The sequence below is a fragment of the Macadamia integrifolia genome, unplaced genomic scaffold (genome assembly GCF_013358625.1).
Source record: "Macadamia integrifolia cultivar HAES 741 unplaced genomic scaffold, SCU_Mint_v3 scaffold1306, whole genome shotgun sequence".
NCBI lineage: Eukaryota > Viridiplantae > Streptophyta > Magnoliopsida > Proteales > Proteaceae > Macadamia > Macadamia integrifolia.
Window position 1 is genome coordinate 95,783 of NW_024868154.1, and position 71,835 is coordinate 167,617.

Genomic DNA, 71,835 nt, shown 5'->3' on the forward strand with positions numbered 1-71,835 from the left:
CGATAAGTCGAAAAGCCAACGTGACTGACAAAAGGATTAATTGTCTTCGACCTGGTTCAACCGTTATCGATGATCCTCATGGCTCAAACCCACTTCCTAATTTGGTTTGGCTGATTAATTGGGGTTGCCAATTGGGACATCTCCCAATATTATTGGTACCCTGCACAATGGTTGCTCCATCCTAATTAGCGTCCACATTCTCCGCAGTCAGTGGTGAGATACGATGAGCATCGGACGGCTAAGAGCATCTTGACACACTCTCCAAGGGCTTTGAGCCATCTGATGCTCACTGCACAAGTGCATCGGCTACAAACGATTTTCATACTCCCCACTGGTTAGTTGTGGATTTAAGTTGGGAAACTGTCTTTCTTTGAAGTAGGGATATGGCTGTGTACATTGTGACTCTCTTTGGATCTCACAATGATGGGAACCTTGTGCACTAGATACTATCAGAACACGGACAAGAAAATCCTATACTAATAGAAGTATGGAACATGATCCATCTGATTACAAACATTATAGTTTTTTAAGCATATCAATCAAACAATTTGAACTAGTGAATCAATTAAAACATTCTCATGAGTAAGAAATTGGCATTTAAGACTTACCAATATGCAACTTAATTAGACGATCTCTATAATTAATCAAGGGTTGATATAAACCATAAGTTGGGGGGTGGGGGGAGTGAGACTTACAGAGATTATCTTTCTCATTGATTTAATGGAAAAATAATGTACATTTTTGCTTTCTTTCTCTTCTTGTAGTCAGAAAATCAGGTTTTTAGTCTTGATTTGCATTATGAAAAATTTGGTTATCAGCCTGGTCAAACCTAGTCACTTTTAAAATTTTAAATACGATAAATATGTATAAATAAATAAATAATACAAAATTAGAGAAAATGATGGAGTCACATATAATTGAATTTTGAGTTTAAACCATTACAAACATTTTCAATAATATAAGTGCACTACTAAAGTAGTGAACCGATTTGATTGTATTTTGAAAAAATGATTAAATTTGTCATGTTTTTAGTGACTCGGATAAAAAGACCTAGTCATATTTGGTTGGTATAAGTCATGACAGAGTTTTGTAATTTTTTATCCTAGTTGAGTCAATGTGACTCTTGATCAGGTATATCAAAATTTTGGTTCGACAAGGATGACTGAACTAGGTCAAAACATGGTTTTCTAACTATGACTTTTATACATAACTATGTGACTCCGTTATATACGAATTCTAAGATATTCCCTCTCGTGCACCCGTTGGCTTGGCATTGAAGATGTCAATATATGCAATTATGCAAGCAACGTATAAATCCCTCCCTCTTATTAAATAAGTGAAATTGTTTTTGTTTTTGTTTTTGTTTTTGTTTTTGTTTTTTTTAGTTTTTAGTTTTTTTTTTTTTTTTTAATTCTTGTTGTTCTGTTTAGGGGGTTAAACAAGTAGTTAACAGGTGATTAATTTGCAAGTTTTGTTAAACTAAAGTTAAAAAGACCAAAGAACAAAATTTGAGTGAATCCAGCGCGTGGTTTATAGTTGCGTGGTGTTTTCATAATTGTAGCAAAATGAAAGGGTTAGTTTAGTAAAATTAGGTAATTAAATTGGCTTGATATTTTACGTGTTTTTTGCCGTTAAGGAAAGATGAACCAAAGAAGGAACGACGGAAGGGAGAAGGAAAGAGAAACAGAAGGAGAAAGATAGATTTGGAGCAGAGAAAGCAGCAAAGAGCAAAGAGGGTTTCGTCTTCTTCACACAGACCGGTTTCAAGGCAATCGGGCTGGTGAAGGTGAAGTGTTGAAAGGCTTTGTTCTTATAAATCTAAATCCGAATCATACACAATCTTTGTGAAAGAGGAGAGGCCTCTGCAACACTTCACATGTGATATTACCTCAGTTCATCAACACCGCCATTTGCTATCATTAAACCCTTCGTTATACCTTTTTTTTTTATATATATTATTTTTATCTTGATTGATATTACAGAAGAGAAGAAGAGAGAATCGAAGCGAAGCTACAGTGGGAATTAAGAAGCGAAGGTAAATTCTGTTTGTTAGATTGAATAGGGTGAAGCAGAGGAGGATTAGGGCTGAAGAAAGGTGGTTCTGGGTGAAGAGATTGAATCTTGTTGCCGCCATTTTGTTGGGTTGGTGAAAAGGAGCCGATATTTTGAGGGGCATTGGATGGTCTTTGGTGAAGGAATCCTGGGGTAGATCGAGAAGCAGCTCAAGTTCCGACCAGATCGAGCTCTGTGAAAATGGTATGAATTTCTAATTTTTTTTTTGGAATTTTTGTTGGGATTTTGTGTCACTTGGATTGGTGGATTGTACTTTGATGATAATTGGGAGATTTTTTTTTTTGTTTTTATTGGATCTATTTGTGATTCTGATCCGGGTATCTGTGCACGGATTTGGGAAGCTTGAAATTTTATCTTTAGATAAACGGAAATTGAAGCTTTATGTTGTCTATGCGGTGCTGTTTATTTTCTAATCCAACTGAAAACCACCAAATCTATTGTTTATTGAGATGCCCATTTGGATATACTGGGAACACGGCTGGAGGACTCAACCTATCATTCTCAATGAAGCTATTTGAGAATGCATCGCAGGAGATTTTGAATTTTTATTGGGTCCACCTGTGCATTCAAATCAGCGGAAACTTCTTTCCTCAACACGAAGGGAAACAGAATGTGGAAAGAGAAGGAAAAACACTAACCTAATTTTTTAGTGGGAAAGAAAATGGTTTTATTAGTTGTCTTTGTTCATTCTATATGATTACCTTGGGAGCTTATTGGAAACTCGACATGTTTGCCTGAAAATCGTAAAGTACATCATGAAGTTACTGAGTTCTTTGTTTCCTGCTAACATTTTTTTGAGATATAATTAAGTTCAAGTTCATTTTAGTCATATTTGCTTTAATCGGAGCTGCTTAACTCCTTGGTCCAAATGAAACAGCAAAGATGACTTCTTACCATGGAAAGTGTTTCTCCCTTCATTTTTTGTTTTTGTTTTTGTTTTTGTTTTATGTTTTGTTTTGTTTTTTACAATCTCTATTAAATGTGTGTTTAAATAATTCTCATTGGGTACAATGTGCTGCTTCATTCGTACTCCATAATTTAGCGACTGGCTTACAGTTCATATTTTGAAAAGGCTAATTGTTTTCAACAAGGTTCAATGAAACTTCTTCCACTACATTTGATCAATTAAACTAGTTTGACACTGGAAAATGGTTTTGTAACCCATCTTCATGTCGTAATTGCTTCATAAATTAAATACTATGAAGACAAGGGAAGGGGGGGGGGGTAAGGGAACAAACAAGTAGAACTTCATTTTATACTGAATACTGCTGATTATTTTGTGGCTTTAATCTATCACAATATGTCTTTCACCTATCAGGAAATTCAACTTCTCTACATCAGTAGTTCCTGTTTTCTGAGCTTACTTCATGTGTTAAGAAACATTTATTTTCCCTTTACTTATTTATTTTTCTGGTTGTGGAAGATAGAACATTTTGACTCTGCGAATATGTTTCTGTAAGGAATCCCACTTGGATGTCTTAAGGGTGTAATCAATGGTGGTAGTTGAATCATGAATATAATGGTGTTGTTGTACTGCAATTACCAGAACTTGTCTCAGGATTGGCATGTGATGCCTGCTTTTTATTGTGGAATAGGTGCAGTCTTATACTTTTCTATTTACTTTTCGTATAGTTTCCTTGGCTTCTGGAAGTTGCCTTCAAACGTTTTGATGTCATCGCTGATTATCTAGTAATGCAGTCTTATACTTTTCTATTTTATCATGTTTGAATGACATTTGCTTATGGTGGTTCTTTCTATGAGATGTGATTCTACTTGATGGATTAGTAACATTTCAACTCCATTGACTGTAGGCTGCTCCTGTCAATATTGTTGCTGGGTCTTTTGTTTGGGTGGAGGACCCTGATGTAGCTTGGATGGATGGGGAGGTTTTAGATGTCAATGGTGAAGATATTAAGGTCAGCTGCACATCAGGGAAAACGGTGAGTGCTCTCAGTAAGGCTCTTGTTCACAAAATTCTTAGAAATTGATGATGTTTGCTGCTATATGTGTGTGTGTGTGTGTGTGTGATGTAGATCGAAGGAGGAGGAAGAGAAGATGGCCAGGCTGGCCCATATTTAACCAGCCTTTGTGGCTGGGTTTGGTCCAATTCATGGGGGCCAAACGGGCCAGGTTTGGGGGCCCATTACTACATGATATCTAGTCCTTGTGTCACGATATTGTTTTTAATTTTATATCTAGTGTCTTTAGGCTCTCTTTGGTTCAATTTCAATTTTGCATTCAGGAGATGATTTCAACTTGTTTGGATGTTTGGTACACTCTCCCAACCCCAACTCCCTGCAAACCTGCCTCCGTCCCTGGTTGCAAAACCCCTCCCTACCCACCCTGTCCCTCGCCCCACTATGCTCCCTGCAAATCCGTTCCAATCCCTGTTGCAACCCCCTCATGGCCCTCTTCCCTGCCCCACCCCTGCTTGCAAACCACCCCCTTACCCTACCCTCTTCCACACCCCACCCATGCTCACAAAACCTCCTCACCACCCCTGCTGTAAAATAAAGCTTACTATTGACTTGACTAGCTAAGGACTAACTACCGAATAGATTGAGATCTTATTAATGGTTGAATAAGTCTCTGTTGAGGATGTCCAGAAACCCCACCTGGCCGCAATTAAGAACCAAAACCATGCAAACCCTAATTGCCGAGTTGGTTAAAATACATGGGTGGCTGAGGGGGCCCTGGCATGCTACGCCAGAACCCCAATTGCAATACCATCTCTCTGAATGGGTCGTGTGGAAATGGAAGGCGAAGCAGGCGATGATAAGGATGGAGGTAAGGGACCTGAGGTTGTCAAAGAAGTGAGAGCTGAGAGATGCTGCATCAAATGCTGGTGAGGAGGGTGCAGTCAAAGCTGGTTCAGAGGAGGCCTAGGAGGCTGAGTTTGAGAGTGTTGGTAATTCAGCTGCTGCTGCGGTTGAGGTGATGGTGGTGGTTGTCGTGGCTTTTGTGGCTGTGGTTGCTGTTGCTGTGGCTGCTGAAGGGAAGTTGATGGCTGCGTATTTTGGTTAGGGAAGATGAAGTTATAGTTTCAGTTGCAGAAGGTATTTTTAGGTGATGATGAGGGGACAGTTGAAGTTGAAGTTGAAGTTGAAGTTGAAGTTGTGTTGTATCACGTCCTCTCTCTCTCTCTCTATATATATATATTTATATATGTATGTATGTATGTATGTATGTATATGTAAGAAATGCAATTATGATTTCTTGACCAAAAAGTTGAGAACCAATCTGAAATCAAAACTAAAATTGAACCAAAGAAAGCCTTAGATAGTAACTTTCTATTTCTAAAGTTGTTGCTGTAAATAGGAAACCTATCTCGCAACATATGTGGTAGGAATGTAGGATCCTATTAGTTACTATTTTCTAGTTTCCTTATTGTACAAGGCAGCCCTACTACATGTCTAGGACTGTTCTTAGACACTTTCTATTTTTCTGTCTTCCTTTTCTAGAGGCACTATTGGCATCTATATATTGTGAGAGGGCCTTAGATGTGTGTGTGTGTGTAGTGTTTATTTATTGCTTGTTATATACATTTTCTCATTAGGCTAAAAGGGGGCAAATTTTTTTGCTTATTTAATTTTTATATGCTATGAGTTTGTAGTTTTCATTGCTTTGGTTTTCTGGGAATCAGTGGGAATTCAATCATGAATTTTCTTTATTTACTCTTAACTTTTGTTCAAGAAACACTCTCTCTATGACCTGTATTCATGGAAACTGGGTCCTTTATTCATTGCAGGTTGTTGTCAAGAGATCCAATGTCTACCCCAAAGATGTTGATGCACCACCATGTGGTGTGGATGATATGACAAAACTGGCATATTTACATGAACCAGGCGTCCTTGACAACTTAAGGACTAGATACGATATAAATGAAATTTATGTAAGTACTTAGCGGAGGATTAGTAATTTAATGTTCAAGATTTTGGGTGACTGGGATTTCGACCTTTGTTGGGACTGACATATACCACTGAATTTGCATGCCATTTTGTTTCGATCAATGTCGAAATCGAAAGAGTTAAATGGAATTTTTACAATTGGGTCGAAATTTCAAACCATGAGCGAATTTAGCATCTTCTCAATGTTCGGTGGTTCTATTTTAAGTGAACGGAGCTCTTATCACCAACTTGTGTGCATGTTATCGTGAATAGTTATGCTCTTGATAATACATTTTAATGGGTGTTAACATTCTCAATGGTCCTTGTATATTTGATTGATTGAACTTTAGATATTGAAGCTAATCTAACAATGGTTATCCCAGACTTATACGGGAAGTATATTGATTGCTGTGAACCCCTTTAGAAGATTACCTCATCTGTATGACATCCATATGATGGAACAATATAAGGGTGCAGCTTTTGGTGAGCTTAGTCCTCATCCCTTTGCTGTTGCAGATGCTGCATACAGGTATTTTGCCATACTTCGCCTTTGGTTTGGCATAAGTTGCAGATGAAATCCCATTTCCTTCACAATGAAAGAACATTGCCATTATGGTGCAGACAGATGATTAATGAGGGGATTAGCCAATCCATTCTAGTTAGTGGAGAAAGTGGTGCTGGTAAAACAGAAAGCACTAAAATGCTTATGCGTTATCTTGCCTACATGGGAGGGAGAGCTGCAGCTGAGGGGCGGTCTGTGGAACAAAAAGTATTAGAGGTAAATTTTGTATAATGTTATACAGCCCAAAGCATTTTGAATATATATATATATATATATTTGTTCTGATTCTTTTACTTCTATCCAGATGGTTAACAAAAACAAACTACAGTTTCTGTCGTCTCATATTTTTTTCCCCTTTTTGGCAGTCCAATCCTGTTCTAGAAGCATTTGGTAATGCAAAGACTGTGAGAAACAACAACTCAAGGTTGGAGGACATTCTATTTCAAAGTTTTCCTCTGCTGCAAAATGCTTTTCATGTTTTCCTTCTAATTGTATTACTACAAACATTTTTGGCAATTGCAGTCGTTTTGGCAAGTTTGTGGAGATTCAATTTGACCAACATGGTCGGATTTCTGGAGCTGCGATCAGAACTTACTTGCTTGAGCGATCACGTGTTTGCCAAGTGTCTGATCCTGAGAGAAATTACCACTGTTTCTACATGTTGTGTGCTGCTCCACCGGAGGTAATTGGTCTCTGTCCAGCCCCTATCAATATTCCATAACTCAGAAATCAAGTGTTGTTGATTTGTGTTTAGCCATTTGGCATTTCTTTCTTAAGAACATGATATTTCCCCCCTTTTTATGGTATCTTATTTGTCATTTTAAATCACCTCTGAAACAATATTGAGAATTTGTTATGTATATTGCTTCAGATCACTGATTCAAATGTGACTATAGCCATTATTAATCTATACTCTGGCCTGGTGGCTGAATTAGATAGATAAGGTATGTATACTTAGGGTTTGAGACACTGATAATGAAGTAAACTACCTTAAAATAATTGATTTCTTGCAATATCTAGTATCAGCACCCATTTTATTGCATTGTAAGCTAATTTCTTCCTATTGTAGATCTTCTTGCATTAGCATCATAGCTGGCCTAAGACTGTTATATTTGGTGTAGGGAAAACTCTTTGATTTGCAATATTTCATGTGCATTTTTGTTTATTGTTATTAGAATTTTTCCTGGAACAATTGTTTTGCCACATTAGAAACTTCCATCTCTCATTGGTTCACTGGCTAATTCTTTCTTTTTCTTTTTAGAATTTAATGAGTTCATTGCTTGTAATCTCTTCATTGATTGTGTAGGGGACTTCCCAAGGAACAAGCTTATTGTTGTCTCTTGGGGTTTGCCCACTTCTATTTTGCTCCACCCCCTGGTTGCTTTGGCTGTGTAGCTCACTAGCTCCTTCCCCTCTCTCCCCTTTGTGTCTTGTATTTTCTTCTTCGGTTTTATATATTATTTATTCATCCAAAAAAAATCTCTTCAGTTGGGCCTCTAAATGTATGATATCTTTTTTCTATTTGTTTCCTTTCTTTTGTCTGTGGACAGGATGTTGAGAGGTTCAAATTGGGAAATCCAAGATCATTTCATTATCTGAATCAAACGAATTGTTATGAGTTGGATGGAGTAGATGATGCAAAGGAATACCTTGCAACTAGAAGGGCAATGGAAGTGGTTGGAATTAGCTCTGAAGAACAGGTTCTATTTTCTAGAGAATCCTTCTATTGGCAGTTTTCACTCCTGAAAATGTTAAATGTTTCTAACATATTTCTGTTTTATTTTCCTTTTCATTTCATAGGATGCCATTTTTCGAGTTGTGGCTGCAGTCCTCCATTTGGGGAATATCGAATTTAAAAAGGGGGAAGAGACTGATTCATCTGAACCCAAAGATGAAAAATCTTGGTTCCATCTAAGAACTGCGGCTGAGCTTTTCATGTAAATGAACTGAATATGTGCTTATTGAATAGTGTATGCATGGATGTGTGCTAATCTGCAAGTTCTGTTTAGGTGTGACGCAAAGGCTCTTGAGGACTCCTTTTGCAAGCGCGTTATTGTAACTCGTGATGAGACTATAACTAAATGCCTTGATCCAGACTCTGCAGCTCTCAGCAGAGATGCTTTGGCCAAGATTGTGTATTCAAGATTATTTGATTGGTAGGTTTTCAATCCTTTTCCAGGAGTTGTCATTCTGGGGAGAGAGTATTTGTGACTATGTTTAGACATGATTTTGTCAGGTTGCAGTGTTACTCATATCGTTCTCATACTTATATTGTTTTCTACAGGCTTGTGAATAAGATTAATAGCTCAATTGGTCAAGATCCACATTCAAAATTCTTAATTGGAGTGCTGGATATATATGGATTTGAGAGTTTCAAGACAAACAGGTGCTTAACCGGTACGCTTTTTTGTTTCTCATTTAAAGGGTCAATATTTTGCAGGGAACAACTCAAAAACCCTTTGTGTTTGATGGAAGGGCATTTTATCTTGTGATCAGTGACTTTGGAGCTTCTGTAGTCACTATGCCAACCTACTTCCGATCCAATGGGTTTTTGAGGTTCTGTAGTTGAAACAATACCCAATTAGAATACCATTATGCAAGCAGCATTGTTTTTGTGGTGCTGGTTATCTAGGTTGTGGGGCTAATGATTTTAGGACTACTAGGGAGTGTGTATTTGTGTCATTGTGAGCTTTTAATTAAAAAGCGCATACCCAATGCACGAGGCTTCCGCCACTGCGGAGTCTGGGGAGTGTCATAATGTACACAGCCTTTCCCCCACTTTGTGGAGAGGCTGTTTCCTGACTCGAACCTGTGACCACTAGGTCGCAATGGAGCAACCTTACCGTTCCGCCGATGCCCGCTCTCATATTGTGAGCTTTTGATATGTCCCACTCCCATAAATTGGAGCCACTACATTGTGTGATGGTAAAAGCTCAGTCTACATGCATGAAGATGTGAGCTTCAGCCTGAGGGTATCCAACTTATGCAAAGATGGTGGAAGATAGGACAGACTCCAGTCCACCCCTCCTTTAACCCTGCAAAAGTGGGTCTTCTACTTGAGCCTTGTGGCCCATCCCAGCAAATAACGGCATTACTAGTCAGCAGGCCCCTCTGCCCCCACCCTGCCAGGGTAACTGATAGGAATTTAACATCCATAAACTCATCTTAATTTAGATATTCAAAGTTTCCATGAAATGGAAATTCTGAATTGAATTATAACCTATGGATTAGAGTTCCTAGATTCTTTCTGAGTTCCAAGGAGAAATGCATGTTGAAATTTATTGCATACACTAAATGATGGTAGAAAATTTGAAAACATTGACTTTATAAAGTGACTGAGTTGAGGTCTTTTCATCCATTTGAATTAAATTAGTTAGAAGAAACAATGCTTATCCTATTCTCTAGAGGATGAAACCCAAGTGATGCAGATATGTCACTTAAAGGATTTATTTTATTGGAAATAAGCCTTGGGTTGGGTTATGTAGGTGTTGGGCCTTTGATCCCATGGGTTTTCTTTGTAATAGGCCACTTTAATGGTCTTAAAATTTGGAAAGTAGGAAAGAAGATTTACTTCATTAGTTTAGTTAGAGTCCTATTCTTGATGAGATTTGTTTGTTCTGTTCAAGTCCAACTCCATGTTGGAGTCTTAAGCGTCTTTTAGGAGTCCTATTATGAGTCCAATTATATATTTTTTTATTTGGTAGACAAATAGGTTAAGTTCTAAGCCAAGTAGGTTTTCTAATATGTGTTGTCCTAAGCTAAGTAGGTTTCCTTATTTGAATCCTATTATGTATTGGAGTCATAAACCTCTAAAAAGAGGCATTGCTATAACTCGAAGGACAATTAATTGATGAATGAAATTTGCTGCTTTGTGCTCCTAAAATTCTGAGAGTGAATTTCTACAACAACTTAGATAGCTGTGGGTGAGAGGTCTAGGCTGAGATAGCCATTCCCACCTACATCTATCCCATCCTTTCCTTTTTATTCTATTGTTGTGAGAGAGTGATTGAGAGTTAATTACAGCCTACTTGAAGCCTTGAAGATCAACTACTGATCGAAGACCGGATCAGCACAAAACAGCCAATCAATCTCTCCCAGATATATGGTTTTGACCCTAATTGGCTTCCCAAGAACTCTCAACCTAGAAGTCACTTTTCCGAGACCTTTTAGGGGTTTGTTGGGGACACCAAGGGGGGAACTCGACCAGGTTTTCAGGGCCATCTGAGGCTCCCCCTAACAACCGCAGGTTTTCGCCTGCAGTGCCTGCGAAACCCTATTCTGCCCATGTTTGCTGCTGGTTGTTCTGTTTGCCTTCGTAGAGGCCTATTTGGGGATATCAATAGCCTATCTTGAACAAGGTTTGAGATCCTTCGGACCCTTAGCTTATGAGTTCTCTATTTCTCCTCAATTCAGCCAGATTTTCAGATCCTGCCTGGGATTAGGTCCTATGTGATCTAGTCTTACATCACCAAGATTTCAGTGAAAGACATAGGTACCAATATGTCCTTCAGAACTTGATATGTATGTAAATTTTGATGTTTTTCATGGAGGCTACTAATTTTGGGAGAAATCTATTATGGGCTCTGCTAAATGTGAGGAAGCTTGTAATTGATAATTTTGATTTATTAAGATTATTTAGCACTAACATATTTCAGGGAAATCTTTGGACTTCCATTACCAAGGTGATTAAGAGTACTTGTAACCATTTTCAGGATGATAACAAATTCCTTAACTGATAAAATGAAAATGAGAAATAGGAGAGGGTTAGGTGCTGAAGCATTCTTAATGTTCATTGTACATTTTTTCCTATGAATGGGAAACCAAAAAAATGCTTTTTTGAACAATAAATACTATACTAAAAATGTATTGACAGGTTGAGACCTCTGGGTAACGTGTTTATTCAGATTGTCAAGTCTGGTAAAGATGATGTCTTATTAATTTTTATAACGTTGGTTGGTCTTATGCAGCTTTGAGCAATTCTGTATCAATTTGACAAATGAGAAACTGCAGCAACATTTCAACCAGGTCTTTATATAGAAATCTTCTCCTTTTCTGATCATTTCCTTGAGATTTTATTTTTTATTGAACGTGAAGTAATGTGGATGTATCATAAATGTGTTCCTTTGACAGCATGTTTTTAAAATGGAGCAAGAAGAGTATACGAAAGAGGAAATTGATTGGAGTTATATAGAATTCATTGACAATCAGGATGTTCTGGATCTCATTGAAAAGGTTTACATTTTGCTTCCCTTCCTTCTTTTCCCTCCGCTCCTCGGCCTGAACCCCCCCCCCCCGGGGAAAAAAAATCTCACTTTCTAGCTTGCAGCAATAGTGATTTGTATTTTTACATATTGATTTTAATCCAGGGCCCAATAGAAAGTGATTATGATTGAGAAGATAAATAAATGAAAGTCCAGTGGGACCGTTGCGTAGTTAATGTTGTTTAGCCATTTTGTTCCAGGAAAAAGTGATTTTTTTTTAAAGTGGAAGCTAAGCTAATTGATTTTGTTTCCACTATTAAGTTCTTTGGCATGTATTGTCTTTATTGTAACTGTTGTTTAAGAAATACTTCTTTTTGATCCAACTAAGTCTAACAATGGAAGTAGCTAAAACACCAGCAATGTGGCGCTTGCAAGTTATCGAACACAAAATTTCCCAGTCCTTTATTATTATTTTCTCTCTGTCGTACTTTTTGCTATCAAGACTGCCTTCATATGATGTAAAAAATTCTTGTGCAAGGGCTCCCTGCATCCTCAAAGATCTTTTTCGTCTGGGCGATTCTCAAAGATCTGGGAATATCTAATGAATTTGATTTCTGCAGGAGTAGGCTCTGTTATGGTCCAATAATCTCCTTTGCCCTCTTCCACTCCCATGGCCCTTTTTTTTTCCCCTCATTTTGAGAAATGAGGACCTTCAAACTGTTTTAGAACATTATTCTACCTATGGTGGCTGGAGCCTGGAGGAATTAGTATCAGCTTTTTTAAATTATGGATGCTTCATGGGAAAATATTATGTTGCATTGTAGCTGATATGGCTTGATATAAAGCTTGCCCGGTTGCATACATCAATGGATGTGGGTGGGTCCATGTGATGGAGGACCTTAGAACCATCTCATGGATCAAATTTCAACCTGGAAAATGGGCACGTGAAGTGGTTAAAATAGTATGTCTAGAGTTCCATTAAATTACAAGAATAATACTTCACTGTAACAGAATCTAGTGGCATTGATGTAATTTCTGGTGACTGTCAACTCACTTTTGATGGAGTTTCCTTGTTTATTTGCGGCTGAAACTTGACTTTTGAGGGTGGGTTTTGGATCACTCTATGATATGGACCCACAGTTCTCCCAAATGGCAAGTCTAGACAAGTGCTTTTTTCCCCTTCACCTATAGCCTGTGACATGCATCATTTTTAATTCCCATAATGAGCATTTCCTTAACCGCCAAGACTTCTTTTCCTGCTTTAAATAGCATTGCTTGGCCCTCAATTCAACTAAACAGTAGATAAATCAAGGCTATTGGTGACTAACAACTTTTGAAGAAATTCAAATTCAGTGCTTTGGATTTGTTTGACTGAATAATTCCGTTAGGTTACAAGTATGCGTAAGAATAAGTTGTTCTGCTTTCACTGTACTAAACATTCCAGCTTTATTTTTCTTTCCCTTTTAAACATTGAAATGTGCGTATACCTTGTCATTATGCATTAATTTTGGTTAAAATTTTGAACAAGGATTAGTTAACGATATGCATCAGTTTTTGATATGGTTGTCAATTCTTTCAATATGTTATTACTTATTAGTTGTTAATTTACACTTTGTATTTCTAATATTTCCTCTTTGTGGCTTCCAGAAACCTGGTGGCATTATTGCTCTTCTGGATGAGGCTTGGTATGTTTAATCCATTAAGCATTAGCAATTGTACTATTTCATTTATATATGTCACAAATTTAAATTTTTACATTTAGTGAACTGTTGTGTTATAATATGGTTTGAGATGGTGATATATCTGTAGCTTATGTTTTTTGTAGTATGTTTCCAAGATCGACGCATGAAACTTTTGCCCAAAAGCTGTACCAGACATTCAAAAACCATAAACGCATCACCAAGCCAAAACTGTCCCAGACTGACTTCACCATCTGTCATTATGCTGGTGATGTAAGTATCCTGCAATTATGCTGCTGCTTGTAGATTTGTCAGTGTCTTATCATTGTATCAAAAGGAGGAAAAATTGAATCTCTTGCATTTCTAGCAAAAAAAAAAAAGTGAACTTCTTGCATGAATTATGATTTCTCTTATTTTTCAGGTCACTTATCAAACGGAGTTGTTCCTGGACAAGAACAAGGATTATGTTGTTGCTGAGCATCAAGCACTTTTGGGTGCTTCTAAGTGTTCTTTTGTCTCAGGTTTGTTCCCTCCTCTGGCTGAGGAGTCATCTAAGTCATCAAAGTTCTCATCAATTGGTTCACGATTTAAGGTATGGTAATATATTCTTTATTTAATTGTTAATGCATGCATGTTCCCTTGGCATACTATTGAGTTATTAAATCCTTGCATATATTTATTCAGCAACAACTGCAAGCTTTGGTTGAAACTCTGAGTGCAACTGAGCCACACTACATTCGCTGTGTGAAGCCCAATAATCTTCTGAAGCCAGCTATTTTTGAGAACAGTAATGCTCTACAACAACTTCGGTGTGGGGTAAGACTATAATTTTTATCCCTTGGTTGGCTTGGTCTTTTTCAGTACCACCAAATAAATGGTTTTTATTCTCCCTATTTCAGGGGGTCATGGAAGCAATTAGGATAAGTTGTGCAGGATATCCTACTAAAAGAACATTTTGTGAGTTTCTAAGTCGTTTTGGCATCCTTGCCCCTGAGGTTTTAGATGGCAGGTAACTGGTTCAATTTTGTTAATATTTGAGGAAAGTGTTGCTAATCATGTCTATCCTTCAAAGGTGTTGATTCTCTTTTAATTTCATGGTAGCTGTGATGAGATTGCTGCTACTAGGAAGCTGCTGGAGAAGGTGAACATTAAAGGCTATCAGGTAATGGCAATTAATTACATTATAGATTTTTAGTTGGAAATCGATACTCTTTTCTTCAACAGTATTCTATTACTGTTACATTTCTTGTCATGTTTCTTTTTAATTGAATCTGCTCAGGCAACTTTTTCGTTAGTTTCATTTATAATTTTTCCCATCACAATTATATCTATATATATATATATGTATGTATATCAAAATTTGAAGTAGCTCCCGCCCACGCTTTCATATATCAAGAGCAACAAATGAGGGCAAAACTTTGAGTTTCAAATTAGTGCAATAGAACTAGTTCATATCGGCTCTCAAGGAGATTATGTCAATTTTCACTCTTCAGATGTAGTGCAGCACTGCAGCTTTCAATGGCATGATTAAAATCAGTAGATTCAAGGTTCGAGAAATCAGTTTAGATCATGGTCGAAACCGAAATTTTTCAGACTCAAACCTGTGCCATTTTGGCTGCAAGTTTCGTTTGTCCATTCATTGCTCAATGGCCATATTTTGGCCCAAAACTTCAGGAAAACCCTAATTAAACAACTCTAAACATATTGGAACCTTTAAATCGTAAAAAACACACTTAAAATTCCTAGCCAAAACAAAAAACAAAAAACAAAACACTTAAAAATGGTAGTTTGTTTTTGGATCCTAGGTTGCTAGTGTATGCCGTACCCTGCTGTCTACTTTCTCTAATATTGCCTACTCTATACATAATTTAATACTAGACCACACAAAATTCACTTAAAACAACTCAAATATGCATTAGAAATAAAGAAAAAGCGTTTAATATTTTAATGGTACACTTATAAGTAGTCAAATACAACTGTTTCTCCGACTCCTTGTCAGTACCATAGAGTTCTGGGGAGCCTCAAAACCTCTAGAATATTGTTGTGGTGAAGCCATAGATTGGCCCTCACATATATAATATTGAGCCCAACCACTGTATATTAAATCTTTTTTTTTTTTTTCCAAAAATTATTTCAAGAAAATCTTATTTTAACCAAAAAAAAATTTATATACAGAAAATTAAATCTGACCCTGTGAAGTTGTAGGTCGGCCTATGTTGTAACATATAAATTCACCTCTTTGTTATGCAAAAATTAATTCTGGGAAAAAGGGTATATCACTATATCTCCAACTTGAATCTTGCACAAATCTGAAAAATCGTTGTTGTAGATGCATTAGTAGTTCCCAACACCTTGTTCCACCAATATATGTACGTAATTTGGTCAAAAATACCAAATTTGTTTTATTTATTTATTTTTTTAATTCCCCACTTACTGTCAAGACCACTGAAACTAACGAAATGGTCATTTCGATCAAAATAGTGCTTATAAAGCACTGGTTTGTGTCGTTTAGTGCGGAACACCGAAATGCAAAACGCAATCAATTTCTCGACTGTAACATTATACTCCTGTGGAGTCACACTGCATTTTCTGCGTTTCGGGAGAAATCTCGACGTATGAGTAGATTACAGCGAATGCATGTTCCTTATTCACATAATTTTCTTGATTGTCAGATTGTCAGGTACTTTCATCTTGATGTCTTTTTCATGGTATTTGCCGATTATTCTTCTTTTGCTAAATTATTTGTAGTTGGCAAACAAAGGAAGAGGAAAAGAAAGCAAATATTGCATTTTTATCACTTGAAATGCACCACATAGTTTATGGAAATGACTGTTTGGTTCTCCTCTTCATAGTTATCCTGGATAGGTTTTGGAAAAGTTGAATCCTTGACTGATCTAGTTTGATCATTGCAGGTTGGCAAAACGAAGGTGTTTCTTAGGGTTGGCCAGATGCCAGAGCTTGATGCCCGTAGGGCTGAGGTTTTAGGAAGATCTGCAAGCATTATCCAGAGAAAAATTCGATCCTACATAGCTAGGAAAAGCTTCATCGTGTTGCAGCGTTCTGTCAAACAGATTCAAGCTGCATGCAGAGGTAGGATGAACTGTGCTATATGTATTTTAAGAGATTAATGCATCTTCCATTGGAATTTGTCGTCTTTTTTATTCATTCCTGAAGGATAACCATTGGGATGTTTTTTTGGGGAGGCGGTAAGTATACTAATTAGCTTATTTGTGTTTCTGGTTGAAGGGCAACTTGCTCGACAACTTTATGATAACATGCGGAGAGAAGCTGCATGTCTAAGAATCCAGAAAGATTTGCGCATGCATCTTGCTCGGAAACCGTACAAAGCATTGCACTTATCAGCTATTTCAATCCAAACTGGTATGCGTGGGATGGTTGCTCGTAATGAACTTCGCTTCCGACGACAGACAAAGGCAGCAATTACAATCCAGGTAAATCAATTTTGATTGAATGCACTAATGCACGACTTCTCTGATCCTGTTCCTTAGCTTATGCGTTCAGCTAAGTATTTTATGCCCTTCTTGTACTGCCCTGATTTTGGATTCTCATACATTTATATTTTTTGGTCCAGAGTCGATGCCGGCAGTATTTAGCTCACCTGCACTATATGAGGATAAAGAAAGCTACTATAACCACTCAATGTGCTTGGAGAGGAAGGGTAGCTCGAATAGAACTACGTAAACTTAAAACGGTAAGCTTTTTTCCCCTTTTTATTTCCTTTTCTTAGTTGAAAGTGTGTGGGCTATTGTTTTTATATTCCTTTTATTTGACGTATAACAGATAATAGCATTTTTTCTGTTGGGTTTTTGGTTACTTTCTAGAACAAATTAAGCATAGGACAACCAGTTACTATTAGTTAGCTTGGGATGTGATAAATTGCCAATTCAGTTATTGAGGTTAGGCTTTAGGACTAAGAATTGATATCATTCTATGAAGTACATGAATTTATGTCTTTTGTAGCCTTAACATGTTAGTTTCAGGGGTGGCGGTAATTTCATCGAGGAAAAGAAGAGAAAAAGGAAAATCACCTATTACTTTATGGAACTGCTGTCTGCTTAATTATATAAGTGAAAATGCTTTCTGTCCAGGAGCATGGCCCCTGCACCAGTGCCCCGGCCAATGAGAGCGCATGCTCGGGCATTGACCAGGAGGGGCACAGTGGTCATTTTGCACCCACCTGTGTCTGGGCACAGGGGTGCGCTCCCGGACAGAAAACATTTCTCCCATATATATATATATATATATATTTTTTTTTTTAATACTACCAATTGGTTTCAGAACTAACGTGGCCTGTTGAAGTGACTTTTTGTTCCTTATCCTTGCTTTGAACTTGGATTTGGATCTGATTTATCATGAGTTTATCTGCAGGCGGCAAGAGAAACCGGTGCTCTGCAGGCTGCCAAGAATAAGTTGGAAAAGCAAGTCGAAGAACTGACGTGGCGGTTACAACTGGAGAAGCGGATGAGGGTAGGCATTTTTCATTAAGAATATAATGCGCTATCTCATTACTTTTGTTTTTCTCTTTTTATAGGTGTAAGATTGTCACTAGTATTTTAATAGTTACCTTGGAAGGAACCAACATATATAATTCAGTTTCACCTTGTTTATCTAACCAAACATATGACAACCAAGTGATATCTCATTGATCAACTGCTTTCTAATCATGTTCTGTATGAACATAGTCTTGCTTGAATCACTAGCGTCAGACAATGGTTATCCCATGCTAGAGGTGGAAATATTTGACCTTTGTTCTCCCTAGGCTTCTGGATGAGCTCTTTATTTATTTTTATTTTTTTTATCAAGAAAAACCTTAAAACTTATCATCAAAGTGCTGCTGATGGCCGATCTTTTTTGACTGGTTAAACGTATTTCTAGTGCATACATATACCTGAGTCCTAACTATTCCATAATAGGATTGTTGATATACATTGTTTTAGTCCTTGACAAACAGCTTGAGTTTTTGGGATAAGCGGTTGTAAGTTGTAACATGGTATCAGGGCCAGGAGGTCCCGTGTTCTATTCTTGGATAGTGCAAGGGTTTTTTTTTTTAATTATTATTGTACCCTATGCTTAGTGCCCCTTGGTGCCACTTGATGTGTCACATGTAGAGCCATGTGTGTGAGTGTGTGGGTCTGCATGTGCTGGTGGGTGGTTGTGGTGTGTTGATTATAGTTCACAGCATCTAGGTGACCCAAGGCGTTGGAGAGGGCCTAGACGCAAGGTGAAATCAACAAAGCATCCAAGACCCTTGGACGCATAGGCGACGCCGCCTTGATAACTATTGTTGATATGCATTATAACCCTTAAAGGCTCAAGCTTTTATGATAAGCGGTTGTAACATGGCATCAGAGTCAGGAGGTTGGGTGTTTGATCCCTGGTATGTGTGAGGGGTTTTTTGTGTTATGTATTGCTCCCTTACACTTTGTGTCCCTTGGTGCCACGTGATGGTATCACGTGCGGAGCCATGTGTGTGCGCACGGGCCTGCATATGCAGAGGGTGGGGGGGGGGCGTGTGGGGTGCTGATATACATTGTTGTAGACTTGTAGTCCTTACCGAAAATCTCGAGCTTTTGGGATAAGCAGTTGTAACAAGGATATTGTCATGTGCAATGGTGTTTGAAATCAAGTTGGGAATATTTTCAACATGTGGTCTTTCGAAGAATTATGCCTCCTTGTTCCTTGTCTTCTGGGCGATGACGTAGATGTAGTAGCTCTTAATTTTCACGTGGGGACACAATGATATGGAAATGTTGATTAAAATATTTATCAGAATCCTGTTGCATAGTGGAAGTTATTTTTTAATATAAGAAAAAAGTTCTTTGAGCAAGGTACTCATGGTCAACCTAAGTTTGCTAGTGTATGTGAATGTTGTTGTATGCTAGCCCTATTATAAACACTAGCTACATATAAATTTAGCTACTGGAAATGTAAATATGCATTCATAAACATACATTAGGCTGAGGAAATACAAGTATACAACACTCACAACACATACGTTGGCCCTATTATGAACACTGATTACGTATAAATTTAGCTAATGGAAATGTAAATTTGCAACTGAAACCATCAAAACATACATTAGGTTAGGTAATAAAAGTATGCAACACTCACACTTACTACCATATGGATTTTCTTAGTGGGTCTAATCCATGAGTTGCATACCACTGAAGATGTAGGTGACGCTCCTCCTAATGCATCTCATATGTATCCCATGACATATTTTGTGCCCAGTTGTTCTAAAAGCCCATGATAACCCATCTATAATCCTCATCATCTACCAATTGGAGGTATCCCTGCCTAGGGAAGGACTCACTAAGATTGGAACTGAGTGGAGCTGGCCAAATGGCTGGGGAATGACGTAGAAGATCCACCATAGCCACCCTCATAGCCAAATGAAGAATTGGTGCTCTCTAAGTATGGCCCACCAGCACATCCACTATACCTAACATGTGATGCTGAATAGCCACTCCTGAAGCCACTATCACCATGATGTGCTGGATTGGGGCTCTCTCCTATGAAAGATGATGAACGCCAATGCCCAGATCCTCTACTCTCCCCCAAAGGCTTCTGTCGTGTGAGACAACCTCGACACATCCATGCCCATCCCAGCTGCCTCCTCATGTCTGAACTGTCTGCATGGACCTCGAGTGTAGCCTCTACAGGTACATGCACCATGGTTCTGATCCTATGTGGCATGATTGAACTAGGTCTCCCCTGTGAATCTGACAGGCTCCAGCTCCGGCTCTGGCTCTGGCTCTTGCATCATTTGGTCATGCTCCTCGCATGTGGCTGTAAATCTATCACCATCCACCACAATCATCATTACCATGATCATCATAGCCCTGAGTTGGGGAAGGTGTGTGAGTGCTGTCCGAGGAACACAACCACTCCTCTTCGTCATCATCTCTGCCAGGTTGGAACTCAAATGGACAGGCCTGTGAGTGAACTCTGCTCTCTAACGCCATATACTTGACATCAGCACCCATCTTCGAAGCAATCTGGGTGTTGGGCCGACTCCAGCCTCATCTAATGCAGGCTCACCTCAATCTCTCACCCTACTCAAAAAGGTGATCCTCCTCATCTTCTTCCAGGTGGAAGATTTTTCTCAACTCGATTGGAGTTGTATCGTTGTTTGTGCCCTGGCAGATGTGCTCCTCTCACAATCTCGTATTATAATGCATGTAGAACAAGTATGGGATGCATGATGGATCTAACCAGAACCATGTTGTTAATGCTTTTTATATGCGAGGTCTATGTATTTCTTCTTCTTTTTTGAAGCCTTCAATGGTTTTCTGTGCTTTGACCTTCAGTTTGTAAAGATGTATGGCATACATAATAGAACTAGCTGCAACCATGTTGTTAATGCCTTTTGTAGGCAAGATCTGTGTATTCCTCCTTCTCTCTTTTGAATCCTTGTATAGTTTTCTGGGGCTTCTGGGTTTGTTCTATGTTTAAATAAAATTTGTATAGTGAAGTCAATTTCGCTTTCAGTTCTGTACAAGACCAAGACATATAGACAGTACAATTCACCTTTTGTGGGGGTGGGGGGGGGTTGGCAAAGGGTATCAGTATCTTGAAAAAGAAAAGTTGTAAGATAAACAGGATGCTATACAACTAGGAGCAGTCCACAAATGGACAGGCTAATTCTAACTAATTACAGTGTGCTAATTCATTTATATTTTACATGATTGATACTTTTTCACAAACTACCATTCAACTTATATGATCATGCCTTTAAGAGTTCATGATCACTTATAGCTTATGTTTGGTCATTTGACACCCCTAGCTCCAATAGGAAAATGAAAGGGAGGGAAGAAAGAAAAGGATTTCCTATTCTTTATCTACACAACTTCACCTTTGCCTTCTTCATGCACTCGCTGCATTTCACAATTTCGCACTTGGCTCAAGTGATTTTTCTTATGAATAGTTTTGTGTATTCCTTATGCATTTTTAGGCTGATGTGGAGGAAGCTAAGACACAAGAAAATGCAAAACTGCAATCTACTTTGGAAGAGATGCAACTTCAGTTTAAAGAAACCAAAATACAGCTGTTGAAGGAACGTGAGGCTACGAATAAGGCAGTGGAGCAAGTCCCCGTCATAAAGGAGGTCCCAGTTGTCGATAATGCAATGTTGGAAAGGCTCACTGAGGAAAATGTTAAACTCAAGGTAATGTTGCTTAAATTCCAGGATATGTTTGTTGCTTGATGATGCTAATTCATGTTTCGACTGGAGCATCCTTCTACTGAGCTCCTCTAGATCACCTGGTGTAAGTTGTAACATGATTATGCTATGTATTGATGTGTATCTGGTTTTCCGATTTCTATTTGCAGGCATTGGTGGGTACACTAGAAAAAAAAATTGATGAGACAGAGAAAAAATTTGAAGAAACGAACAAGCTTAGTGAAGAAAGGTTGAAGCAGGCTTTGGATGCAGAGTCAAAGATTATTCAGTTGAAGACTGCAATGCAAAGGTTTGTTGTAGTGATTGAGTGTCTCTTTTGGACTTGGATTAAGCTCGAAGTGGGTCTTTTTGACTAGATGGACATCAAACAAAAACTGATATTTGCCTTCTTATTTTTTCCTGGCAAATATTTGCTGAATCAATAATACTAGGTTGAAAGGACACTGATACGAGTGTTAGTGTCTATACGTGGTTTAGATTTTCTTCAGTTACTCATTTGGTATTAATATATACCCCCCTGACATTCATTATTTTTGCAGGCTCGAAGAAAAACTTTCTGACATGGAAACTGAGGATCAAATTCTCCGACAGCAATCCTTGTCAAATACACCTGTAAAAAAGATGCCGGAGGATTCAGAAATTCATACACCTAAGGTAAGACCTGTATATTGAATGAATGTGATTCTGTGTTTTTCTTCATCCATATGTTGTTTACCTTAACTTTGCTCTCACAGAGATTGGAAAATGGTCATCATGAGAATGAAGAAAATAGAGCCAATGTAAGCTACAAACTGTAACTATTTATCGTTCTTTTAGATTGGGTCCGACATATTGACGTGCATAATATGTTATGTCATTCAATGTAATCCTGCAGGAGCGACAGAGTGCAACACCTGCTAACAAGTTGGGAGCAGAAGACAGCAAGTTGAGGAGATCAAATATTGAAAGACAACATGTATGTGCTTCCTTGAATTGAAAGATACTTCATTATTTTCGTGATTCTTTCTGTTGCTATTTCGTCCTTAGGTAAATAGGTGGATTTGTTCTAACCTTGGACATTCTATTTTCCGATGCAGGAGAGTGTTGATGCTCTAATCAAATGTGTCATGCAAGATCTTGGGTTTAGTCAAGGGAAGCCAGTTGCTGCATTTACTATTTATAAATGCCTGCTTCACTGGAAATCTTTCGAAGCTGAAAGAACCAGTGTCTTTGATCGCCTTATTCAGATGATAGGTTCTGCAATTGAGGTAATTCAGTATCCATATTCTTTTGATGGAACAGAATATTTTAGTAGAGTTGAATAATATGATACACAACATAGTTTGGCACAGAAGAATATGTTTCTGTGTTTAGTTGCTGGGGTGTTAATGTAGTTCTGATTTAAATATTAAACCAGTACGGTAATACCATCACAGAAGCGAAACAGATTGAACAAATTCCAGATTTAGGAGAAAACACAACCGAGTCAGCAAACCAGATCAGGCTGAAAGCCTGAAACCCTGGCCGAGTGCTCCTTTCAGAGGGTGTAAACTTTGCTGATAATTCAAGCAAGATCCAGTGGTTGGATATGCTGATGTGGCCAAGTCCTGGTGGCACTAGGATAGGTCAAAATCAGTCAAACCTGGAGTTGTATGAATGATCAGAAAACAGAATTATTATACCCAACAGAATCTATCTATGCTATTAATTCCAGCAAGAATAAAACACTAAAACAGTGAGATCGATTAGCTAAAAACCCATTCCCACTTGCAGTAGGATTCAACAATCAAGAATGAAGTCAGATTTTGAAAACAGAATATGAATGAGGGTACTGTCGATTGAAGAATTCTGAAACCAGAATTGAAATTAGCAATACACAACACCTTATATGAAATAATCCTAGTGCAGGTAGGACTGATGTATCACAGGAACAGAGCCAGAATTCAGTTGCAGGATTCAAGAGTCAGAATTGAATGAATAATATTCAATAATGGAATAAGATTACAATAGGACAGTACCAAGCTTCCCACCGCAAGGTATTGATTGGGTTCACCACCAGTCGCACCTTGATTCACCATAAGGAAGAAGCCTCCACATAACAAGCAGAAAAACAGAACTTGAATTAGCTTGTCAATAACAAATATCATGGGGAGTGACACCCCCAGTCCTTCATTTATAAAACTTTAAATAGTAGAGTTGAAGTCAAGCTGGGAAACCCCCTAGCCAACTCTTACAACTTGGCCAGTCCTCTTTAAGAGGAGGTGACCCAACGTAAACACTTGAAGACAAGAAATAAAATATCTGACTTAAATTGGACTTAATTGAACCATCGGTTTAACCAGGACCAACTCAAAACAGGAAAAAAACAAAAAAAGACTAAACTTAAAACGAAGTGAACCTGAGCTTATAAGTAGACTGGACCTGTGGGCCACACTTAAGACTCATTGTTGTGTCTAAAGTGAAACCCCCTTCCCCTCCAAAAAGAATAAGACTTGTAAATAGTAAATAGAAGTAATATGAAGGACCTGTCTTGTTCAGAAGCTATTCTATACTGCAACTGCTTTCAATAATGAGAAAGGAGCAGGGCATACTTTTTTCTGGAAATTCCTCTAGTATGGAGTTTTGCAAAGCTACATGGAGAGTGAATGTTAAATATGGTTAACGTCAGGTGCCATTTTCAATTGGTGTATATACATTTTTTAGCTCTTGATTAATGGTAGAATGTGTTTGTTTTTTAGTTGTTGATCTATGAAAGCCTACTATCTTTTCTATCTGCTATGCATGTGTCATCTGTCTCCTTCCTCCCCACTTCCCCTCTTTTGTTTCCTCTGAAAGATTGAGGCTGTCTACGTGTATGAATCATAAAATAGGAATAGAATTTTTTGTTTTCGCTTTTGTTGGTGTATGATGTCTTGTATTCCATCGCAGTTTAATCCAGGGAGTACTGGTGCAGCACCTAGACAGGCAGGACGGCGGTCCCGCTAGTCGGTTAGTGGGCCGTGGGGGTTGCAAGGGGGGCAGGAGGCCCCCCTGCATAGCAGGGGGTGTAGGGGGGCGTAGCCCCCCGCTTGAATTTTTTTGCGCCCCTCGCTCGAAGTTTTTTGTTTATTTGAGGGCAATTGTGTACTTTCCGAATTAGGGTTTTTTCGCTATATATTTGTAATGAAGGTTTCTTTCTCTGTAATGCAAGCAATATTGAGAGGTGTGAGGACGAGCGTTGTAACCCTATTCTCCATTGATAGTGAAGCAAGATCTCATCTCATCGGGGACGTAGGCAACCTTGCTGAACCTCGTAAAATCTGTGTGCATTGTTTGTTTTGTTTTTCCATTATCTTCTGCATCGTTTTAGGGTTGCGTTTCAACAGCTTTTTCATTGCCTGACCCACCAGGTTTTCATATGTTTGTATCCTTTATTGAAAATATTTTCTTTGTTGCAGAATCAGGATAACAGTGAGCACATGGCATATTGGCTGTCAAATACTTCTGCCCTGTTGTTCTTGCTACAACGGAGTTTGAAAGCTGCTGGTTCAACAGCACATCGGAAGCCTCCCCCTGCTACATCGTTATTTGGAAGGATGACCCAAGTAATGAGATACTTATAATTGTTTCGTTTTGTGATTTTGTTTGCATCTTTACTCAGCAATGCAAATTATTGGAGCACTTGATCCATATCTTACGAAGTGTCGTATTGATTTTTCTCAGGGGTTCCGCTCGTCTTCTGCCAACCTCAATGTTGGTGGGCTGGATGTTGTACGCCAAGTTGAGGCCAAATACCCAGCATTACTTTTTAAGCAACAGCTCACAGCATATGTGGAGAAGATATATGGAATTATTAGAGACAATGTGAAGAAGGAACTGTCATCATTGATTTCCCTATGTATCCAGGTATGGTGAACTTCAGGTTGTCTTAGTGTTGTCTCTAATATCTCATGCAAGTGAATAGTGATAGTTCAATTAGGTTGTCTCAAAGTATGCATGAGCAATTAATTTGGTGGGACTTGCTAACACAGGGAGTGATGATTAGGATATGGATAAAAGACGTACTTTTACATTTAGAACATCGTAGTCATCACTTAGATCGTGAGAAAAAGAGTCTGGAACATCTTCTACTTAATGAAAAAAATTAAGCATTTCTAATTATTAAACAAAAAAATTGAAGTTTTTTGGAGGAAAGAATGGAATGAATAAATGAATAATGAAAATATCTTAACTTTTTATGCTTGTCATGTGCTAACTTGAAATTTCAGGCACCACGAACGGCGAAGGGAAATGTGCTGAGGTCATCTGGGCGGTCCTTCAGCAATAACACTCCATCCAGTCACTGGCAGAGCATCATTGAGTCCCTCAATACAATTCTCAGTGTATTGAAAGAGAACTTTGTATGTCATTTCTGTTCTTTCTGACACATTCCTTCCCCACCCCCCAATAAAAACATTTTCTTGTTTTTCTACATGAAATATTGCTGGGATGAAACTCTATTATTTTCAGAAACACAAAAATCTCATGCCTTTCCGGTTTCCAGGTGCCTCCTGTCCTTGTCCAGAAGATCTTTACTCAAATTTTCTCATATATCAATGTACAGCTCTTTAACAGGTAAGTAGCTATGCTATTTGTCCTTTTCTTTTTTGGTGTTTGTACTGTTATAAGTTTAATTGGATGACATGGGGATGCGGATTTATGCTGCTGCAGTCTTCTACTACGCCGAGAATGTTGTACATTCAGTAATGGGGAGTATGTGAAAGCTGGGTTAGCTGAATTGGAGCTTTGGTGTTGCCAGGCAAAAGAAGAGGTACTTTCCATGCATATGAGTGGTAAACCTTTCAGGCCATGCTCCATCCCCATCACAGCCTAGAAAATGTTGGAGAGTATATTATGGTCAGGAAAGGGAAAGAATTCCGAAATTACAAGACATCCTCCAATAACATAATTTAATTCTAGGAATGGAACTATATAAAAATAAAATAAAAAAAATAAAAAAAATAATTAAATCCATCTAAGCCTTTCAGTTCCTTCAAAGTGGATAGCTTTGACATTTACCTTCGGTTCAAATTTAATTCTAGGAATGGAACTATATAAAAAATAATTAAATCCATCTAAGCCTTCAGTTCCTTCAATTGATTTTGATCCCCTTCCTCTAAGGAACCTTCAAAGTGGTATTCCTTTTCTTCTCCTCAAAACGATTTGAAGACCATTTAAAAAGGATAGCTTTGACATTTACCTTCAGTTCAAATTTAATATTATCGAGTTGATTTTCAAATGACTTCCTGTAAGAATTTCAGGAATTTTTTTCCAATTTAATTTTGGGCTCATCTACCACTAGCTAGATTGTCCAGAGTGTTTACTGTGATGCAATTATTCATATTTATCCAAGTGCACCTGCTTAGGGTAAATGAAATCATCCACTAAAGAATCTTGTCTTGGATAGGGAAAACCACTGTTGGCTGTTCTTTCTTTGATAAACTTGAATTGTGATTTTGAGAAGCTGAAAAAGATTTGCATAGTAATGCACTCCATTTTGAATTAGATCTTCATGTAAGATTTCAGATTTTGTCATGCTTATACCTGTATTCGTTGCAGTATGCGGGCTCATCTTGGGATGAACTTAAACACATAAGGCAGTCTGTTGGATTCTTGGTATGTATATCTTTCTCTCCTAAATCATCATGTATGACCCTTGTAAATATGGTAATAGTGGATGTACTCTTTTATTGTTAATCTTTCTGCCATATGATATGAGTAAACATCTCTTCTTGGTAACTACTACAGGTTATACACCAGAAGTCTAGAATTTCATATGATGAAATTACCAATGACTTATGTCCTGTAAGCCTCTCTCTCTCTCTCTCTCTCTCTCTCTCTCTGCCCCAACATTGGCATTGATTGGTGGATGTTTTCAGATTTTGAGCGTCCAACAGCTTTATAGAATTTGCACACTATACTGGGATGACAACTATAACACTCGCAGTGTGTCGCCAAATGTAAGTCCAAAAGTGAACTTCACCCCTGTAGGAACCAAGATTCATTTCTTATCACATGCTAATAATTCTAAGCTCCAACTACAATCTTGCTGCAGGTCATTTCTAGTATGAGGGTACTAATGACGGAGGATTCCAACAGCACTGAGAGCAATTCCTTTTTGTTGGATGACAACTCCAGGTAAAAATTTACTTCCCTTATATAGTTGTGGAAATATTACACCATGGACTCCTACTGATGCATGTCCCTGGATGCAGCATTCCCTTCTCAGTAGATGACTTGTCAAATTCTCTACGAGAAAAGGATTTCTCGGAGGTAAAACCTGCAGCAGAACTTTTCGAGAATCAAGCCTTCCAATTTTTACATGAGTGAGGCTTGGAACGCTGAACATTTTCCCTTTGCCTTATTCCATGATTTGCCTAAGGTAGATGGCTGGTGCATAATTCGCCAAGGTAGACAGCAGGCCTCTAGTCTTCTGCTTGATGCTTTCATGTGATGTAAATCCACGTCCTATATGTTTTATTCTTAAAACTATATTTTTCTCCCTTTCCTCAACATCCAATCCCTGGCTGTAAAATTATACTTTCCATTTAGATTTTGTAAAATTTCCTAGGGTGATTCAGAGTAGCTAGAGGGGCAGGGATGGTTTTTCCTTTTAGTCAAGTGCATATCTATATCTTTTTTCCTTTTTTTTGGGGGGGGGCGGGGTGGGGGGTGTTTGTTTTTCATTCTTCTTTTTATTTTGGGCCCCTGTGGCAATCATTCTTTGGTAGGGAGGTTAGGAGGCAGGCATATTGTAATCGTAGTATGCTGTGGGGAGATGTTCTTATCCCTCACCCACCTTCTCTCCTCCCAATTTTCATTGTATAAAGCAACTAGTTAATTTTTGAAGCACATTAGTTAGGGAAATTTATTGGTGATTGATTTGTGTGCACCATTTGTAGACATTCTAAATTTGAAATTTTGAGTGGAGTGATAATTGTATAAATAAGTATCATTACTTGCTGCTCTTTTCAAGATCAGGAGAAAATGATTCATTGTGTTGAAATTCATCTTTCATTGTAGTGTTGTTTGGATCTTTTTTATGCCAATAATGAACAGCAATTTCTCATAAATGATGGCAAATGTTTTTTAGATTGTCATTGTTGGACTTATGTGCCTCCTGGTCTGGGCTAGCACATTACAAGCCGTCTGTTGCAAAGGTTCAGGAGATGGAATATGAGCAAGTTCCTCCTTGGGGATTTCATGGGGTAAATTAGTTTTGATTAGATGAATAAAATATCTACATTTCCTCAAGATTTCATAGGAGAAACGAAGTTTTGTTTAAATGAATATGGTATTCCTACATTATTTTCCTGTGTCAAATAGAGTGACATTCATGATTTATGGCATATGGTTTAACCCCCTCACCTACAACTCCTTCCGCGCCGGGGGGGGGTTGGGGGTGGGGGATCATTGGGAAGAGGGATAAAAGAAAAGAATATATTTATAGTTTGTTATAGCAAACCTTGACAAATACGAAAATAAAGAAATAAAGATTTAATGAGGTTCACACATTGATATGATTTGATATGTCCTCGGGCGAAGAAGATGTTTCACTTTGTAGAAGAGAGGTTATAATGGATATCGCTCTAGAACACTTAAACAACGGTAAGAAAACTCATGCTGAAAACCCTAGCTTGAAAAACCCCCCAAATCACAATGCTTGTTCAATAATATGAATGTACAGTGTATATCTCTCTGCTACCATCATAGATCTCAGAAAAAATCCAATTCAGATCACCACCTAAATATATGTTGAAACGGCTCATTTTTCAAAATGGATTAAAAATATGAGACAAACTTAACCCAATTATAATAGTTTTTCTTACTTTCTAAAGGGAGGAAGAAGTCTGTTGTGCATGGATATGCTGTAGATATCAATAGTATGATTCAATACATGAGGACCTCTTGGCCCATCTTGCTAAATGGTTCTAATTTTGAACTTATGTGACTAGTTATGTTAATTTTCAAAGCATTATATGCTGGTTTCAATTTTGGATTCAAAATGAACCCATGATTAGAATATTTTCCACAAATACTAAGACCATCAGATATTGCCATATAGCAGAAAACATAGATTGGCTCTTACAGGCTTACTTGTATCCCACCCACCCACCCCCCCCCCCAAAAAAAAAAAAAGTCCCCCACCCTTCTTTCCTACAACTGGTGTTGTGGCATTTATGTAGATTACAGGTGATGTGGCAAATCAAGGCCTGCAGAAAGAACTTAACCGCAAAGTCATTAAATGGTCCAAAGGGACCATCACATTCAAACTCAATCATGCAATATTTGAGAAAAGAGAACACTGGATTCTTCATTCTAGGATAGAAAAGCCAATATTTCTGACTGGAAGAAGCATATAATTTAATGAGTAGAACTGACAGTAACTTAAACCCAACTTCATCTTCAGCCTCAGAGAATCCAACTTCTTTTGGTCATGGCCCATGAGCAGTTCACATGGAGCAACTATATACATCCACCATGAACACAAGGTTGCACATATCTACATAACCAGAAGAAATCTTTAATGCATATGGGACTATAAGGCCACCCCTAATGGACCACCCTACCCAATCCTCATTCTTCAAACATTTACAACTGTAATCTCACAGCTCCATAGCTCGTCAACCCCCCTTATTCTCTCGGCGATTGCTGGTTACTTCCCATCTCTGGGGTGTATTATCATCGTTCAGCAATGCTATTAAATGTGGCACCACCTTGTCGTCGTCGTACCCAATTGGTCACACTGGTCCTCGTGATTAGCCTAGACGCTTCACCATTTCACCTGATTGAGTAGTCGATAAGTACATTCCATTGGTCCAGTTTTAGCACTTTGAACCAAAGGTCCCCTCATATCTAGTATCACCTTCTCCCTTTTGTTCTGGGGAGATTGCACAAAACACATGTGAATTGTGAACCACATAAAACCAGAATGTCAGGCAATGTGGGCCCATGGGCCTCTACCTACTTGGGTTCTGCAAAGCCCAATCCTCCTCGTTGCATTCTCTGTCATATGTCCTTCTCTGATCTTAATCCACATTAGTCTTACCTGGTGGCTAGAGATGAGGTGGACTCAAGGGGGGTCCAAGTGGGTCACTTATCCCACTTTCTATCCTACCATTACAAAGTATATTGCACCAACCTATCCATAGCCATCACTTTAAAAAAAATACATTATCATGCTCGTGTGGATGTTTGTGGCCAAGTTGCATTGTTTTGAGTAAGATAGTGAGATGCACTACAGATTGATCTTACAAGGTCAAAGTGTTTAACTAGTTTAGATTAAATGATCCAATTAAATAGCATGGATATGTGATTGGTGGGAAATATGTGCCAAAAGGGCCCATAGGAATGATGGATTTTGGCCCATTCAATGTGATGAATCTGTCAGAACCACAAAATTACACAGACCCTAGTCATCAAACTCTATAAGCAATTGCAACAGGAAAAAGCTTTCTAAGTACACTTTGAGGCATCATTTCATTGGTGGGTCAAAGGAAATTCATCTTCCCTTGGGTCATAGAATAAATTAAAAGGATGGCCAGAAGGCCAGTGAGAAAGGACATTTGTGCAAGAAAATAGATATGGAGAACATGACTGTTCTAGTAGCTGACCACAGGTACTTATGGTTTAAGGGTTATTCAAGTTGACTTTTTTCACCTCCTTCTTCTTCTGGCTTAAAGTTGACTTTTTTGTTGTTGTTGATAGTTGACTTTTCAAAAAAAATATTATAAATGCATGGTGTTGGAACCTTTGACAATCTTACTCAAAGTCTATCAACTTAATAAGCCTTAATTGTGATCAATTCATGGAGTTAGAGTTAGTTCCACTAAACTCATCCACATTTTCATATAAAGCAATAGAATTAGAAATTATGATGACCCATTTACAATGGATAACACAATTATTGGGTTCAGACTTCAGAGTTCAGACCGTAACGCATCCATTGGAGCTCAAGACTTGAATCTTTTGAGCATGGATCAGATAATTATTCTTAATGCTTAAAATTTTCGGTAATGCTTTCTCTGTATTTTGTTAACAACAGTAGTAAATACAATTTAAACAGCAGTGAATCATACCATTATCTTCGTACCAAAAGGGGTGGACCCCCAGTGCACGAGGTTTCCACCACAACGGCGTCTAGGGAGGGTCATAATGTACACAGTTTTACCTTGACATTGCGAAGAGACTGTTTCCTGGCTCGAACTCATGACCATAGTTAGTAATAAGCATATAATATATGCATCCAAATGTTTCATTCAAAAAATCGCATTTTCCGTATATGACGGAAAATCTGGATTTATAGTCGGAATTTAAAGGTTGACATAATATACACGAATAAGACACATATAATATGTTTAAAACTCATTAAATGTTTCGGTTTGGAAAAAAAAAAATTAAACCACAAAATGACGTAACTCCAACCTTTGCCTTCTGTTTTGCCCTAGACCTAATCCCTTCGAATGAGAGAGAACCCCAAATCCACATTTCACCCCTTCTTCTTCCATTCTTTTTCATCTCCGTTACCAATGGTGGACAATTGCAGCGGTGACAAGGGTGGCATCTTCCTTGTTCTTCATCTCCTTCTCAGTTCGGCTAGTGATCTACTATTTGTGAATGAAATGGAACTGTGTGTGTGTAATCTATAATAATGTTTTCTCATAAAAATGGGATAAAGTCATATTAGATTATGACAGTAGTTTGAAACTTGGAACATTTATGTTTCAAATAAAGCCAGGTTCTCTACTACATGGAGATTTTTATTTGTCTTTTACAGATTATATCCATAATGGAGTACATGACTTCTGAAATATTCCAACAAGCATCACTCTTGAGTTCTAGTTTTCTGGTGATTTTGAAGTATTTTTTCTCCTCAGCATATTTGATTGCATTTGCTGACAGCTCAATCTTTGTTCCATACACCTGCAAGTCTTGCCTCCCTTTACAGTCATTTTTTCTTAGTTTTCTCTCATAGATATTGCTTCTAGACTAGGCAATTTAAATAGAAATAAGACATGGCTTTTATTTAAATGCATAACGATTCGATCTTCGTGGTTTATAATTTAGAATTTGGAATTTGAGTATTTAAATTTATTTACTATGATAGAAAGTGCTTGACAGATCACCTATCAACATTTGCTATGATAGACATAGTTAAACTTAATTAATATTAGATATAGAATCCAAAATAATGAGAAATGATTCCAAATTGAAAAGCTAGATTAGATTTAAGTATTCATGAAAGCATGGGAGATTAGAATCTAGTTGCAAACAATCAATTTTAGTTCATTATGTATTAAACTTGTACTGTATTATTGCCTTTGAAAAGTACTATTGCCTAATCTATTCGGTCACCATAAGTATCCGTTCTCGTATTATTGACGTTTCAAAACTTACTAACTATGCCCATGACCACTAGGTCGCAATGGAGCAACCTTAATGTTGCACCGATGTCCGCCCTCTAATATCACTAATACTTATTGATTGATAATTATATTTTCTTATCTCGGGTGAAAGCTCGATTAAGATCTTAATGTACTTTCTACAAGTATTCACCCAGTGACAACATGGTAGGGCAGGATTTACAGAGCTAACCCCAAGTAGTGGGGATTAGGGTTAGCACATTGACTTGAGCAATATATCCTCCCAGTGGCTATACATCCATTAGTTTGTTTTCTTGTCATATTCATTATACACACGTTCCTACATGCATTTGCTATTGAAATCCACAAGAAATAATAGAAATCTATCACTAATTATATCTAACAAGTGACCTAGGAAGCTTGATCAAGATCCCATCGATGAACTCTAGACAAGTACACCTATGAATGTCTAGATACAATTATCCTTGCAACTGACAAAGATCTATGCCCTAAGTTCATTGGTTACATTCATGCATACAGATCATTCTCACAATGATATTTGAATTTTTTAGTATCCAAGATCAAAAGTGATAATAGGAGAAGTCAAACATAAGAATATATCAAACAACTAAGCAAGCTAAATACATAAGTGATCATTAATCTTCAAAGGTACTTAGCTTCATACAGTGTTGCATTGTTTCCTTACCTTCACATATAATCATGCAAATTATTGCTCCAATAATATGGTAGTAAAGTAAGTTATGATTGATCCTCAAATTTAGGAAAGAAATCTCTTGGATTTCCTTTTCATGGGAAACAAGCTGGAGTGAACTTATGGCCACAAGTTTAAAATCCTAAAATGAATAAATAGGCTTCTCATTCTCTACATGATGGGCTGCTAAAACATGTAGAAAGCATTCCTATCAGTTGTACATGCATTATCAGAAATATGGATTTCTTGGAAAGAAAAAGAATAAGTGAAGGATCATTAACAGCCAATGGGTACTCTCATGACATGTTTCTGATTGTTAATGATCCATAGAAAATGAAAGGATCACGAACCAGGATGAATTAGAGAAAGTACTGCTAATCCCCATCTTGAAATTCCCACATGATAACTTTCCAAAGTTACATAATAAACTAGGTAAATAATGAATGACACACAGTTTCCTATTCAATTCTAGGATTATCCTTTTTTTTCACATTTAATAAAAAATTTATTGTTTTGTCCTGATTATCACATAGGCCTATAGGCCTTAACCCTATCTAGACTCTAAACACTAAACCCTAATTAAAGATTCTAATCTTCGAGATATATGATGAAATTCTGAACCCTAAATCCTAAAACCTTAAACCCTAAAAACAAACTTTTGATTCATGGAGGATGTGGTCTCTCAGAAGTCCACTTTGCTACAATTGGTTCAAAATTATCTTGAATAAAGTGTCTTACTACCATTAATCATCGCATATCAAAACTCAACAGTTGTCAATCAATTAACTAGATGCTTTCTCAAAGACTTAAACAGTGTTCTACAAGAATCAAGATGTATCTTCATAGTAACAGTTAGATTTTTCATGTCATTACCTTTGTTGAAATTGCACATGCATGCATGCACTTGTATATACTCATGTTGAAGATTAAAATAAATAAAGCCATAACTGTTCTTTTCCTTGTCAACTAATTTTGAGGCACAGAGAAGTCATAATCATGTCCACATCAACCACTTCTAATCTGAAGTTTCTAGTCAGATTCTATGGTCTAGAAATTGCATGGTTTGAAAGTCCAAATCACTGTTTGATCGCGACAAAATGGTAGTTGGAGATGGTTGCTTCGATTGTGGAGACATCTGATCAGTAAACCGAAACCACCTCGATTATTTGCTGCACATGTTAGTCTTGTATTTGATAAAAATTTGATCTAAGAACCCATTGACCATTTTCTAAATTAAGGTCTCATTAAAGTCTAAATATTCCCAAAAACATATCTTAAGATGCATTTATGATGGCCATTCCATGTGATCTCATGTGTTCTATTCTTCTGTTAAGTGACTCTCTCGTGACTCTAGCTACTGATCATATCCTTTGGTCAAATTTGTTTCTTTGGCACAAGTGAAAGAATCTATAGTTTCCCATGCACGTTCTTAAGATATTTTATGACCAAATTGAGAAATATATTACTCCTACCGTTGTTACAGTTAGAAAGTTAGTTATGGGAAGGAGAGAGAGAGAGAGAGAGAGGGTGGGTGCATTGATTAATATTGTTGATATATAGGTGAGGGGTTTGACCAAGTCATCCAACTAAACTGATCAGAGACCAAGATCAAGTTAGGATTAACTACAATAAATGAAAGTTAAATACATTTTGAGTTCTTATATATGTTTAATTTGGTCTTTCATGTTAGGGTTGTGACTTTGAGCTCCAGCCAGATGGTGCAACAGTTTGTGACTAACCTTAATTAGCTAGTGCTAGTCATGTGCTGTTTTTCAACCCTAAACCCTTTGAAAATTTGGTTTCCTACTGTTTATAGAATAGTGATATTCATTGGAAGTAAATAAGCTCCAAACATTTCTTCTGGGACAGGTATTTTTTCTAGAACAAGGCTTCGTGAAATGCATTTACTAAAATGGACTTAACTTTGGAGGGATCAAATTATGGAAATCGAGTTCTAATCGACGTGGAATGCATGAATCTACACACACATTATGTTATAAACATATAAAATAATATGTTTACCTTGAACTCCTCATGCACCCTCTTAGAAGAAGGAACCTTGGGATTCATATATTTAAGTAATTGAAGAAAAATAGAGTCATGTCATAGTTATATACCTCACCTTCAATATTTTTTATTATTATCATTTTTTTCGGGTAAAGAAAAAAAGGTACTCCATGGTAGTGATCATAGCTCCTAAGCCGAAGCCCTCATATGGCAAACAACACTTTTGCAGGACCAAGGAATGATAGATGTACCAACTCGACCCACCTCCACCTCCACCTCCACCTCCAATATTATGATCACAACATTTCCATCTATTTCATTTTTCAGTCTTAACACTATAGTGTTTTAAATATAAGATGTTAACAAAAGCTTGGGATTAATAAGTAATTACTATGACCATTACAATATAATTTTTTCTATGAAGAAAATTACCAAATGTGTCTCTAGGGATTGTTAGATGAGTTCTAAATGGAACATCTATCATATTTGAACTAATTAATTACTGATCAAATGGCCTTATAGCCGTCCATTCCATTGACCTTCCAAGTAATGCTGTGATGAAATTTAATTAATTAGAATCAAATGGAGTTGACTTTTGATGAACTCTCAAAAAAGGGATCCTACCAAACTGGTTCGTCATGGCTCTCATCATCTTTCAAACTATATATGGGTCGGCGGTATATCATGCTACTCTAAGTCACCATAAACTAATCAAAATATAAAATTTTTCCAATGAAATTATACTAATTAAGCTAATTTATTGATCTTTCTTTCTTGTTTTAGCTTTTTAAAGCCATGTGATATGCATAGGAAATTGGTTTAGATAAATGAGGAGACCCCTCTAAACACATCTCATTAAGAACCGCCACATGTTCTTCTCTAATTCCTTTTTTAATCAAGTCCCAAACTTGAGATTCTTGTAGTTGATAACCTACTTATGTTCCTCTAATTGAAGGGGTTAAAGTATTAATTTTGTGTTTTTTGTAAGTGTGAAGAGTGTTTTTGTGCTAAAAGCATGGAAGGGGCGGCACCTACTAGGGCAAAGAGAACCCTAATTGAAAATTCAAATAAAATATAGAGGTTCATAACATGCCACATGCAAGCCCATGGTTGTGCCAGGTGCAGGCCCCTAACATGGTATCTGGATGACTAGTGACTCATAGGGGTGACTTCTAAGTTCTAACTTTATTCAAAACATTTCTAGTGACCTTATTAATAGAATCTACCCCTTGGGAAATGGTACTAGATGAAGGAATGAAAATCAGAATAGATTGAGGTTATCCACTTTCAATCTCAATCATTTAAACCACTCTTACTCCTTAATGGGTTATTGATTAATTTCTTGCTCATCATTGAACTACTGCATTCTTTTTCCCTACCACACTAACATGTTATTAACAAAGATATACCACGACAGATCATGAAGATGACAATTTCTACATTAACCCTAAAAAAAAAAAAGTCCTTATTTAAGTAATCTGTACTTCTTATCTAGTTGATAGCTTTTTCTTAGTGTTCGTTTTTATGATTTTTTTTTTTTAACCAAGGTGTTCGGGTCAGCTAACGTGCACTTCAACTAATCTTCGGGGAGACTAGCATAGTAACCCACTGCCATGGTCTCCACTTAAATCGTAGATGCACAGATGGAGAATTGAACATGGAACCGTGCACCTACCTACACAATCCTCAATTCGGCCTAACCATCTGAGCAACGTACAAATGGGTTCATTCTAATGATTTATTGTTAATGAACAATTGAAAAGAATATATAATACATGTAACAGTAATTTCTCTAGCTTAAATGAGTATAAAGTTATTCATATATATATATATATATACTCCAAATAATTATTTGTGAATATTGTAAGTATGGTCTAGGTATAGAGCTTAGCAACAATTATTTGAAGTAAGGACAATACATTTTTATAGACTTTACAGATCAAAGGGTTTAGAAGAAAATTAAATGTAATGGTGCTTTACCAAATATATATATATATATATATTTATATATATAATGGTACTAATTAATTCATAAAATTGGGTTCTAATAATAATATGTAACACTTACAATTTTCTGCTAATCATAGAGATCAACAAAGCATTTCTATATTTAATTCCACCAGACAGAATTCAAATAAAATATTAATCTACATAATCTCCTGTTAAGATCAATGTTACTTAGGATTTCATATTTAACAAGAAACCAGAAGATCTTGATCAAGATATCGTCACTACGATAATTATTAATAGTTTTGAATTTTTTATCACACTAATGAGAGCTTAGTTGATAATAGTGAGAGTCAAGTGAGATGAACAGAAGAGGGTCAGAAATTCTATCCAAGCTAAATTTCTAAAGCACTTAGGCAATGTGATAGCGCAAATGGTGCCCATATAAGCTTGTGGAAGGAATTTGTGGGTTCTTTTATTCTTTTATATATAGGTTCTGATGATGCCATGTGACTTTTCTTTTTAGTTTAACTAGGCAAATTGCATCCCTCACATTTAAGAAAATTCATAAATATTCTCTCTATCAATCTCAAGGGATCATGGTTAACATGAGTCAGCTCTTCAATGAAGGTCTATAATATTTAACTTTCTAAGTAGAGTGATTGTGTGGATTCCATTAGGTCAATTAATATTACAATTAAGCTTTCACAGTGGAATAAGTTCACTACAGATTTGTGATAAAGATTTGCCTTAATTATGTTCTTTTGACTCAACCATAGGATAAGAAAAACCCTAGAGGTCTTTGATTGAACGGATGCGATTAACGATCCAAAATAAAGATGCTTATCAAGCTCTAGATCTGCAATGGGAGGTGAAGCATTTACCTTTGTTTGTTAATTTTCATGGTAAAGAGAGTGGCTAATAAGTAGGTATTTTTTAGAGGGGTGAATCAATGATGAAGATGGTTTAAAATTTAGAAGTTGTGGAGGCAATGAGTATGCTAAAGCATATAAAAATAAGGAGAGAAATTAAAGATTGCTTAAAGGCTCACAGATTAAATAGAAAACCTCTTAAAATCTTATGGGCCCTCTTCTAATCATGAATGAATTCTAAGCCACATTTTATATGATTTGGAACTCCTATTGAAGAAATATTCCCTTTATACTAGACATTGACCAAAGAAGTGGAAGACCAATTAAGGAAACTATTCAAAAGGAGAAAAGAATGTAGAACTATTAGGGTAGGTTCCACCAACACTTATGCTTATAATAATAATAATATGTATCATTATAATAATCCCAACTACATAGGTAAATCATGGGCTACCATTTCTTTTATCAGTTTGGACTTTTCAAGTGATTGAACCTACATAGAAGGCCCATTAAACTGAAGATAAGCATGATCACTCTCTGATTATCTTAACCGCCATATTAAATAAATGACTTCCTTGACTATTGCCCTGCAACATTATTGATTGTATAGAACATGTTTGGGCTCTCCAACTCTCCTACCACATACTGAGATATTTTTTTTGGTAGAAACATATTGAGATACTCAATTCTTATACATAAATCCAATACCAATAATTTTCATATATATATATATATATATATATATAAAGGATAATTACTTGGACACCCTCTGTACTATGGCCAAATTACTTAACATCCCAAACTATTGAAAATATTACTTGAAGCCCTATGAAATCTGTGGTGTTAGTCTGTTGTTAGTGATTCAATGAAAATACTATTTTACCTTATGAGTTATTTATCAACATACCCTTTAAACTTTAAATAATCAAGATTTGCAAGGTAGGAAAAAAAAAAAAAGGAGAAGAAGAAGAAGAAGGGGATTTGGGTTAGGGATTATTTAATTAAGATTTAAAGGACAAGGTGATCAATAACTCATAAGGGTAAAATGATATTTTCATTCAACCACTAATATCATACTACACCATCAAGTTTCATGAGGCTTCAAATAATATTTTCAATAGTTTGTGGTGTCAAGCAATCTGGCCATAGTACAGGAGGTGTCCAAGTAGTTATCCCTCATAATAATAATAATGACAGTCTCCTTGATGGAAAATCCATGATCAATAAGTTATACTATATGAAGCTTGTGATATCCTAATGATATATCTTGGATCCTAATGATATCATCTTTATCGAAACCTTTCCTCGTTTACGCGTGATCGAACCTATCATAGGTTTCACTGGACTTTTGCATAGTTTAACCGCCGACCATGGAATGCATCTGCAAAACCCTCATAAGGTTTTGCATAAAATAAGAGAGAAAGAAGAAGAAAATTAAAGAAAGCTACAAAAGATAGAGAAGCCTCTGATCCTAAAAGCAACCAAGTAATGGCCCCATAAGCTGGCTGGGGCATTGCAAGTTTTTAAGGCTGAGGATGCTAGCTAGGGATGATAAAAGCTCATATCCCTATCAGATCATGCATGGATACTAGCTAGTATATAATCCTTATTGCTCATATCCCTTTTGTATGCTTGCATTTGGAGGCTAGCCTCTTTTAAATTGGCTTGGGGTGGCCATTACAAAGTTGTCATGAATAGTGTGGGTTATGGGATGTGGTTCTATACTACTCATTCCAAAGCCTCTTTCTCTCTTAGGTCATTTAAAATAAACCCTTAGAAACGCCAAAACACCTACACATCCTCTATCTATCTCTCTAGTACTCTTTACATGAAAAGGAGAGACTCTAGGAAACCAAGGTTTCATTCACATGCCTCCCTCCTTCCTCACCCATGAATCTACACTTCCAAACACAACGGTGGTGGGGTTCACCAAGATTATTCAACTCAAAACTCAGCCCCCCTCTCATCTACATTATAAACACATCCATATTGGTACTTGATTCTCTTAAATCTTTACAACACATATATAATCCAAACCTAAACCCTAAGTACCATAGTCACTATGATTGCAGAATATACCAACACACTAAACTATATTTTTTTTATGATAAAAAAACACCAACTTTACCCCCTTAATTAAGGAACAACTCATTTGCAACATTGGTGGCATTTCAAATTTTAAATCTCAAGGTATTACTATATATAGTACTTTAGGGTTCTCTAGTTTTTTCTTTTCACAAAATGGCTACTCACATTTTGTAGCTAGTATAGGTTAATCAAGTTCTATAAGTGATTGGATAAGCAACTCATTTAACACATTAGTGGCATTTTGAATTTTAAATATTAAGGTACTACTACTATAATAGTTAAGAATCTCTAGCTGCTGCTTCTTCTCACAAAATGGCTAGCCACTACTCTGCAGTCTCTAATGTAGGTTAAGCAAGTTCTACAAGCGATTGGGAAACCCTAGCTAATTGAGGAGCAACTCATTTAAAACATTAGTGGCATTTTGAATTTTAGGGAAAAGGCTGGGCACGTTGATGGGTGCCCAGCCTGTTTCTCTCTCTCTCTCTTCCTGCTTTTTTTAAATGACCTCATTGCCCTTTCCATCCCAACCTTTCATTAGTTGACCAGTAGCTTTAGCCGCATGCCTAACCCTTTTCGGAATAAATATCAAGTTAGCAGTACTATAGTACTTAGGGTTCTCTAGCTTCTACTTGTTCTCACAAAATGGCTATTCAAATTCTTTTATATAGATTAAGCAAGTTGTACAAGTGATTAGGTAACACCCTAGCTATCTAGTAGCTAATACCCTAATGAATAGGGATTGATATAGTTTAACCAGTAGAAAACAGCTTCTTGGTTCAGTTGGAACAACATTAGAGAGAGGGGGCTGCTGTTATAAAGATGGTTTTTTTTTTTTTTTTTTTTGGGAAGAGGAAAGCTATTTAAAGATGGCCTTCGCTTGTTATGATATTTGGAAGCTCAATGGGGTTCTGACTTTTTTTTATTTCTTTCTTTTTTAAATAAGAATTGCATGGGGTTCTGACACATGGCCCAATGAAATGTGAAAAGATGTTTGGCTAGGTATGGGCCTTGTGGGCCAAAAGGGCTGTTTGCAATTCCCAGAGAGAGAAGTGGGGTGGGACTTGGGAGGAGCCAAAATGGCGTTTCCAACGTTGCAATCCCCAGAGAGAGAGAGAGCGAGAGAGTCCAAGTCAAGGCCCCTTCACTCCAGGCCAAGCCGCCGGCGCAACTTGTTCACCAAATCCACGTGGGCACATAGCAGCCTATCTTCATCAGCAACTACGTCTTGCCATGTGGGCCATCAGAGAAAGATATCTCTATTTTTGTGTGTTATAAACTTTGGTGTGGGCCCCACTCTAATCCATTCGTCACATCCAAATTTCTCATGTTACTTAATCCCCCCAAATCAAATTAGATGAGCATGACGTGTTGCTTTCGATAAGCTCCAATCCCAAATCCTCTCTCTCTCTCTCTCTCTCTCTCTCTCTCTCTCTCTCTCTCTCTCTCTATATATATATATATATATATATATCTCTTTGACTATTTATAGCAACGAAATGAAGACACCATACTAGATCTCAAGTCCATCGTGATCAATGTACCTTCGTATACAAACACCAAACACGTGTCTTTTTCATTCATCAATAGCGACCATAATTAGTAAATTTAGAAACGAATACGTTTGGCAATCAAACGGATCAATTGGTAATAATACTTGAAAAAAATTAGGCGTAATAAAATGTGTACATCAATGATATGGTACATGTTTAATACGATTGCTTTGTAAGTAAAAATACATGTATATGTTTACTATGAAACATATATGTGCTAAGATTTTAAGTCAAAAATTTTTTTTTTTAAATCGTTTTTATGATTGGTTGAGATAAACATTAGGGTAAAGAAGCATATAAGGAGTATTCTTACATCCTTCTCTAGGTTTGGATTTTCGATCAGAAAGGGATTTTGGTTTGGATTTTTTGTTTTTTATTTTTAAAATAAAAAAAGTTATGGTAAGATGAATAATACAGAATAATACAAAAATTATATGTTTAATTCAGTATTCCTTTATAAACATGTATTTTTCCACTGATATTTTATACGTAAAAATGGATTCGACAATTAAACGTTCAGATATGAAAAAAAATACGCATTTAATTTGTATATTTACCAACTATAATTGAGACCCGCTAGAGATTCATTTACATTTTTAATATAACAAAAATGGTTTTTGTGCTGGCGTGTGGTCCCTATGCGTAGACATATATGGCCAAATGACTGACCCACCCCCATGAAATGGAGAATAATACCTTTATCGGTGCTTCCTCGTGTTCTCTTGTTGGCCGCATGCACATGAAACACATTCCTCCACAAGAAACACTTACCCTTTAATATATCATAGATTCAACCAAAAGCTCACCCTTTCATGATGTGAATTTCTTAAATAGAATTGGTACCACCTTATTTACGAGCAATTTTTACCCATTATGCCAATCCAATGGCATTAATCATCGATTAATGTACCTCATTTATTATCACATAAGTAATAATTATGGAAAGAATAAAAATATTTTTCATTTATTTTGGTGCTTGAGGATTTTTTTTTTGGATAAATAAACCCAAGAACTTGTAGGCGCAGCTGCTTGTTGTTGGGGGCCCAACTGCCAACCAATATTCGGAATATGATGAAATATAAATAAAAACAACGCGTAAGCTTTTGGTAATTATAATATTAATTTGCTCTTTTGTAATTATATAATTTTTTATAATGACTTTGAGTAAAAAGGTTATATCCCATTATTTCCAGGGTATTGCATGGAGAGTCCTAGGAATCTGCAGGAAGAAAAAGGAAAGATTGTGGGTGATCTATTAATATTATTTTTTTATCCTATATATACACAATAATTACTAGAATTCATTAAAAATATAATTAAAAGAATCACATTAGAGCCCTCCAAATCTTGGGTTAATTTAGTAGTAGGATACAGTATAGTAGGATCACTATAACTATAGCCTCCGGTAGATTTTACCAAAACCAAAAAAGATTTAATTGGTGATCTATTTATATGCCCAATAATTACAACAATTAACTAAAAAATACAATTAAAAGAGTCACATAAGGGACCTTCAAATCTTGGATTTAGTAGTCATTGTTACCATAGCCCTTAGTAGAATTTACCAAAAACGAAAAAGATTTATTTGCTGTATAGATGACTTGTCATGGAGGGACCATTTTGTTTTTCGTAGATTGGTCCAGTTTATCACTTTTTTTTTTTTCTTCTTGATATATTAATGGATTGGCTAGTTGCTTTGGAATTTTCCTCATAAAATGAATTGTTAAAAGGGGAAGAGTGAAAACCAACTTCTGTTCTTACTCCTTCATATTAATGGTTAATTAATAAAAATTTCATGGGGGGATAATAAGAAATATAATAATATAATTAAAATAAAATAAAAGAAAGAGTCCTATGGTTATCATTTTAGAGGAGCTTTAAGGCATCAAGTTCTACTCCTATCACATGCAGGTCTCATGGCAACCACCCTTATTTAAACCCCTTTACCCCCTCCTTCCACCATCACATTACCTTGCAACACAAGTTTTCTCCTCTCCTCTCCTCTCCTCTCTTCTCTTCACTTCCATTCTCCATCTCCTACTCTTATCATCTCAATTACAAACAAACTTAACCAACAACCCCAATACTCTCCTTCAAACTTCCCTTCCAAGTAGTACACATACAAATACTACTACACAACTCTGGTCAATAGTCCTTCAAGATGTTTTGTCTTGCTGATCATGAGGATATCTTTGCTCGCCGGAACGTGTGGGTAAACGGTCCAGTCATTGTCGGCGCTGGCCCTTCTGGACTGGCGGTCGGCGCCTGCCTGAAAGAACAGGGTGTACCCTTTGTAGTCCTTGAAAGAGCAGACTGCATTGCCTCTCTGTGGCAAAAACGCACCTATGATCGCCTCAAACTTCACCTCCCCAAGAGCTTCTGCCAGCTTCCTAAACTCCCATTCCCAGAGGACTTCCCTGAGTACCCAACCAAGAAGCAATTCATACACTATCTAGAATTGTATGCCAAGAAATTTGAGATCAACCCAAGATTCAATGAGTGTGTTCAGTCTGCTAAATATGATGAGACTAGTGGGTTGTGGCGCGTCAAGACAGTCTCTACCAGCCCCATCTCCGGCCGCATTGAGGTTGAGTACATTTGCAGGTGGCTTGTTGTGGCCACAGGAGAGAATGCAGAGTGTGTGGTACCAGAAATTGAAGGCTTATCTGAGTTTGGTGGTGATATTGTACATGTCTGTAACTACAAGTCTGGTGAGGATTACAGAGGAAAAAAAGTACTAGTTGTCGGTTGTGGCAATTCGGGCATGGAAGTTAGTCTTGATCTTTGCAATCACAATGCTCAGCCATCCATGGTGATTCGCAGCTCGGTGAGTCTTTATTAACAGTTCATTAGTACACAACATTTTTGAGTTATATTTATGAGTTTCAATTATTAACAGAGGAATTCTGTTTCAATTATCAGGTTCATGTATTGCCAAGGGAAATTCTTGGGAAATCAACATTTGAATTGGCGGTTCTTCTGCTGAAATGGTTACCACTTTGGCTAGTTGATAAGCTGTTACTGATAATGGCATGGTTTGTGTTTGGAAACATTGAGAAATATGGACTGAAAAGGCCAGAAATGGGACCTTTATTGCTCAAGAACACTGAAGGAAAGACCCCTGTTTTGGATGTTGGTGCATTACAGAAGATAAAATCTGGAGACATCAAGGTTGTTCCTGGAATTAAAAGGTTCTCATCTGGTAGAGTTGAGCTTGTTAATGGAGAAAATCTTGAAATCGATTCGGTTGTTCTCGCTACTGGCTATCGCAGCAATGTTCCTTCTTGGCTAGAGGTGAGAAGATGTTCTTATTCAATCTATAAAAAAATTTCCCCTGTTTTGGAGGGAGTTAGGTTTTTGTTAGATTCTTTCCTTATTTTTCAAATCTTTTCTTCATTTTTTTGGGTTTGATTCAGATACTCATGATCTTATAAAGGGTCAGACAGTAATAGGTAGTTAGATGGTGTTTGGTAGCATTGATTTTGTCTTTTTTTCTCTTTCCCTCCCCCTCTTTCTGAGAAGATTCAAATAAAAACAAACACATGTAGTGGATAAATGAACTAATGTTATTTTGTACCTTTGTATTTTTACAGGAGAGTGAATTTTTCTCAAAGAATGGGTTTCCAAAGGCTTCATTCCCAAATGGGTGGAAAGGAAACACTGGGCTATATGCTGTTGGGTTCACAAGGAGAGGGCTCTCTGGTGCCTCCTCTGATGCTATGAGAATAGCACAAGATATTGGAAAAGTCTGGAAAGAGGAAACAAAACAGACAAAGAAGAGGATTGCTTGCCATAGAAGATGCACTTCACAGTTCTGATCATGCATCAATTCTACAGTCTAACACTACATGAAAGATTCACCATTGAATTCTTTTATTTTCTTTTTCGGGGTTTGCCGGATGGAGATCGATCGTGTACAATAATAATGTATACTAGGACAAGAAAAAAAAAAAATAGCGAAAGAAACAGTTAACACAGTGAGCCCTCTCCACAAGCCCAAGTTTTGGAAAGAAATGGGAATTTTGTGTACAGAGGAAGATGAGGCTTTTTGGTTTTCCAAATTTTTGTATACTTCATTCAGTTATCAATTCAAATAAGAAAAGGAAATTCTTCTTCATTCCTTTACATTTCTTTCTTTCTCATATTCTTTGTTAGTTAGATCATAGAGAAGGGTTCTTTCATGTTCTGTTATAGAAAAGGAATTAAAAGGAAAAATGGTCTATTGTCACCTGATGTTCTTCATCCTCAAATGAAACCTACAACCTAAGTACCACACATGTGGTCCAACTACTCATTTTTATTCTTACAGTTTCACTTGATGTATGACTACTTATAAGCATCACTTTCTTCGAGCAAACGGTCGACATCCAAAAGTCGGCAGGCCATCTGTATCCATTAAAATGATGGACCCCAAGTTCATCTTGATTCTTGCAGATCCTAATTTTTATTCCATTCCTCCTTTTTTCAAGGAATAAAGGGCTTCATGCTTCATATCAGAGATGACATTCTGTACAGCACTGTTCTCTGTACTATATCTGATTCTTATATACTTTGTAATCTATTTAGTGCTGTAAGCAATCCATAAAAGTTTCTGTAAAGTGAAGGATAAGAAGAAAGATGTGACTGACTCATACAATGGAACTCAGAATCTACTTCTCACTGCAAATACAGTTAGTTTGGAAGACTATCCAATGAGGACAGTCAAGAAGATTTTAAACTATTTCCTTTCCTTTAAGTGTAAGAGTGAGTAGTACAAATGCTCTACAAAAACAACTCAGAACTCACTGATTCTGTTGGTTAATTTTATTAGAAATGCTTACAATGAACTTCAGATTCAGCTTTTCACTGTAAAATAAGGACAGTTCAAAAGTTAAACTATTTCATCTTTTTGTAAAGGCTGGACATAAGTTAATACTTTACTTATCACTAAGTGGAGATGAATACTATATGGTAAAAATCAGGGTATTTCAGAAGAACAGGTTGTTCCAGCTCGACACCGTCAAAGAATTCCTGACCATTGAAATGGGAACAATTTCATCTTCGAAGTTCGAAGCATTTTTTCCTTCCAATATTTTTCTATTGGGGCTTCCTTCATTCCTTTTTATCGACCATAATGATGTGAATCGAGCTTTAATGAAAACATTAATTAAACAATTCACAACAACTTATTAGTTTCTTACATGATAACCAATTGTATCGCGACACGAGGATGCTTAATTAAGATTTAAGCAATTTATTATAATCCTACCACTAAGACACTAAGCACAGCCCCCACTCACTGAGCTATGAGAGTGAAGGTTCTGGACACCAACCACAGTTGCATGCTTGCCATATGTGTTGTAGTCTCATTTGGTATGGTCACTATATCTAAAGGGATTTCATTCTTAGATTTAATAATGTATGGAATAAACTGTTTTCTTTCCCAAATCTTCTGATAGTGAATACCTAAATCCTTTCCATCCACAGAAAAAAAATAAATAAATAAACCCTTTGAACTTTGAAGTCAAAACACTTGTTCAGTCTAATTTTCTGTGAAGCTGAGAACCAATTCACACAGATTCAATTTGAGAGAATTCTAGAAGCCAAAGCTTCTGAACTCTTTCTTCCCCACCTTTCCTTTTTCCCTTCTTTATTTTTTTTCTAATCATCCATGACTCAATATCAGTCAAACTAATAGTAGAAAAGCAAGGAAATAGGGAATAGACACAAAAACCAAATGCAGTCACACATACACAAACCTTAGATGTGAATCTAACTCAATCCTTGATGTGTTTAACATGTATGTCCATCAAAACTATTATCTGGAGAAAAAACTTTGATTGCAGTTCTAAGATAAACCATTTTATTTCCAAATAATTAATTTTTGTACGATAATTTAGAATGCAAAAGATCCTATTCCTTCCATAATGCTATTGGATTTCCGCCAACACACTACCCATACTATATGCAAATCACCCTTTTTCTTTTTTTTCAACTTGTTTCAAGCATCTAGATTTCAATCTACTTCCAGGCTGAAACAAAGAGTACAACTGTATTCTTATGTCTTATCTCTTTGGATCATCTGCTTGCTTTTTTGTTTGGGGCACCAATGGCTTCCGTGACTAGTCTAACCTCACGTTTATTCTTCACAGAGACCAAGAAAGGAACAGATGGGGGTGAGGGGGAATGGTCAGCTTCTTTCTCCTTTATTTCCGAATCCAAATTAAGGGCCCATGCTATCTGTTTGCACAAACTAGAAACTATGGTCTCTGTTAGAAACTATGTTCTTTGAGTAGGTCCACTATATTTCTCACTCACCATTTCAGACTTCCAAGTAAAATTTATGCGAAAAGTAGTATTTCCAAGATGCCCGTGTGCGAAGGAATCTGTACAATAAGACACATAAACGTAGAACCCATTCGTTCTCTTTCCTTCAAAATTCTCCTTATTTAAAGATTTGATACGGAGAACTCTTTTTCGATCAAATTAGTACTCAGGCATTGGAGGGAATCCTCTCCCAAAAATTTATGTAAGCAATTATGATATGTAATATACTAATATGTCATGGGTTAGTCAGACTAACACAACATCAAATTGGATCTCAAAATTTATGGGTTGGGCTCAAGCTCAATTTGAATTCAGCTCAGCCTAGTCTCCATCTGGTCACAAGGGAAGTAAAGGGTAAGGAAGCGAAATTAAATCAAAACTAAAATGGAAACTATTGTAACCGGTAGCTAATATGATTGAGTAACTAATTCCAAATCATATCAAATCTGGTTATTAAATTTCATTTTGCAAAAGAAAAATAAAGATTACATCTAAAAAGTATAATTATCAATCATGAGTTTTAAGTAGGTTACACAAACGTGTTTATAAAAGAAAATATATTTTATTTTTTAAATCAATTCCACTTCCCTTCTCTTCCTTTTACTTGCAAGATGGGTTTCCATAGCCTTATGGTCCTGAGTCTTCTGACCCAAATGTTCTCCACAGGATGGTCCTACCCTCAGAACCGTAAAAGATGAGTGACAAAAAAAGAGAATTTTTTCCTAACATTTATTTGATGGTTGAGCCAAGTGTCTGACAGTGGCTTGCAACTTTTATGGTTTGAGCAACATAAGTTGAACTGTGCAACAACTTGCACAAGACTTAATTTCCAGTGAGGACACAAGGATTGAAATTTGTATTATAGAGGCAACCCTTCTCTATAACACAGTAGGTTAGATTGGTCCTGAAAACAGAGTTGAGAGGTGCCAACTTTAACCAGTTGGGTTGGAAACAAAGAACACAACTAAAGAATCAAAAGAACCTAAATCAGAAAAGGCAAAGAGGAAGGTAAAGGAAAGCAAGGCTATAAAGTTGCAAGGTTGCCACTCTAGTCCAGCTTTTGAAAACAAATTTCTACCAAAATAGCCACTAATGGTTATAATAAAATTGCAAGTTGTGAGTTGCAGCTAAGGTTAACACTTCAGCCAACCAGTGAAGCTACTTGTAAAGTAGTTAAAAACTGTAGCTTACAACTTCAATTTGAACACTGAAACTGCATCTTAGTGGGTGTGACTTCAGTTAAAATATCATATAATTGCAAGTTGCAACCTGGGTATACCTTGCAATCCCGCTTTTGTTTGGGGAATTGTTTGAGGATAAACAGACAAGACTGTGGAATGGGCACTTTTAGGTAAGAACAGCTAAGTGGTAATGGGCTTTGAACTTCCAATTCAATTCTGTATAATTTGAGAGCTGGTCCTTTAAAAGTCTGAAACAATAATATTTCATTAAAATTGCATCATTCCAATACTATATCCTCAAACCTGTCCAATTATTCTTCTCAACAATGCTACACTAGAAGTTGATTTTGATTCTTGTCATTATATTTAGGATGTGAGATTAAAAAAAAAAAATTTTGTGATCTTCACTGAACATAGATCATGTTACTAAACTTGTTTGCGTGTGTGTGTGTGTGTGTGTGAGAGAGAGAGAGAGAGAGAGAGAGAGATTCCCCATAATCATTTCTCAACACACAATATGCACCAATGATTTCACTTCTCATTTCTCAAAATTAAAGCTATGTTTGATTGTTTTAGACTACATTTTATTGCAAAGAAAATTGAAGGAAAGTGGAAATTTTCAAACCTAAGAAAAAAACTTTTGTAATCATTACCTCATGTAAATGTTTAAATTAATTAAATGTTTTACCATATTGTAGTAATGATACAATTTATTTATATGTAATTTTTATTTTACTTTTTAAACCAAAGGGTTTTGGATGCAAAGTAAAGTGAAATTTAATAACCATGTATGGAATGACTTGTGATATAGTTATTACAAAAGTTTCTACCTTAGGTTTGAAAATTTTCACTTCCTTTCCCTTTAATTTCCCTTGCAACCAAACAAAGTTTGTGATCAGTTAGATTTCAAAGATAATGTTTATTTATTTATTAGGTAAAAAAGATAATGTTTATTTGGATATTCCACAAGGGTGAGAAGTTTTATCCAATGGAAGTAGGCATGAAACTAGGCCAGGTTTTTGAAAAACCCAGGCCTAGCCCGGGGTTCCCAAGGCCCAGTCTAGGCCCGGCCCAAGGTGGGGCTAAAATATTTACTCATGCCCATCCCTGTTGGGCTCCGGGCTGGGCCTTGCCCAGTTGCAGAGGATCCTTGCCCAAGTAATGATAGAACCAGATCCTCTCCAGCTGCGCACATGTGTCCGATGGCTGGGAGCCCCTTGGAGTGTGCAATCATGTGTTGAAGTGCGTATCCGAGTGCTCCCAGATGTTAGATATGCCTTGGGCGCCCAGCGCTGCTGGAGAGAATCTAGGTCCGTAATGATTAAGCATTTAAGCCACATAGTATTTTGGATCAGAGTCCTCGGTATGTAAGACCTGCACATAAGAGAGAGAGAGAGAGAGAGAGAGAGAATCATAGAATATTTAAACCATCACCCTTTTTTTTTTTTTGTGGGAACTTACACCATCAACTTGAATGTTCATAGAAATACCATGAACATCTAAAATACTCACACAAGGTTCTCACCTCTCACCTGTGCAGGGCTGTAACAGTTAAGATACAAGGCCAATCAATCTGAGATGTAATAAACTAAGGAAATTTCAGAAAACTGAAAAAGAAGGCAATTTTAGGCACATTGAGACTGCTTGGGAGATCATTTGTTCGAGAGCATCCTATCAACTTCTCCATTCTGGTTATACATATCTACAATTTTCTTTGCATATGATGGCATGTGCCTGTCAGCTCTGTGTGCACCACAGTTGCAACATAAGAAGCAACAAGTATGAGAAGCGAACATTCTGCAACCTAGTTCAGGCCTTGAGCCATTCTCAGGACATTCTCAGGACTGTAAAATACAATCTTACCTTTGTTTTCCCCAAGTACGATTTACGTACAGATAGTTTCTTATTGTATGGTAATCTAATGAGTACCGAGCAAACTCCAGACCCTTAGGACCAATCTGAAACAAATAAACAGATGAGTGGTCATGAAAATTTTGCAATCAGCATCTCATCAGCGAGTAATCCACAACGAAGAATATTACCAAGTTTAGTATGAATGCTATCAAGTTCCCAACAAACTTAGGAGCAGGCTGTGAAGGACCCTTCCCTGAGAAAAAGGACAAAACTAGATCAGTGAGAATATTGCCAATATTGCTAAGGTTCACAAATCATGACTAAAATTAGGTATACATCTACTTGCAGCATGGATGATCTAACCACGTATACTTATGTTATAGGTTCTAAAAGGACCAAAAAAATAAATAAATAAATAAAGACACCAAATTGCAGATTTGTGAACTCTAATGCCATGGTAATTTCTATGTTGATAACATACAGAGGGTGTTCCCCACTCTTAGCTAAATCTCCATGGTTCACAGTGTTAATGAATTGAGGCTTTTGCTCATCACCAGTACGACCACTTCTAATCCTCATTTCTCCTAGACCCAAGTTGTCAGTGTGGAAGTTGAAGGGAGGTCTTGAAGTCAATTTAGATTTTGATTCTTGCTCAAATTATAATTTGGAATAAACTCGGCAGAATTCCAGCTCATTTCATCTTCCAAGTATAACCATCCGATCTCTTCTAGCTAGAACTGGTTGGTCATCATAACAAATATGAAGTTTGGTCCACAGAGCAGGTTAGAACTACTAGTTAACCTAGAAAACCTAAGCAGTAAAGGCATGTAATCACTCAATGGGCCATATTGTTGAAGTACAAATTTAGAACTTGAAAAGGAAGGTCAAAATAGTAAGTTAGAAACATTTTTATAGAGGTTAATGCAAAAGCAATTCCTCAACCAGTGGTATATTTCTTTAGAATTGAGAGAATTTAAAATAAAATATAGAATATTCATTTCTTATTCTTAGTTAATATAAATAAGAAATATCTCCTCCTCTCTACATTTCTCTCTACATCTGCAATTCTTTCCTTTCTTCCCAAGAACTTTATTTGATAAAATAGTAATTAACAATCCAAAATGCCTGACCAGAATAGATAAACTATCTTTCCCTTATCTTGTCCTTACATTGTTAGCTTTTATTCCTATAAAGATTGATTCAAGTTTTCTAACCGTGAAAGCCTTCAATCCTCCATTTTCGTAAGAGTTATATTTTGCGATGGTGTCCTTGTCTTTGTTGTCTACAAGACTAAAGGAGTTGTTGTGCCTCCTTGTTTAAAGATCTCATTGTTGACCCAGAGTTCGACATCACCTTGGAAGATGGTAGCATCGTTTTACTTGCAATCCAATTTGTCATCGTGATCCAGGGTTTCTTATTCAAGGAGCATCCATGGATTTGAATGCTTGGGATGATCACACATCAACATAATCTTGGCACAACACTTAAAACTCATGCTTTGCCAGTCATTCTGGCCAATGAAACTCGACTCAGCCTCTAAACACTTGTATTCGTTTTTTTAGAAGAAAAAAAACAGAAGTAATGATTTCTATGACTATAGCATAGATAGACATCCTTTGTGGGCATAAGTGAAAGCAATAGAAACATTTTTATAGGTGATTTTGTTCATGGATACCGAAAGTACTCCTGTATTGACACGTTCCGCAATAGGTTCATAGTTTAGATCTCCAAAGCAAAAATTGGTTTAGCTCCATAGTTTTTAAGGCGCTGGTAAGGCGATGCCTTAGCAACGCCTTGGCGCTGATGCGGTCAAAACTAGAGATGGTAAGGCAGTGCTCCACCTTATGTGAAGTGGCGTCTTATGGGTTTTTTTTTTTTTTAAACACATTTTAAAATTACTTGATGAAGATTCCAAATATAGATTTTTTATTGGTAGGTGTATGGTTTTGTTAACACTTGAGATGTATGGGATCAGCTTTACTCCACCAAAAATAACCAAAACAAACCAAACAAAAACACGATTCACAAACAGGGTTTGGATTTTGTCAAGGGTTTTAAGAAAGGACTTTGAGAAGGAATCAAGGAACAAGGAAGAACCATTGATCCAGGCCACCATTTTGTTCCGATAGCGGTGAGCTTCATTCTTCTTTGACGGGAGTAGAAATATAGTGGATGACCTTAGGACTTAGGCACTCATTTTGGCATCATAGAGGTAAGTATAATAAATACTTGTATTTTTTATGTCTTCTTTTCTTTATATTTATAATTTTGTTTCATAATTATGTATTTATATTATATGTTAATATGTTATGATGATTAATGATTGATGATTGATGAAGATGAACTTAGTTTATTCACTTTATTGATTTGTTTTTTTTATGAATATCTTACATTGGTATGAATATGAACATTAATATTTATTTAACATATGAGTAATAAGATTCAAATAAAATTTGGGCCAAATAGATTGATTTTATAAAAAAATTACACATGAACGCTTTAGTCGATAAGGCGACGCTTTATGCCTGCCTTATCGCTCAAGCGTTCTGAAAGACCCTCAAATGCCTCCGTCGCCTTACCGCCTTAAAACCTATGTTGAACTCCATATCTAGAGTGTGAGAACCTTTTCTCTTTTAAATGAGTTAAAATTACTTCTAAAAAGCGTCAATTTTATTATGTAATAAAAACAAAAAATATGAGTACCAAAACATATAATAGGTTCTTACACTCATGGTGAATGGATGGAGAGGTGCGCATCCAGGGTTTCATGAGGATATTTTGGAAAAATACTAAAATCTTAAGTGTTTGAACCCTAGCATGAGTGACGAATAATGTTTTTTTTTTTTTTTTCTAATAGAATATGGGAGAAATAACACTACATGCTTGCCTTGCCCAGACACATGAGAAGTTGAGGCAGCCTGTGAAAAAGATGCCCCTGCCTCGCATCCACTTCCCATGTGTCTGGGAATGGGGAACACAAGCAGGTTTTGTATCTGCACACAATAGATACATTCATAGATTATGAGATTCCTTTTATTAAATTAAAGACAAATCAATTATGAATTAAAAATCATGGAACCAGGTCGGGACTTCGAATATTTATGAATATTATTATGAAAATAGCTTATTAGTAAGAGCCATTGGCTCTTTTCAATAGATGATGCGTATTCCCCTCAATTTTTCTCCCCCTCCCCTCCCCCAGGGTGGTAATAAATCAGAACTGATTACTTATTTCTTTTGATTAACAAGAAATGTCATGCCATGCAGTAAGAAGAAATTGACCATGGATTTATAAGCTAAAGATTTAAAGATACACAATTATACATACATAAGGGTCGGGTGGGTACTATCTTTGCGTCATCTGAGGCTCAAGGCCCAGTAGCTGTGCTTTTAGCAGTTCATGTTCATGGCGCATCCTCTCTAGACGGGCCTCAACCATAAGCATCTCATCTTTTAGGTGGTGAACCCTCTTTTCCAGCCACGCTACATCAGCTGCCTTGTTTTCAATGCCACCAGTGATGCCCTTCATGTAGTCCACTTGAGAGATGACATGGACTTGAGGAGCTCTAGTTAGTAGTACAACTATGCTCAGCTGTAATAAAAAAGGGGAAAAAGAAGGAAGAAATATAAGTCAAATTATTAATGAACCACATTGAACCGAAGTAGCAAGCTAGGATTAGATTGAGGATGAGTTTGAAGACAATCAGATGGAAATACATTTAGGGAAATATTGGCAAAAGATGAACTACAATTTTCTGAAGCAAGCTCTAGACGATAATGAATAGGTAGCCAAAAAAAAAAAGGCAACGAAAAATTAAAAATAAGGAACATCATTGGTGTGGAAGGTGCTCTATTACTTTTTAAGCTGCATTATTTTGTATCACACATGCAGCAAGGTTGGAACCCTTCTAATGGGTGAAAGTAGGTCATTACAAACCACAATGACATTGTCCAGTATTTTAATACAACCAGCAATGGATTTAATAGAGAAATAGAAATATAGAGAAGAACAGTACTCAAAGGCCTGATAATAGCCCCATTTCATGTCAGTATTCACCGCCCAACATAAATGACACACCTCAATCTAAAGTTAAGACTGTCCAATTTCATCTCAAACTCTATTTCAGATTTCAGGTTGTTAGAAAAACCAATCATAGTTGTCAAGGCATCGCCTAGGCGACACCTAGCCTTGGGCACCTAGGTCTCCTTGCGACCAAGCCCCCTCCAACACCTTGGGGTTCCTAGATTCTGTGATCACTATGTAATCGATAAGATAAGATCTAGGTGAGCTTAGACCATTGCATTCCTGCTTATAATGATATATTTATGTAGGAGATATACAAGATAGGAATAGGGATCTTTGAGCTGATACAACGTGAGAGCTTTTCTGGACTCTCGGCCACGAATATCAAATCATCCATCATTTGTTCTCCTGTTTCACCACTTTTCTTAAAACTGCTTGGCACTAATCATCCTTCTAGGGTACTAATTTGCAATATATGACCCCAAGAGGTTTTCTAGACATTAATGGACATGAATCCCAAATGCTCCATTTTCTTCTCCTGTTTTGCTAATTTCCTTGAAAAATGCTTGGCTCTAATCATCCTTCTAGAATACTTTAGTTTTACGTATTACAATTTGTGCAATTACTCACTTCCAAAGTATCCTAATATGGCTCCTATGCTTCCCAAAGCTGGTGCAAGTAGTACTTCCTTGCGCTTCCAACACAGTGTTTCTATTTCGCATTCTCTTATTGCTAATAATCTTTTCGAAGTGCTCAGTTAACAATGATAATCCATCATATTCCAAGCTTTTCTGTAACCAAACATGAGTTCCATCCAGTAATAAGCCCGTCATTATGTCCATCCCTTCGATTTCCTCCCATCAGTTAACAGTGACAATCCATCATATTCCAAGCTTTTCTGTAACCAAACTTGAGTTCCATCCAGTAATAAGCCCGTCATTATCCATCCCTTCGATTTCATCCCCCCCCCCCCCCCACCTTTTTTTATAAAGCAATCCAATCTCATTGCTACATATGAAGTTCACCCAAACTGCCAGTCTCTGCAGTATTCATTTAAATACTTTCTGAAAGTAGCTCAAAGCCTCGTATCCTTCACCAAGACTCCACAATCCTCACCCTCAATTCATAATACATCCACCACACATATGCAAGTAAAACTGCAAGTATCATACAACTACCTATGTATTTTATTTGTTGAAAGAAAAGAATGTATACCTGCATCAGAAGAAGAATCAAAACAGAGGTAGTGAATAGGACTAGAGGAAAGTGGCCTTGACTTTTCAAATATGAACATAATGTTGCCAATGACTCTTTAAATAATGTTGTGCCACTTGAGCTTCCTTGCAGCAGACTTTGAAATTGTGTATCACCATCTTTAGAATCAGACTCTTCAGTATGTTTGCTCACATCATGTAACCCTTCCGAAGGTGCTTCAGTTTCTGTGTGCCTTTCCAATTGGGAATCATTTTGAGTTGTGTTAGAATCAGGACAGGGCTCTGCATAAAGAAAATAAATAGCAGACAGAATATGAGAAGCAATTATTAACTTACACCCAATAAAAATGAGCATTACCATAACATATTTTAGCATAATGAATTTTCAACAAACGTACCATCTAGTTTTGCAACAGTTTTCTGCTTTAGCCTTTCATTTGCCTGAAACAGATTCAATTGGAAAATTTAATGTATAAACTTAATATACCAAAAAAGTCAGATGCGTCAGATAAGGTCAAAGAGGTACAGTTTTTATCCAAACTGAATACGCTTCTCGGCACTCTGCAATAGTAGACTGCTCTATTTTCCCTGCAAAAATGTTTGCCCACTTTGTAGTAAGTATCGTATCCAAGTTTCACGAGCAACATATATTGTATTGGAGTTTCAAATACATATATTGCAAATACATACCAACAAGAATTCAAACACAAACTTTGAATCTGTCAGAAAATATGGAAACTTATCTTACTAGCCAATTTGCTAGAAGGATAAAAGAAACACCCCAATCTCCTGTTTGCTTCCAATATAAGAATAGCCAAGTTAACTTTGCCTCATTTTGTCCAAAAAAGAAAAATAACAAGCAGGATGCACCTCTACGGACTTCATTGGCACTCAAAATTTTGTAGACAAGATGTCCACATAACCAGCCAACCGTTTTATTTTTTTATGTATCAGTCTAATCTAACATACCAAGTAGCAGAATAAAGCATTTAAAATTTCTTGAAACAATCAACTCTGCTTGAAGAACAGGATACAAAGAAGGGAAAGCACCCACCCAATACATAAGAGTGTATTATTGAGATAGGCCACCAAATTGGACGTGTGGCCTATCCAGGGAACTCACCACCTACTCAATGGTCAAAATGACCAAAGAATCACTGCTATGCGGCAAAAAAGAGGTGACATAGGTGGAAAGGCCTCCACCTCTGTTTGAGGTGTTTTATTAGCCCTTTATTTAGGGGCCATTGTTTAGAGCAATGGTAAAAGGTTCTGGCTGCTAGGTTAAATGCCCGGGTTTAAGTCTTGAGGGAGGCCACTTTGAGCAACAATGCCAAAGGTTAATACCAACTCCAAACTCAACCCTCCCAAGACCCGCACTGGGTCATGACCCTTTTCTATATAAGCTAAGAGATTTTCAAAATCACATTATAGGGAAAAGTCCGTACACATTGCTAGTGTGTATGGCTCACACTTCCAAACTCTCCCTCTCCTTGGTGTGTGGACCTCCCTAGGGCTGTCAAAAAAGCCTGGTTAGCCCGAGCCTGCCCTAAGCCCGGACCGGGCCTGGGATGAAAATTTTCAGGCCTGATGCCAGGCCGGGCCGGGCCTGGGTTGGGTCTTGGGCTGAAGCCAAGCCCGGCCCGGCACTACCCTACCTATGCAGACAATAAATTTATTATATTAACATATAAAATGTCATGCTTTTTTTTTAACTGTCTACATTCACCACTGACCACCTTTTTTTAATCACACCAACCAAGTCTATCTTTACTTTTACATTTTTGAATATACATTGTTGGCTTTCAAGGTTTGAGAATAAGCAGGTGAATGGCGTTTCCCTCTCTCTCCCCCCTCTCATCCAAATGGCAATATATAGGGGCTGCCATGGTCAACTAGGGCCAGCTCAGCCTTGATCAGGGTCAATCAGGGCTGAACTGGCCAAGCCCAGCCCAATCAGCGTCAATCATGGTCAATCAGGGCCGGACTGGGTTGGGCCTGGGCCGAGATATCCCAGCCCGACCTAGGGTGGGGGTGGAGCTGGGCCTGGGCCTGGGCTAAGATAAGAGACTATAGGGTTGGGCTCGGGTTTTAAAAAACCGAGCCCATTGACACCCCTAGGCCTCCCTGTATACGAACTGTGTGGCGCTCACTAGGACAACATAGGTAATATTTTGGTGAATCATATACCCGTTATGGAACTTGAATGGTAAATCTGTGAGATGGAGATCATTCTGTAAGATTTCTTGATGGTGATGGTGATGGCAATGATGACCATAGCTTAAGATGAGATATTCATCTGAATAAGTATTCATAATTCTGCTAAAGCACTTCAAAATTATTATTACCCCCACCACAAAACGATGTGATGTAACGTGGTTCATTGGTTCATGAATATTAATTATCAACTAAGACACCTAGAAAAAGTAAGAGGGCAAAATGAGAACTAGCCATACCTTTCCACATTGTCTTCTTAGAAAATGGTACATGAATATATACACGCAGAACGCAAGAATTCTTTCCTTTATTACCATCTCTCTCCACATCCCAAAGCCCCTGAGATTAGTAGAATACCAACAATTTGTCAAAACATAAAATCTTTTAATGAGGTTTGATTTTCACTTACATCACCAAATTGTACAGACCCATAAGATGATGATTAGGAATAAGACGACTATGCATTATCAATTCAAGCATTGTAATTAAATTCCACTCCTACCCTAGCAGTGCACATAAAGACAGGAAAATAAAAAATCTCAGTTAAATGAAGGCTAGAATAGAACTCCATGATAATGCATTTTATGTTCAATCCTTGCAAAGGCTGGGTCCTGATCTCCAAAACCCATGGCAGGATACTACAAAAAGAAGATATCACACAACCATAGAAGAGCGAACAAAGAATCACATGCACAGATGCACTGTTTATTAGATCACCCGAGAACAAAACCAAATAAGAAGGTGAGTTCCAGCTCTCAGAACAATGGAGAAATTTTTCTATTCTCCCCAACCCATGCTTCTAACCATCAAATTACATAACCGTCTTCTGTACCATGCCACTGGTCTATTCTGATAATATTTCCTTGCTGAATGTATAACATTTGCACATCCAACCAAACTAGTGCAATCCACCAAGGATAGTTACGTCCTTCTCGATTTAACATTTTGCACAAATGGCATTATTGGCCTATTAAGGCACAGAAAAATCCCATGAACATATTACATTTACAGTATTTGTCTACAAAAGAAAAGGCACAGTAGCACCTCTTCTCATAAGGAACGCATCACTAATAGCCATACTATGGTCCATATGGGAGGAGAGAAGTGCTCTTTTGTTTTGGGATAATTCTTTTATTGGAGGTCAAGGTCAATAGAAGATTATAGGGTGCAAGTGGCACATTGGGCTATGGCTGATCCATTCTTTAGAGACATTCCATCATGTTTTTCTTCACCAATTGGGATAATGTGATCAGTTCCAACATCCCGAGCAATCTAAGAGTTTATGCTTGATCACCCCCAATCAGAATGGTGAAATTGAAGTTTGACTGATCTTCTTTTGTTAATGGACCTTCGGGTGTTTCCGGGGTTCGTATTAGAGCAAGCATAGGAGATGTTTTGGGAGCATATTCAGGACAGATTGGAGTAAGGAATTCTGTAAGAGCTGAATTTCTATTTCTCCAATTTAGGATGGAGTAAGCGTCGAGAAAGGGTCTCGCTAAATCACAGTGGAAGTAGACACGGCGACTACCATAGCTTGGTGGCTACTAGTAAGGATGATCATTGGCATGTAATTAAAGTATTACACACATAAAGCACATTGCTTATTCGCAGTTGAATAGATCATTCCCCTGGAAGTCAAGGACAAAAAATGATACAGAGGACTTGTTGGCCAGGCAAGGAGTTAATAACCCCAAAGTGTCATTTGGGTTCTCCCTTCCTTTGGTAGATTACTCTGATCTTGTAGTCAGATATGTAATCTTTTCTTCTTTGTAATATTTTGGGATGCTTTGCGCTGATTGTATCGGGATTTGCAGTCCATCTCATTTTCTTAGCAGTAGAGTTTGTTAAATATTATTAAAAAAAAAAAAAAAATCAATTCTGTATTCTGTCACAGCTCATAAATTATATTTGCACAATATTAAAGGGGAAGGGGGTGCAGCAGTACTTCACAAATCAATATCCAACCATAAAATTATTAAAATACTTGAAAACGGATTGGGACAGCAAAAAATTGTAGTCGCAAATAAAACATTAATATTTGGGCTAAATATGTAATACCTCAACACGGAAACAATCCCCATAAGGTACGTCACTGATTTCTTGCGAAGTTTCAACAACTAAATGACTGGCATAAATGAAAGTTAAAAAAGTCAAAAGGTTAACCATTATTCAACAATGAAATTTTATGAAAAAAGCAAAGTGCCACATTGTTAATCAATGACACACCTTCCAAAAGTATAAAGGATCACACAATTAATTCATGCAGAAATGAAGAAAATCAAGTACAACCAAATACCAAAGGAACATCTGATGCAGAATGATAGAAAATTGAGACATTTGGTTTCCAGATGTACATGCTTCTTAATTATCTGGTTGTATTGATTGGTGTCCCCTCTTCTCTCCTTTTAAAAAAGTAACACAATTTTGTCTCTTCTTTTCTTTTGGAAGAGAATCTTGAAGTTTAATAAATTTCTTTTCTTCCCTGAAACAATTTTCTTGCACCTGAATACTAGAAATATGCCAGCCCAGATTGTCAATGCTTCCCTGTCCATCTCCGCTGAAACTGATGCACACAAATCTAAGGTATCCAGCACCCACATTAATCCCTCAAAGAACAAGCAGCCGCTAACAACTTTAACAACCACCACCAACCAATCAGCCATACTGCCATAGACAAGCAGACCAAGTTCAACGGCCAAGGGCGCCACATATGCATGCTACCCACCTATGCTCCTAATGTTTACATATTGACAAGGGAACTGGCCAACTGGGCACAATTCCGATGGAAAATCATCTTGTTGCTGTTGCAGCAAGCTGAGTCTGCAATAATGCAATTACAGCCAGCGCCAGATGCCAGCACCCTCCAAGGCAGCTGCTTTACCCTCTCCTCCCTACCTTCCAGTTCGGCTCCCCTTTCCTTCATGGTGCATTATCCCTAGCTCACCATCAACACCACTATAATGAGTGCAACCCCAGCCCATGGCTGATTGCAGGCAGCAAGTCTAGAATCTCACATTAGAACTCCCTTTTCTTAGGGCATATTCAGTTAATAAATATCAAAAAAAAAAAATATCCAGTTCAAAGCTCAAAATGGTTCCAGGTCCAAATTGGAAATTTCTTAACATACAATCAAAGCTGCCTTAATTTGTTGTCCCTGTACTGCCTTAGTAATCAATGCAAAGTCAAGATAACCTTTGCATGACAAGTAATCCAGCAAACTGAAAGAAGTACAAGCAATTACCTCTAATATAAGATCATATAAGATGCCCTACTTTCGAAGAACCTTAGCATCAAAAAGTGCAAAATTTTCTATAAAGGCAAAGAGAGAAATATTATAAACCTGTCCTTGTAGATGCGAAATTTCTGGAGCTGCTGGCAGTTACTATATCTTGCACCTTAAATCCAAAGTTGAAAAATTAAACCCATGACTGGTGTAACTCAAACCAGTGTGGAAACTAGATAAATTAAACTATATCAATGAAAATGCAGATTGTTGTGGAATAACATAGGTACAATCCCATACCAAAATACAATTTGATCGGGTGTTGAAATGACACATCACGAGTGTGTCCAAATTGTTCATGCTCAGACCACGAAGTGCACCTAAATCCTGGAAACAGAAGGCTATTACACACATTGATAACCAAATTTATAGTAGTACGAAATGACAGTTGTGGAAAATATAACAGTTCAGCCATCATGGCAATGGACAGTGGGCCACAATGAATAGAACCTTATTCAACAAAATCACAACTGATATGATGAGGTTCATGGCATTATGATGACTTACCTTTGTCTCCACAATTTTTATGAAACGACTCAGTAAACTCAACAGCATCATCTGACAAGAAAAAACGGAAGAAATCCTCTACCTGAACCTGTTGGTCAAATATTGATCATATAAAGAAATTCAACTTCTTTTTTGGGACGTCAATATTAGATAAGAAAAATCAGTAAATACAGTTACCCTAGTGGAACTATTCAATATAATAAGTCCACAACAACAACAAAGAAGGGAACATTACTGGAAACTTTGATTCGGCGACCATTGTGTAATTTGCAGGTACTGCACAAAGAATGGATACAATTCAAACAATATATGCGAGTTGAATTAAAGTTATACATACTTAGTTATACTATTAAGTATCCAATTTTGATGCCTAACCAATTGATAAGAGTCATGATTCAAGAATAAAAAAAGGAGTCAACTAACTCTCAGGGGCATCAGCATCCTCAAGCTTCAGTTTCAAAGGTTCTCCAGAAGACAAACACTCAGTATTTACAACTGGTTTAGCTTCTTCTCCATTCTCCTCCGCCTCTGAGAACCTTGTTGATGAACTAATATCAACTTCTTCGTTGGATAAAAGCATATAATCTTCCGAAATATGAGAACCCTTATTCCTGATTCAATCACATGCAGTAAAAATTAACTAAAATCCAAAGAAACTAATCAGATTCATAAAATGTCATCATTTGTGCAGATTCATAAAATGTTATCATTTGTGCTTTGTAGAAGATTATTGCACAGCATATACCTTTCTGACGATTGGAGGTCGCTAACTGGTTGCTTGAAATCTTTTTCAACTATAACAAGCATATTGTCTTGACGGCCAGACTCAGATTTTGAATCCTGATGTAAGAAAGATTTATAAAAAAACTACCAATAAAACATGTAATCAAGCGAATACAGCCAGAAAAATGAAATAATGGACAAATATTTTAACACCTCTGGCCCAATAATTTTTGGTGAGTAATGCAGTTCATTTCTATAACTTAATGATGACAAGCAAATTTAATTAGAAAAGATTCCTGATTCAGCCTAGTGATTTACCCATATTATGGACAGTAAAATTGCAAATGTATAATCTTAATCCATTCATACTTTTACTTCTTTCACAAATTAGGATTACAAATTAAAATTGAGTGAGTACCAAATATGAAATAAATGCACAAAGAATAATGGGATTTCTGGTTTCAGATTGTTTATATTCATAAGGATTAGGACAGTTTGTACCGAGGAAAGTCAATGTTCTGTATTAAGACTGGAAGAGTTGAGTATCTTCACATCCAAATTTGTCTTTAAAATCAAGGATTATGAATGTTACTCTTAGAAAAATTTGCCTGCTTCTTAAGTGCAAGTGACAATAAAAATTCTATTAGCAGTTGTTTGACAAAAAGGGTGCTAAAAAAATAAAAAATAAAAAACCTATACTTAGGAGTTAGACATCGTCCAATGTCTCCAGAAACTCGTTAACGTGATAGACAACTCCTCCATGTCTATTTATCTAATTCAACTCTTGGCAGATATTGAATTTCTCCAATGTTATTTAAAGCATTTATCTAAAACCACCTGATATGGACTTCCCATGGTATTTCACCTGCCTTCCTTTTCAATCTATTTATATTTGATCAGGGAGCATAAGTCTGTTAATTTTATATTTTAGCATTCAAATAACTAGTACGATCTGACCAAGAAAATTTCAGTCTTGCTGAGATTTCTATCAAAATAAATATGATTATCCGCTACTTCTTGGATCAATAATGGAAAATGTTAAGCATGGTAGTCTAGTGGTCTCGGTTTATGTTAGTACAGGATATATTTGTGTGGGGTTATTTTGGGTATTGTCATATGACTTAAGTAGGTCGGTGGATTGTAAGCTGCTGCTTGCTTTATTTTCTGTATAAATATAGGCCTCATCCCACAGTTTGAGTAGGTTGTTCACAACTCAAACTGTGGGCAGTATTTCTCTCCTTTTTTATCTCTATTGATCTCTCTTATCCTACTTTCTTTTCTGTTTCTTCTTCTCTATTGCTACTGCTGGTCCTTAATGCCTTTATATAGTCAAAAGGTCAGAGCACTAAGATCCAGTGGTTAATCATATTTTTTTCTCTTTTGAGAGTCCTCCTTAGTATTCTCCATTGTGTTCAACAGAAACCAATGCTGCAAGTAATTCATCTAAAATCCTAGTTAATGATATAATGAAGAACTAGAGTTTCCTATTTCTTTGAAGTCTTGTCTACATCAACAACTGCTGGACTGCTACAACCGAGTAGAAAAAGGAAACTGATCTTTCATTATACAAGAGGAATAAATAAAATAAATAAATAAAAACTAAGACCCATTAAAGTCTTCTAGAATAGGCTGGTTGATTCCTCGTGTCTTACTCCACAGCTAGCTGCCAAAACAAACTAGAAGAATCTGGAAATTCTTCCTATAGGTTGGAGAAATCTTCCTTGTTGCCCAAGATTTTGAATTAAGATGAAAAACCTTCTCAAACTGAAATCAATAGAGGGAAAATTAGGCCCTACAGCTTGGGCAGACTAGACCAGCCTAGGACCAGTCTAGAGGGCTAGTTGGTCAAGCCTTATTACGGCTGTACTTCATACCAGTAAATCGATCTACATCAAGTATAAACAATTATTGTCAAACAAAAAGAAAGAATATAGAACTACATTATTGAAGAGAAACTGCTTAGGATAGTTCTTTATGCCCTCACACCACCCCCTTCCTTCTCCTCACCACCCACCCAAAAAAAAAAAAAAAAATTATGACCATCCTTGAGTTAAATAAATAATTTCTGTGTGACCTTTGTTGCAATTCAAGAAATATATGAAAAAGCAGATATATACCTGACGATCTAAGGCCACTTTACCACCGTTACCATGTTGCGCCCATCCATCAAAAATGAGTTTATAAGCTTCATCACGGGAGAGAAAGGATGCAAAGAAGTGCTGCCAAATTTAAAAAATAAAAAAATAAAAAATGAAACAGCACATTTTAGCAAAGGTTTTTAGTTTGAAAAATAAAAGATATCCACTTCAACCAAGAAACAAGAAAATGATGCAGGTGACAATCAAGATGAGTTCTTTTTATATCACTAATAAACTAAAATATGGTGCGGAAAAGTATCACAGTTGCAGCTTACCCTTTTTTCCCCAGCCACAATTTCTATCGCATTAGGGAAGATTGCTGCAGTCTTTGCTTTGCGTACACAAGTGACCTCATTGAAAGGGATGATTTTCTGCACTTTGAAACAATTTTTAACACAACCTTCAAGATTTAAATATTAACTAACACAGAGAAACACAGACAAATTTTGAATTTATATGACTGAAAATGTTTCAGCTGAAGTGTGTCCTCCAATAAAATTTAGCGAAGCAACATTTATCAACCTCTGCCATGTTTTGACTATAAGTTGGTCAGTTGTGCAATATCTGTTACCATGTAATTTGTGAGATTTCCTGGTATTGGGTAGTTGCCAGATAATTTTTGGCCCATCTCACCAGGATTATGGTTTATTCAAAATCTACCCTATATCATTGTTCTCCTAATTCAAACCAGGAAGATCTTCATTTGTGTTACCTCTTTCGATATTTTTCTGCTAACTGGATATTACATCATGAATTGGATTTTCTAATCAATTCAAGAGTCAATTTTAAGCAACAACATTGGCGTTAATAAACCAAGTAGTGCATTGAAATGATAACAATTATATAAACTGCCTTATAAAAAGAAATTAAGAAAACAAAATATGTTATGCCACAACCATATAATCTCTTAGAATTTTAGTATTATATTTTCACACATATACAAAGAAAAAAAAAAGTTACAAAGAGAAGATGAATTCTTAATGCTGAAGAAATTGCAACTTGAACATTCTCATATATGTTCTTCCAGTACCAAATTAAGGTGCCCCTTGAACAACAACTGCCTAGCGCAGTTGGTGAGCTATGGTGTGCAAAAAACCCATGCTCACTAGGAAGTCTCGAGTTCGAGTCTCCTAGCTGTTACCTACTTCCCCCCCTACCTATCAAAAAAAAAAAGGTGCCCCTTGAAAAACTACCAAATAGTTATGCCTTAATTATTTATTTTAATAAAGGAATTGCAGCGGGGGTAAGGCTGTGTATAGTATGACCCTCCCAGACCCCGCAATGGCAGGAGCCTCATGCACTGGGTACGCCGTTTTTTTAATAAATGAATTGCAGCAATTTATTATGCCTTGAATTTGGTCCAATTTGTAAATATTTTTCCGTATTTATAGCTGAATACCTTAGCATGACTTGTCGGGACTAGTCAAGCCGAAGGCCTGGATACTCGTCATTAGCAAAAAAAAATAAAAAATAATACTGTCTAGTTCAACTCCCCACCATGGATTTTCTTGCTAAAGAGTTTTCCTTAAGTTAGACCATCACTAACACAACCACCAAGTCCTATCTGTCATATGTTTTGCCCTACCTCCTAATATTTTTTGTGGTTCATCCATCAATCTTATTTCTCTGTAATGTTTTTGTTGTCCTAATTATCATACATTGAAAAAGAGAGGGTAAAAATTATCTCAAGCTTAAAGTTAATTTGCATAACTGCAGAAATTGTATATACTGATGAAAAGAGAATCGAATACAATGTAGGATTTAAAATAATAAAATTATGGTAATAAGTTAAACAAAGTACCTTCGTCTCAAATCCAAATATGTTGGAATAAAAGCAAATATGGTGAACAAATAAGTACATATGACCCTGCAATCCAAATTGTAGGGTTAGGAAAACAAAAAGAAGCTGCACCTTAAAGTAATCATACTAATATTCATGATCCCTAGTGCATAATACCCCATTCTTGTCTTGAACTCAAAAAGATATCGGTATATATGATGTAGATCAATGGAAGTTGAAGAGAAAAAAGAACCAGCAAACGTTAGCCCTATTAAGCTCCCACTGCTGAAGGTTGGATAGCTGCTCGATTGAACTGGTGCTTAAAGGTGTGAGTGTGCTCCTCCACCCGATAACTCCCAAATTCTGGTATGTATCGATGGCTTTCCCACTCCTTTTAGCTATGCGGTTGAACCGGGTTTGAGAACCTTCTCTCATAGATTCCCTTCACCAAGTCATCGCCAGCAATCACCTCTTATCCCTTCTTGTCAAAGGGCGAGTTCCTTTCTTGTCCTGCCTCAAAACTTTCTTTCTTCTAATGGGAGTTTTACTCTCCCACGGCAAGGTTTTACACATAGGCCTCAAGCCCCATCAAGATAGCCCATCTTTGGACTTTGGGCCCCATATGGACTAGCAATGTAATCCATGGAACCACACTTAAAGCAACTTGTGGTATACGTGTTAAGCCCAACTAGTGGGCCAGGGTTGGGCCCATTAATGGTCTCTTTTATTGACTTTCATGGTGGACTTTAAGAAGATCTTCTTTATATTTGAATCTATCTTTTAGAGTAGCTAATATGTAGATTTTATTTAGCATTCAGTTTCAATGTTGATGTAACTAGAAGTTAGGGAATATATTAGGCTAGCATCTACCCCAATTGGTTGCTATTTTGTAGGAGATCCCCTCTCCACACAAGGGGGCTTGATTGAAGCTATTGATAAAAAAGGGGGGTTGTACTACAGCACCCCACGATTTTGAGTATTGAAGAAAAAGCTTGGTTACTTGCTGTAAGAGACAGTTATGGCAAGAGACTAACAAAGGCCATAGGTGAGAGACCTTTGGTCATATATGTTGGGTCCTGACTGACATTGAGAGGGGTGAATTAGCGTGTCAAATTATTTTTCTTTTTCCAACTGTACCCCTAATTTAGCAATCACTGTTGGCACTTTAACAGATACATACTCAATCTATCGATGCTGCTTAAACCTGGCAATGTGTACTACTAACATTCTCACTGCTGCACAGAGCTTACTCACATAAACAATATTGCCGCACAGAGCTGTCTCACTCCTGTATTGCTATCAAGAGCTGTCTCACAACCCCTACACTGCAATCATGGTCTCACGCATACATAGTCGTATGCACATCCACACTGCACTGCCAAGCAGCTAAGCCTACCAGATATGCACACACATATTGTACCAACTACTCCAATACACGAAGCACATATGCATAGAACCAACACAGAAAATACGTGCTTCGGTAAGTTGCCTACATGCACTGAGTAATGCCCATTGTCGGGCTCAACATCTATTCAAATACTAACTTTTACTGTACCCACGGCCAAGGGAATGCATTCCCAGTTTCCACCCTTAATGTACAAATGCTAGGTCTTCACCCTTGTTTTTCCTAGAATGATCTAAGAGGCCGTACCCACAGCAATTAGGTTTAGGTAGTGAGTGGGTGAGATGCCAAGGGAAGTGTGAGATACTGGACCCAACCTATCCCCCTTCCCCATCTATCTTATCCTTCCCCTTCTCTACTTTTCTGTTTATTTCTTTATCTTTAATTTATGTTACTAGTTTCCTGCAACATCATCAAATCTGGATTTCTTGACAGTAAGTTTCTTGGAGATCGTATCAGCTATTAGAATATCGATACTACTGTAGGGTTGATTCTTACCTAGATCTAGCTCCTACATTAATGGGCCCGGGTTGGCCCCATTAAGGGTCCCTTCTATTGGCTGGCATTAGAGTATTTTAAGTAGATTTTATTTTATATTTCTATTTTTGTAAGTAACTAAAAGGTAGATAGTATTTAGTATTCAGTTTATATTTTGATGTAACTAGAAGTTAGGGAGTGTAGGACATCTTCCCCCCCACCCACCCCCCCGCAAAAAAAAAAAAATTTGAGTATTGAAGAAAAAGCTTGGTTGTTTGTTGCTGTGAGAGACAGTCAAGCTGAGAGACCATGGGTTAGTGAGAAACTGACCAAGGCCATAGGTGAGACACCTTGGTCATATCCCCTTTCTTCTATTCTATCCTTCTTCTTCTTAGTTTCTAATTTTCTTAATCCTGCAATAAAGTTCCAACAGAGAGTTATCATGCCATCAATATACCCTGTTGTTGCTGCTGTTTTGTTGCTTGAAGAGTACTCCATTGATCCCTCCACAGCAGCTGAGTTTGAAAACTCTTGCAGTTCCCTATTTGGAAGTTTTCTGGGATGCAACTTCAAAAGCAGGTAATCAATCATCTAACAATTCTAACCTTTGGATTACTGGGCTCCAACTTCAAAAGCAGGTAATCCATCATCAAATGATTCTAACCTTTGGATTACAGGGCTGCAACTTCAAAAGCAGGTAATCAATCATCCAACGATTCTAACCCTTGGATTACTGTAGTACTTTAAGGGTTCCAAGAGGTGGACAGATACTTCCTTCGACCTGGTTTAGAACCTGAACCTGTTACGTGATAAAGGAGTTCTTGGTGGTTGCTAATTTTTTCATATGGACTTGAATCATATGCTACTGGAGAACAGGAGAATCCAGCCATTGGATTGAGGGGAATTTTTAAAGTTGTTTACTGTCCATTCTACATGGCACCAACTGGAACTTTAATATACTCTGTCCATTGGATTAGTGTACACTGATGATTGCTAATTTGCACCCAAGTTTCTGATTATGTGTTCTGTTCTTCTCAGATATCTGACCACAGGTTTTGGCTGAATTTTATAAATGTTGATGTCCTTATGGATTGATGAATATGCAATTGTTTTCATGTCATTCTACCATGTGGAAGATGAGATGCGGTGTTGACACTAAATCTGGGAACTAGTTTCCATTTCAGTCCTTTGCTCATGGTTGAAATCTAACAATTGGATCATCCTCTTACTTTAGGGGATGAAAGTACTACTAGTTGCCTATATGTGATACGATTTTGGGGTTAATCAGAGTTCTAGACTGTGGGTTAATAGTGATGTTACCTTGCAAGTTTTGAGCCCTACAATTCTGCTATGGGATGGAATCTAAAACCTCATCAAGGATACCTTTATTCCACCGATATCACCTCTGAAAACCATAGTTGTCACGGCGTCAAATCGATCCAAGGCGGTGGAGGGGTGGCTAATCGATTTGGCGATGAATCGCCTATTATGGCGTTGCCATGGCGGTCAAATCGCCCATGTGTTATTTTTATTTTCCCTTTTTTCTACAGTTATTTAGTATGCTATTTTTTTTATTTCTGCTATTTTCTAAAGTTATTTAGCATGCTACAAGTCTACAATATATACCCTATAACATATAAAACCAACATTAAACAACATCAAATCATCAAAAATCAACATAGCCCTATCAAAATCACCCTACATTTTACAAAAAATCGACCGCCTAGTGAATTAGGCGTGACCTGGCGTCCATGGCGGTGGCGTAGAGACGCCTATCAGCCAATGGCGACCGCCATTTATGAGTCACGTAAATCGTAGCACTGCCATGAACTTCTTTTTCAGCCAGGACGCCAAATCGCCGCCTTGGCGACGCCTAGGCGACGCCATGACAACTATGCTGAAAACTATATAACTATGAAACTTAAATATGAACTATTCACGTTAAGAATAGAAAGCAGACAACAATAAAAATTATTAAATCAAACCACCAAAAAGGAGTTGAATTGCAAATAAGCAATTGTAACTGTTAAATAGATCAAGGTTCACCTGAATAAGGAAATTGTCCTGCAAAGCACAGTTGAAGTCTTGAACAAGGACCTATACACAAGAAAAGGCAAAGGAATATCATTCTGTTAGCAGCACATCACCAAGAAGATACATCAAAATGAAAACCTCTTCCCTCCCAAGGTTCTGTCTGGTTTCTAGTTATGGGAAGAGAAGTGAAATCAGTTTTAACAAGATGAAAAATTTTGTATTCATGATTTTTTTACTGCATTAAACTCTTAATAAATATGGTAATCATAATTTTGAAATGGAATCCTTAGCTTCCTTCTTGAAACCAAGGAATTTGGTTGCAAAACGTAATAACATTTAAGAACCAGATTCAGAATGTTTTGGAGTTAGTTACACAATAATGTTAGGTAATGATTATAAAAGTTTCCATATGGCTTTGATTTCATTTCATTTCCCTTGCAACCAGATAGATCCTAAGGGGAAATGTCGAGATTTTATTTATTTTTTTATTTTTTCAGCTTTATGTAGCCCTCCTTGAAGTATAATAGTATGATTTATGACATTCGAATAAAGAATAA

General features: G+C 37.0%; 3 protein-coding genes and 1 long non-coding RNA gene across 5 annotated transcripts in view; 2 read left to right on the plus strand and 2 right to left on the minus strand.

The window, feature by feature from the left end:
- The first annotated feature begins 1,648 nt into the window (after positions 1 to 1,648).
- LOC122063391 (myosin-6-like) lies at positions 1,649 to 28,619 on the plus strand. Of its 2 annotated transcripts, XM_042627102.1 has the most exons (40): positions 1,649 to 1,786; positions 1,983 to 2,256; positions 3,885 to 4,013; positions 5,822 to 5,965; positions 6,344 to 6,489; positions 6,582 to 6,738; positions 6,888 to 6,946; positions 7,045 to 7,204; positions 8,073 to 8,222; positions 8,323 to 8,459; positions 8,532 to 8,678; positions 8,807 to 8,908; positions 11,490 to 11,547; positions 11,653 to 11,754; positions 13,371 to 13,408; positions 13,549 to 13,675; positions 13,824 to 13,994; positions 14,087 to 14,218; positions 14,302 to 14,411; positions 14,504 to 14,564; positions 16,315 to 16,492; positions 16,649 to 16,854; positions 16,995 to 17,114; positions 17,792 to 17,890; positions 21,378 to 21,590; positions 21,755 to 21,894; positions 22,145 to 22,259; positions 22,340 to 22,384; positions 22,480 to 22,560; positions 22,682 to 22,852; positions 25,022 to 25,168; positions 25,287 to 25,469; positions 25,832 to 25,963; positions 26,107 to 26,177; positions 26,274 to 26,373; positions 27,162 to 27,218; positions 27,351 to 27,407; positions 27,482 to 27,562; positions 27,658 to 27,740; positions 27,818 to 28,619. In XM_042627102.1, the coding sequence occupies exons 2-40, from the start codon at positions 2,254 to 2,256 to the stop codon at positions 27,930 to 27,932; spliced, it is 4,527 nt and encodes a 1,508-aa protein (XP_042483036.1). In that variant the 5' UTR covers positions 1,649 to 1,786; positions 1,983 to 2,253; the 3' UTR covers positions 27,933 to 28,619. The 2 variants fall into 2 exon arrangements, with proteins under 2 accessions (XP_042483036.1, XP_042483037.1); XM_042627103.1 differs by having other exon boundaries at positions 1,655 to 2,256.
- A 15,500-nt stretch (positions 28,620 to 44,119) lies between these two features.
- Positions 44,120 to 46,201, plus strand: LOC122063398 (probable indole-3-pyruvate monooxygenase YUCCA8). Its single transcript, XM_042627106.1, has 3 exons — positions 44,120 to 44,968; positions 45,064 to 45,435; positions 45,735 to 46,201. Exons 1-3 carry the CDS (start codon positions 44,303 to 44,305, stop codon positions 45,957 to 45,959), a joined length of 1,263 nt encoding a protein of 420 aa, XP_042483040.1. The 5' UTR covers positions 44,120 to 44,302; the 3' UTR covers positions 45,960 to 46,201.
- A 4,843-nt stretch (positions 46,202 to 51,044) lies between these two features.
- LOC122063396 lies at positions 51,045 to 52,127 on the minus strand. The gene is made up of 3 exons (XR_006135322.1): positions 51,671 to 52,127; positions 51,492 to 51,586; positions 51,045 to 51,371 (listed from the first exon to the last, which is right to left on the minus strand). It is a non-coding gene; the product is annotated as an uncharacterized LOC122063396 (long non-coding RNA).
- Positions 52,128 to 54,749: 2,622 nt separating this feature from the next.
- LOC122063395 (protein VASCULAR ASSOCIATED DEATH 1, chloroplastic) overlaps positions 54,750 to 71,835 on the minus strand; it is a 21,204-nt gene continuing 4,118 nt past the window's right edge. Inside the window, exons 3-18 of the mRNA XM_042627105.1 lie at positions 71,291 to 71,341; positions 67,387 to 67,452; positions 65,861 to 65,956; positions 65,565 to 65,666; positions 63,470 to 63,564; positions 63,148 to 63,335; positions 62,960 to 63,000; positions 62,725 to 62,812; positions 62,458 to 62,544; positions 62,275 to 62,329; positions 60,993 to 61,059; positions 59,174 to 59,273; positions 57,247 to 57,308; positions 57,119 to 57,161; positions 56,722 to 57,002; positions 54,750 to 55,074 (exon numbers count right to left, since the gene is read on the minus strand). Of these exons, the coding sequence (XP_042483039.1) occupies positions 54,829 to 55,074; positions 56,722 to 57,002; positions 57,119 to 57,161; positions 57,247 to 57,308; positions 59,174 to 59,273; positions 60,993 to 61,059; positions 62,275 to 62,329; positions 62,458 to 62,544; positions 62,725 to 62,812; positions 62,960 to 63,000; positions 63,148 to 63,335; positions 63,470 to 63,564; positions 65,565 to 65,666; positions 65,861 to 65,956; positions 67,387 to 67,452; positions 71,291 to 71,341 (1,668 nt within the window). The 3' untranslated portion in view covers positions 54,750 to 54,828. The remainder of the gene's footprint in view (positions 55,075 to 56,721; positions 57,003 to 57,118; positions 57,162 to 57,246; positions 57,309 to 59,173; positions 59,274 to 60,992; positions 61,060 to 62,274; positions 62,330 to 62,457; positions 62,545 to 62,724; positions 62,813 to 62,959; positions 63,001 to 63,147; positions 63,336 to 63,469; positions 63,565 to 65,564; positions 65,667 to 65,860; positions 65,957 to 67,386; positions 67,453 to 71,290; positions 71,342 to 71,835) is intronic.

What these genes read in the sequence shown, in the direction of transcription:
- LOC122063398 (XM_042627106.1), top strand. Translation starts at nt 44,303, where the DNA reads ATGTTTTGTCTTGCTGATCATGAGGATATCTTTGCTCGCCGGAACGTG. An exon ending in CCATGGTGATTCGCAGCTCG is followed by an intron (nt 44,969 to 45,063) that starts GTGAGTCTTTAT and finishes TTCAATTATCAG; the next exon opens with GTTCATGTATTGCCAAGGGA. An exon ending in ATGTTCCTTCTTGGCTAGAG is followed by an intron (nt 45,436 to 45,734) that starts GTGAGAAGATGT and finishes GTATTTTTACAG; the next exon opens with GAGAGTGAATTTTTCTCAAA.
- LOC122063391 (XM_042627102.1), top strand. An exon ending in TATTCAAGATTATTTGATTG is followed by an intron (nt 8,679 to 8,806) that starts GTAGGTTTTCAA and finishes TGTTTTCTACAG; the next exon opens with GCTTGTGAATAAGATTAATA. An exon ending in AGGCAGCAATTACAATCCAG is followed by an intron (nt 16,855 to 16,994) that starts GTAAATCAATTT and finishes TTTTTGGTCCAG; the next exon opens with AGTCGATGCCGGCAGTATTT.